We start from the raw sequence: 72,089 nt of genomic DNA on the forward strand, positions 1-72,089 counted from the left end.
GATTTATTATTAAATATATAATATATTAAAACACAGTAGTAGAAATGTATTAAAAATTGAAATATGAGGATATTATAGTAGAAATATAATAAAAAGTATAAGGGTTATAAAACTAGGTATTTTTGTTTCAATGCTTTTCATTACATACTAATATAATTTTGGATAGTTTATTTAATTTCCTTGGATCATTTTGATAGTAATAGCATGCATCCTACAGGAGCTTGGTGTATCAGACAGAGAAATGCTATACAAAATTCAACATACAAAGAGATAATCATTATATCATATTTATTGTCTGTTTCTTTTAATTTTGTTATAGTTGATGATTCAATTTGAAGAAGACCCTGAGATATATGCCGGAGTTAAAACATTTGTCTTGCATGTGGCTGATGCACAGAATTAGGAGTATTCCCTGAACAATGCTACCACACTCTACCTCTTTTTAAAAAATGGTACTAAAAGAAACATGATTTAGTTCATGTCCACATATTTACCTATAAAATATGAATTGTATAAAAGGTATTTAATATTGGCATTAACCAAGCACCTGGAAGAGAACAAGGCAGAGTCTCCTGCCCTTGCACCTGACTGTCCTCATTGGGGCCCCTTGGAGGAAGGTGGATTGAGTTTCCCTCTCTGCCCTGAGCAGAGCTCCGACAGCTGAAGACCTCTGGGACCCAGCCAAAGCCATGCTGAGACCACTCTCCACATGCTTGGACGAGAAACTGGCAGAGAAACCCAGGTATGCAGGACCCAGGGCTGAGATCTTCAAGCCTGCTCTGTTTGGGACCGGGCCTCCTCCATCCAGCTCCCCCATCTTCCAGTAGCTAGACAGTTACACCCACCAACTGCCGTGTAACCCCATCAATGGTCAGGTTCCAGAGACTCTAAAACCAAGGTCCCGAAATTTGTGGCTGTGCAACCTCTTATTCTCTAGTTCTCACTTTCAGAGAACCCAGTAGGCTACTGAGAGTATCACGGTCATGGTCCTCCTATTGTTCATCGATTTGCTCAAGTGGGCCCAGTAACATTGTGAGACTTGTTACTGTGTTCATACTGAATACGTCACTGGTAGCTTGCCAGGTTTTGCTGTACGGGTGAGATACTCTCGGTAGCTTGCTAGAATCTCCGAGAGGGGTGGAAGAATCAAACTCGGGTCGGCCATGTTGGCTGCGTGTAAGGCAAACACCCTACCCGCTGTGCTATCGCTCCAGCCCCCACTGAGAGTATCACACCCGCCTATATGCCTGACTGGGAACACCTGTAGAGGTGATTAGAGGCTGCCCCAAAAGCTTTAATCCCTCTTGGAGAGCCTGGCAAGCTACTGAGAGTACCCCGCCTGCACGGCAGAGCCTGACAAGCTACCTGTGGCATATTCGGTATGTCAAAAACAGTAACAATGAATGGTCCTCATTCCTCTGACCCTGAAGGAACCCCCAATATGTCATCAGGCTACACTAGCACGTGACAGGGACAAATGGAGATGTTACTGGGTCCGCTTAAGCGAATTGATGAACAACGGGGTGATAGTGATAGTGATAGTGATAATGATATTACTTGTTATTTATTGCTACATAACATAAGTAAACACAAATGAAAACTAATAAATCCTAAAATTAGCAACTTAAAGCAACAGCACCAATAAAAACAGTTCTCAATTCATGTTTTGTTTCTACATATTATGAACGCATCATGCATCTGGGTACAGTTTTGCTTGGAACCTCGGATGCAAACTACCTTATAAAAACTGTAAATCAAGTTGTGGACCATGGCTGGCAGTCATTCCAATGCTCAAATTGGGTAATACCAGCTTTTAAGTTAGTTCACAGGACTTTTGAAGACCTTTGGTTCTCCTGGAGATTAGCTGGAGGTAGGAATTTATCATCATGTGGGACTTTTCCTAAAATAACTTCAAGTTTTGCATTCAGACTCTTACTTAGATACTGGTTCAATCCTGAGCACTACACATAGACCCCTGAATGCCACCAGAAGTCACTCCTCAGCAGAGAGCCAGAAATCAAGTTGGAACATTGTGATGAGTGCCCCTCCCCAAAGAAAATACAAATCAAATAAACATAAAAATAAAGCAAAAGATGGTGCCTGACTTTTCTCAGAGAGGAAATCAGAAATTATCCTTTTGTAAGCTACTCACAGAATGGCATTCCATCATTTTAAAAACGATTTGTTAACAACAAAATTACTACGTACAGCTCATTCTTAAGGATTAGAGATTACACAGGTGTCTGGGAAAAAAATGAAAGTGGGATTTTCAGGTTTCAGTTAGAAACTGCTTTCAGTTTAATTTATGGCTCATATTACAAGATATGGGATACTCAACCTTGTCATGCCATTAAAATGATATTTGAATCACACCATCAGCCCAAAGTTTAGAATATTGCTATCTAAATAAAGTTCAGTTATGTAAATTTAATCCTAATAAAAATGTAGATTCCCAATGATAGCTCTTCAAGGAAAAATTGCTCTTATATGAGAGCAGACTTTTATTTGTAGTGATACCTACTATTTTGCATAGAAGAAATATTCATTTAAAGGTTCCAAGGTATATTTTCTGTAAATGTTCTATTTATTGTCGTATAAATAGATGTCTGAAGCATTGATTCCTCTTGAATCACTGTCTTGTGCAACTGAATTTTTAGTTAAACTTTCAGAAGCATATAAGACCTGACAAAAGCTGTGTGAGTTCAATTATAAGAGAATCCTAATCCACTTAAGTATTGAAACAACATGTCTGATCTGTTACATATACAGTATAAAAATCCTGTATAGACATTGCACAAATGCTATACACATTTCTGCTGAATAATGCAGCATGAATGATGCATAGAGAAGTCCGTGGTCTATAGCAATTCTGAAATCCATTCAGGAAAATGCTGAAACTTTCTTGACTAAGTCTGAAACAAGGAATAAATAAATCTTCCTTCTGAGTTCTGGTTCTGTTCCTTTGATTTTCATGAAAGATTACATACACTTCCTGCTGAATAGTTTTTCAACACTTACTTTGTGTCCGAAGAAATTTTTAGATCCAACAGCTGTTTTCATTTTGTACAGTTTCCTTTAGTTCAAGTCCACCGTGACTCAACTTGTTAGAAAAGTTTTAAAAACCTGATTTTCTAGTGCATCTCATTCAATTAAAATCTTTGACATCAAGCTGTATCCCCAAACAGTTTTGAAATAATAACTATATATCACGAGCTGCTGTTAGAGGAGTGAAGGATGAACACTGAGTTTCATAGATCCCTAGGAGTGGATTGAGAGGACGCTCGAGAAACTTCCTACACAGTTGAAGGGGGCTTTTCAGGAGTGACCTGTCCCTGATCCCTTGAAGCCTAGAACGGCTGCTTTTACAGCCATGCGACATCGCATGTTATTCACAACAAGCAATACAAAATAAATTATCTAGCATCTGCTGGTGGGACAGACTTAAGTGGTGGTGCAAACAGTTCAAATAATGGCTGTGGGAAGGTGTAATAGTGGTGGGATTGGTGTTGAAATCGTGAACGCAATCAATTACTATGAAAAACTTTATGAAAAATAATTAAAAAAACATTTCCACAAAAAAATAAAGGGGGCTTTTCTTTATCTTTTTGATTTATGTTAGAAATTCCTTGAATTTCTAAGGGTACATATATATACACATATATATGTATGTATATATACATATATGAATATAAATATTACTTTCTTTAAACAATGTGATTTATAAAATCTTTCATAATACAGTTGTGACAGACTCTTTTATTTTTGCTTTTTTGTGTCACACCCAGTGATGAACAGGGTTTACTCCTGGCTCTGTGCTCAGGAATTACTCCTGGCGGTGCTCAGGGAACATATGGGATGCTGAGAATCGACCCCGGGTCTGCCACATGCAAGGCAAACACCCTATCCATGGTGCTATATCGTTCCAGCCCCTGTGGAAGACTTTTGATGTTCCTACCATGTATCCTCCCACCTAAGAGTCTCTCCATCTACGATTGTCCTCATTTTCCCACCAACTCTCAAGTATATCCGCATTTAGCTGGAACACAATAATCTGTTTTAAATTGCTTGTTAAAGCCAAATGACTAAAGAAATTATTAAAAAAAAGATACTCCAGTAAAAGAAAATTTGCAAAAATTGTTATATCTCACCATGGGGTTGTTCATTCTTTGCATATTCACTAAATTGTTCTTCGTTAGTTGCGCTTTCTGTGTTATTGTTTTTGTTTGTTGAGGTTAGTTTGCTTCTATGTTACTTTCTTGTTTAATTTTGTGTGTTCCTACTGGAATTTCTGTACTGTGGAATTTAGAGGTGTCACACGGTTCAGAAATTTCAGAAACTGTAAAACTGCAATGAGTCTGGAGATACTCGAAGCTTAAGCGAAGCTTAGTTAGGCCACTGGCCTTGGTGGCAGCAGTGGAATGTGCATGCAGGTGTCGCGCTTCCATGGGATGGAGACTCAGCCAATCCTCACCCCAAGGGCACCCCAGAACTTTCAGCCAGAGAAGAAGTGTGTCCACAAATTTCAGCTTCTTGGCTTGCATTTACTTGGGAATTTATGTTGTGAATCTGAAGATCAGAACTGTGGGTGAGTGGATGTGGTGGCAGCTATGGAAGTTAGACATGGCTCAGAACTTATAATTTTAAAATAATCTATTAGAGAACCATAATTTACAAAGGTATTGATCATTTAAGGCAGAGCCTGGCAAGCTCCCGGTGGCATATTCGATATGCCAAAAACAGGAACAACAAGTCTCACAATGGAGACGTTACTGGTGCCCACTCAAGCAAATTGATGAGCAACGGGAAGACAGTGCTACAGTGCTATGGTCCAGCACCAGTCTACTACCAGTGTCGAATTAAGAACTTTGCTTTTCCCAGAATCACCCATAACTTTATCTCCAGACCATATGTATATTTTTTATCAGTAGGCTGGATTTCAACATTGTTTCAATAATATTTTCCTAGCATCTTTTGCTTGCAAAACGGAAATTTCTTTTTTTAAGGTCATTGATCTATTATTTTAGTTAAGCTTATTTACCATCATTTTATCTCTCCTTTCACATTTACTGTTAGCATTAAGAAAAATAAATGGAGCAAACTCAGCACTTTGCTTAGAACTCTGCTTAGAAGGATCATAACTTTAGTTTATTAGCACATCTTCTCCTATGCATGCAATGAGATGGCAATCAATGCTGCTAAGCTTTTCAAAAGTGTTTTTTTTTCTTTTTTCTTTTTCCACTACACAATAGTTGTTCTCTTTGCCCCAGATTTTCAACGCTATTTTATTCACTTCCCTTTGAGCCCTTATTAGTAGTTTCCTCAAAGTCCAAATTCTATTAATGACTGTGCCTCATCAAAATAATTTAGGCTTTCATTAACAATTCTCAAATTTAGCTCTCCCAAAAGAATGTCCAACATTTCTCAATATTTATTATAAAAACACCACACTTTCAAGCACCTACAGCTGTATTTGTTGTATTTATTATCTATTATAAAATACCGTACAAATAGTTCTAAACTGTATCAGCTTCAAACAGTAGATACTTATGACATAAAGAGATCTAATATGGTAGGAGTGATATTACAGAGGTAAGATGCTTGTCTTGCGGGTGGCCATGCCAGGATCATTCCTGGAGCCCCATATGATACCCTGAGCCTGCTAGCAGTGATTCTTGAGTGCAGAGTCAGGTGTAACTCCTGAGAACCTCCAGGTGTGACCCCCAAATAAAAAAATATAGTAGCAATAAAAATATGTCTAATGATTTAGTCACCGTAGAGGCATTCTACCACACTTGTAATTCACACACACACACACACACACACACACACACACACACACACACCATATAGTACTGTACTAGCATTATTCTGAAAGTTAGCTGGCATGATTTCTCAATATTTGTCAATTCTATATTTCTGTATTTTCATAGTAACAGAATGATTGTAGAAAGTTGTTTAAATACTTTTAAAAACTAATGGATTCCCGCCCGTTCCTCTCTGGAAAGAAAGATGGCGGCCGCACGGGAGCCTTGTGGAAAGCGGGTTTGAGCCGGGCTCGGGGGGGGGGAGCAGCGGGGACCTCATGGGAAGGGGGGCTTTGTGGGCCGTCCCCCACGCCCCACCGGGGTCGCCAGCTGCCCCCCACGAGCGGCTCTCCGGCACGGCCACAGCCCCGGAGGCACAAGGACTTAGCACAGAGAACCAGCTGCTTGGAGCAGAAAAGCAAATGGACTTGTGTTGATCCGCGCCACCAAGCCTGCCCGGAGGGGGAAGGGCGTTGACCAGCCCGCCCGTTCCTCTCTGGAAAGAAAGATGGCGGCCGCACGGGAGCCTTGTGGAAAGCGGGTTTGAGCCGGGCTCGGGGGGGGGAGCAGCGGGGACCTCATGGGAAGGGGGGCTTTGTGGGCCGTCCCCCACGCCCCACCGGGGTCGCCAGCTGCCCCCCACGAGCGGCTCTCCGGCACGGCCACGGCCCCGGAGGCACAAGGACTTAGCACAGAGAACCAGCCGCTTGGAGCAGAAAAGCAAATGGACTTGTGTTGATCCGCGCCACCAAGCCTGCCCGGAGGGGGAAGGGCGTTGACCAGCCCGCCCGTTCCTCTCTGGAAAGAAAGATGGCGGCCGCACGGGAGCCTTGTGGAAAGCGGGTTTGAGCCGGGCTCGGGGGGGGGGAGCAGCGGGGACCTCATGGGAAGGGGGGCTTTGTGGGCCGTCCCCCACGCCCCACCGGGGTCGCCAGCTGCCCCCCACGAGCGGCTCTCCGGCACGGCCACGACTCCAGGACACAGAAACCAATCTCTTTTTTTTTTTTTTTTTTTTTTTTCCCCTTTATTTTATTTTATTTTTTTTAAAGTTGTAGATTTACAATTTTTTGTGCTTTGGTTTCAATTATACAATGATCAGATACCCATCCCTCCACCAGTGCCCATTTTCCACCACCATGGATAATATCCCTCCCACCCCCATCCCCCCATCCCCCCGTCTCTGTGGCAGGGCAATCCCCTGTGTTCTCTCTCTCCTTTTGGGTGTTGTGGTCTGCAAAAGAGGCATTGAGTGGCAAACATGTTCAGTCCATAGTCTACTTTCGACATGCATCTCCCCTCCTGGGAGGATCCTCCAAACATCCTTTATTTGGTGCTCCCTTCTCTATCTGAATAGCCCTTTCCTCTAGGATACCCGGCTGGCCTCTAAGTTATGGAGTAATCCTCCTGGTGCTGATCTCAGCTATTCTTGGGTATTAATCTCATACTTTGTTACTTTATATCCCCCAGATGAATGCAATCTTTCTATGTCTATCCCTCTCTTTCTGACTCATTTCGCTTAGCATGATACTTTCCATATTGTACCACTTGTATGTAAATTTCATGACTTCATCTTTTCTAAGAGCTACATAGTACTCCATTGTGTAGATGTACCAAAGTTTCTTTAACCAGTCATCTGTTCTTGGGCATTCAGGTTTCTTCCAGTTTCTGGCTATTGTAAAGAGGGCTGCAATGAACAAACAAGTGCAGATGTCACTTCGACTATACATTTTTGCCTCTCTGGGATATATTCCCAGGAGTGGTATTGCTGGGTCAAATGGGAGCTCAATTTCTAATTTTTTGAGAATCGTCCATACTGTTTTCCAGAAGGGCTGAACCAGTGGACATTCCCACCAACAGTGAAGGAGTGTCCCTTTCTCGCCACATCCACGCCAGCATCGGTTGCTTTTGTTCTTTTGAATGTGGGCCAGTCTCTGAGGTGTGAGATGGTATCTCATTGTGGTTTTGATCTGCATCTCCCTGATGATTAATGATGTAGAGCATTTTCTCATGTGCTTTTTTGCCATTCGGATTTCTTCTTTGAGAAAGTTTCTGTTCATTTCATTGCCCCATTTTTGGATGGGGTTGGATGTTTTCTTCTTGTGGAGTTTAACCAGTATTTTGTATATCCTGGATATCAACCCCTTGTCAGATGTGTATTCGGTGAATATCCTTTCCCATTCTGTAGACTGTCTTTGTATTTTGGTCACTGTTTCTTTGGAGGTGCAGAAGCTTCTTAGTTTAAGATAGTCCCATTTATCTATCTCTGTTTTCACTTGCTCGGCCAGTGGCGTGGCATCTTTGAAGATACCATTAGCTTCAATGTCATGGAGGGTTTTGCCAACTTTATCTTCAATGTACCTTATGGTTTCTGGTCTGATGTTGAGGTCTTTAATCCATTTTGATCTTACTTTTGTACATGGTGTTAGGCAGAGGTCTGAGCCTATTTTTTTGCATGTAGCCGTCCAGTGATGCCAACACAATTTATTAAAGAGGCTTTCCTTACTCCACTTTACATTACTTGCACCTTTATCAAAGATTAGATGAGCATATGATTGAGGAGAGATGTCAGTGTATTCAACCCTGTTCCATTGGTCTGCAGTTCTGCCTTTGTTCCAGTACCATGCTGTTTTAATTATTACTGCTTTGTAGTACAGTTTGAAGTTCGGGAGGTTGATTCCTCCCATTTTCTTTTTCCCAAGAATTGCTTTAGCTATTCGTGGGGGCTTATTGTTCCATATAAATTTCAAGAGTGTTTGCTCCATTTCTTTGAAGAATGTCATGGGTATCCTTATAGGGATTGCATTGAATTTATACAATGCTTTCGGTAGTATTGCCATTTTGACAATGTTAAGTCTCCCGATCCATGAGCAGGGGATATCTTTCCATTTCCTCATGTCCTCTTTTATTTCCTGAAGTAGCGTTTTGTAGTTTTCTTTGTACAGGTCCTTTACTTCCTTAGTTAAGCTGATTCCTAGGTACTTGATTTTCTGGGGCACAATTGTGAATGGGATTGTTTTTTTCATGTTGCTTTCTTCTCTCTCACTGTTTGCGTATAGGAAAGCCATGGACTTTTGGGTATTGATTTTATAACCTGCAACTTTACTATACGAGTCTATTGTTTCTAAGAGTTTTTTGGTGGAAGTTATTGGGTTCTCTAAGTAGAGTATCATATCATCTGCGAATAGTGAGAGCTTGATTTCTTCCTTTCCTACCTGAATGCCCTTAATATCTTTTTCCTGCCTAATCGCTATTGCAAGTACTTCCAGTACTATATTGAACAGCAGTGGAGAGAGTGGGCATCCCTGTCTCGTCCCTGATCTTAGAGGGAAGGCTCTCAGTTTTTCCCCATTGAGGATGATGCTTGCTGTAGGCTTGTGGTAGATGGCTTTAATTATGTTGAGGAAGGTCCCCTCTATACCCATTTTGGCTAGGGTTTTCATCATAAAGGGGTGCTGGATCTTATCAAATGCTTTCTCTGCATCTATTGATATGATCATATGCTTTTTATCTTTTCTTTTGTTGATATGGTGGATTATGTTGATTGATTTCCGAATGTTGAACCATCCTTGCATCCCTGGGATGAATCCTACTTGGTCATGGTGTATGATCTTTTTGATGAGTAGTTGGATTCTATTTGCTAGTAGTTTGTTGAGGATCTTTGCATCTGTGTTCATCAGGGATATCGGCCTGTAATTCTCTTTCTTTGTGGTATCTCTGTCTGCTTTTGGTATCAGTGTGATATTTGCTTCGTAGAAACTGTTTGGAAGTGTTTTTGATATTTCAATTTCGTGGAAAAGCTTAAAGAGCATTGGGAGTAAGTCCTCTTTAAAGATTTGGAAGAATTCACTAGTGAATCCATCCGGGCCAGGACTTTTGTGCTTGGGGAGACTTTTTATTACCATTTCAATTTCCTTGATGGTGATAGGTCTGTTCAGGTATTCCAGGTCTTCTTGGTTCAGCCTTGGGAGTCTGTAGGAGTCTAAGAATTTATCCATTTCCTCGAGGTTTTGATGTTCCGTGGCATAAAGCTTCTCAAAGTACTCCCTGAGGATCCTCTGAATTTCTGTGGTTTCTGTTGTAATGACCCCCTTTTCATTTCTGATTCGGTTTATTAGGGTTTTCTCTCTCCCTTTCTTTGTGAGTTTTGCTAGAGGCTTATCGATCTTGTTAATTTTCTCAAAGAACCAGCTCTTGGTTTCATTGATCTTTCGGATTGTTTTTTGGGTTTCCATCTCGTTAATCTCTGCTCTGAGTTTTATTATTTCCTTTCTCCTGTTCGGGTTGTGCTCCTTTTTTTGGTCCTTCTCCAAGCTCTTAAGCTGTGAGGTTAGGTTACTTATGTGTGCTCGCTCCTCCTTCCTGAGGAATGCTTGTAGAGCTATAAACTTTCCTCTTAACACAGCCTTTGCTGTGTCCCATAAGTTTTGGTAACTCGTGTTCTCATTTTCATTCGTTTCTAGGAATCTTTTGATTTCCTCTTTGATTTCCTGTCTAATCCACTCGTTGTTCAATAGTGCACTGTTTAATTTCCAGGTGTTTGATTTAGTTTTCTGTTTTTGTGTGTGATTTACTTCTAATTTCAGCGCATTATGGTCTGAGAAGATTGTTGATACAATCTCTACCTTCTTAATTTTATGGAGGCATGTTTTGTGGCTCAACATGTGGTCTATCTTGGAGAATGTTCCATGTACGCTTGAGAAGAATGTGTATTCAGCTTTTTGTGGATGAAGTGTCCTGTATATATCTACTAAGTCCCTTTCTTCCATTGTTTCCCTCAAATGAAGTATGTCCTTGCTAAGCTTGAGTCTGGTTGATCTATCAAGACGTGACAGAGCAGTGTTGAAGTCTCCCACTAGTATTGTGTTGCTATTGATGTCTTTTTCCAAGTCTATGAGTAGTTGTTTTAAGTACTTTGCTGGTCTCTCATTAGGTGCATATACATTTATTATTGTAAGTTCTTCCTGTTGTACAGATCCTCTGATCAATAAGTAATGGCCTTCACTGTCTCTTATGACCTTCCTCACTCTGAAATCAATGTGGTCTGATATAAGGATGGCTACCCCAGCTTTTTTATGGGAGCTGTTTGCCTGTAGGATTGTTTTCCAGCCTTTGACCCTGAGTCTGTGTTTGCTTTGACTATTGAGATGCGTTTCTTGCAGGCAGCAGAATGTTGGGTTCAATTTTCTAATCCATCCTGCCACTCTATGTCTTTTAATTGGTGCGTTTAGCCCATTGACATTGAGAGAGATTATTGTTATGGGATTTTGTCCCATTGTTATGTTAAAATTGGGTGTATTTGAGGGGCCTTTCTTGCCTTAAAGTAGCCCATTTAGTTGTTCTTGTAACCATGGTTTTGAGTCTATGAAGTTCCTGAGCTGTTGTTTGTCTGTGAAACTGTGTGTTGTTCCTTCTATTATGAATGAGAGTCTTGCTGGGAAAAGTATTTTTGGGGAGGCATTTATTTCATTGAGTTTTTTTTACTATGTCCCACCACTGTTTTCGGGCCATGAGGGTTTCATCAGAAAAATCAGCTGTGAATTTTAAGGATGCTCCTTTGTAAGAGATTTCTTTCTTCGATCTTGCTGCTTTCAGAATTTTGTCTCTGTCTAAGGTTTTGGTCATTTTGATCAGAATGTGTCTTGGGGTATTTTTATTCGGATTTCTTCTAGCTGGTACCCTTCGGGCCTCCTGAATGTGGTCACAAGTTTTCTTCAGCTCTGGAAATGTTGTAGCAATGATGTCTTTGACAGTTTCTTCTTCATCGAGGTTTTCTTCCTGTCCCTCTGGGACTCCAATAATTCTTATGTTACCCCTCTTGGCTTCATCACGATCTTCTCTTGCCATCTGTTCCCGAATTGTGAGTCTCTTTTCCATTTTCTGCTCTTTTCAGGAGAGTCTCTGAACTTCATCTTCGAGCTCACTGATTCTGTTCTCAGCCGCTGTTACTCTGCTGCTGAGGCCTTCCACTGAGCTTTTCAATTCGCCTACGAGATTTTTCAGGTCTGACATTTCTGATTGCATTTTCCTCATTTCTGCCTTCAGATCCTCTTGTCTTCTATTGGCATTGCTTTCCATTGTTTCTTTTAATTCCCTAAGCATCCTAAGTAGCTCCCTTCTGAAGTCCTTGTCAGAGAGGTTGTCTAATACTACAGTACTGTTGGTGTCATCTGGGCTAGACTCTTCAATATGAAAGTTTGGTGGGCTTTTGCGTTGCTTTACCATTGTGAGAGGTGTGGTTTAGTCCTTCACGTTCAGTGTTACTATTCTGCTTGATATGCAGTGTGAGTTAAGATAGGCTTATGAGTTATTGGCAACTGTATTTCTAGTGGCTGAGCTAAAATAGAGAAGTTTCCATCTAAGAAGTTAGCTTATGGTTCCTATGGCATATGTAGTGGGAAAATATTTCGCGGCTGCATTAGCGGCAGCGGCTCCGGAAAGAGTCCCTGGCACTGGGCGAGGAGTTGGGAATGTCTCCTGTTTGGAATTGGAGCCGTTCAGCTTTGTTGCCCAGAGCTGGGCCTCTGTGCCCGTCCCACACGGATCAGGGGTTGAAAACCGGCTGTCTCGGGGCTGTTTCTAGCTGCGCGTGCCCAGAGAGGAACCCAGGCCCTTGGGGGTGGGCTGTACCTGTTGGAATTGGAGCCCTTCAGCTTTGTTGCCCAGAGCTGGGCCTCTGTGCCTGTCCCACGCGGATCAGGGGTTGAAAACCGGCTGTCTCGGGGCTGTTTCTAGCTGCGCGTGCCCAGAGAGGAACCCAGGCCCTTGGGGGTGGGCTGTACCTGTTGGAATTGGAGCCATTCAGCTTTGTTGCCCAGAGCTGGGCCTCTGTGCCCATCCCACGCGGATCAGGGGTTGAAAACCGGCTGTCTCGGGGCTGTTTCTAGCTGCGCGTGCCCAGAGAGGAACCCAGGCCCTTGGGGGTGGGCTGTACCTGTTGGAATTGGAGCCCTTCAGCTTTGTTGCCCAGAGCTGGGCCTCTGTGCCCGTCCCGAGAAACCAATCTCTTAACTAGCTAACTTTTAATAGAAATTCTTCCAGGGTCAATAAGTAAAATAGCAGAAATTCAAAACCGCGCGGCCGCTATCGCGGCCGCGCGACATCATTTTATTCTTAAACCAAGTTGTAGAAAGCAAATCATTTCACAACGCTGTTTCAGCATGTCTGATTGGGGGGGGGGGGGTGGGTCGTAAACTCTTAACAATAATTGTGCATCTTTTATCGAAATAATCTATCTAGTCAAAGTAGATAGAGTATTAACTAGAACTCATCTACCTCACAAGAATTGGGAGGGGTGGGAGGTGGGGGTCTATTGGGGTTCGGGGTTAAAAATGAGTATCGGTAAAGGGAAATGTGTTCGGTATCTACATGACTGAGACCTAAACCCGAAAGCTCTGTAACTTTTCCCACAGTGATTCAATAAATAAATAAATTATAAAAAAAAAAAAAAAAAAAAAAAAAACTAATGGATTATTTTTCAGTTTATTTTCCTTAATCGGACTGTAGATAATTCAAATTACTTTGTCAAAATTATTTCTTCCCTGTAATTTAAAGTACTTAAAGATACTACAACTACTAGACAATTATTTTGAATGTCTGAGAGTATAAAAAATGTTTAAATATGATTTGACAATTTTTTACTAATATACCTTAACAGACTTCTCTTTCAATGTTTCTAGAAGCATAGCAAGTGTATTTTCTGTAATACTTCATAATGGTATACTTAAGATCATTTAATAATTGCAAAATATTTTGCATTTTTAGTCTTAAAAAATAATGTGTTGTTGCAGATTACAAAATTTGAGTAAAATTCATTTATTTGCAGTTATATCTTAAATGGATATCACATGAATACATGCATTCTCAAAAGAAGCAATTTTTTAATAATAACTGTCATTTCTGTATAGACTGTAATATTCTAATTGCTAAACTTGAGATTGTTTTTAAAGAAATGAAAAAAGCATTTCTCAACTTCAAATGCCTGACTTACTCATTTATAAATAACAAAATAATCAAAATTAAGTTTATGAGCACTAATGTAAATACATAAAGACTTTTTTCTTATGAGATATTTAAGTTCCTTTATTTTGCAATTCTATGGAAACATTCAAAAATATCTTTCTGAACTCTAAATTGACTTCACAAAAAATCTATCAAGACTCTAGCAAAGTTACATATATTCAGTTACTGGCTCATGTTAAAAATAAATGGCTTTATAGTCAGAAGTTAAATTATATACTTTATATAACCTCTATTTCTATGATCATCATGTAAGCAAGTAGAAATCAATTGAATGCTGTTCATATACTACTACTTTCTCTATATTAATATATCCCAAGCTTTAAAAATTATTCTACTTTTTATATGCCTTTTCAATACAAAGTATGCATCTGTGTGATTGGTTGCTAGGTTAAGAGGTTGCATAGATGACTAGATCAAACTACATTTTACATCCGAATTAATGTCACATCTGTAACAAATTGGGATGCTCAGCTATTGTCAAACAATGTAGGGCCAAGGTTGGCAAATTAGTTAGTATTAGCATATAGACCTTTTGGCAGGAAAGGAAAGCTTTTTACTTGGAGCTGGGCATTCTGCAGGATTTGTCAACTCAAATCTGCCACTGGTCTCATTATCTCATTTGTCTTATTTAAGCTAAATTGGCAGTTATGTCTTCATGGCAAATGTTTGTTTTTACAAATGAGCAATGAAGCAGAATCTGGGAAAACAGCACTAAAGCAGCTTCACTGCAAGTTTTTTACATGTTTCTAAAGCTGAATTGTTGATCTATAGCAGCCATGGAAAATAGCACACACCCCTTGACTTTGCTTTATTTTAAAAATCAAAACACTATAAATTTGTGCATTTAGGGTATCCTGTGGTTCTAAGGATTCTTGAAAGAGAAACTTGAATTTCTCAATAACTTTTTAAAAGCTAAAATTCCTTTATATTGGGAGGCAGAGAGATAGCTCAAAGGTCTGGAGTACATGCTTTACACCTATGAGGCCCAGGTTCAAATCCCAACAGTGTTTTGTCCCCTGAACACTTTCGGGAATGACCCAAACATTGAGCTGTAAGTAGTCTTCAAACAAAAATAGATATGGCACCAAAAATATTTTCCTTATGTGATTTTAAATTCGACTGGAACAATAGTACAGCAGGTAGGGTGTTTGCCTCGCAAGCGGCCAACGTGGCTGACCTGAGTTTGATTCTTCCACCCCTCTCATAGAACCGGGCAAGCTACCGAGAGTATCTAGCCCACAGGGCAAAGTCTGGCAAGCTACCCATGATGTATTCCACATGCCAAACACAGTAACAATTGTCAGAATGTAGACATTACTGGGCCTGCTTGAGCAAATCAATGAACAAGGAGGACAGGTAGAGTGACAGTGATTTTAAATTGAATACCATATACTCTATGCCTGCATCTGTAGACATTATTGGGCCTGCTTGAGCAAATCAATGAACAAGGAGGACAGGTAGAGTGACAGTGATTTTAAATTAAATACCATATACTCTATGCCTGCATCTATGTATCTATATGTAGACACAAATCTAGCACACAAGCTTTTCTATCTACATACCTATATATACACTGTAGCACTGTAGCACTGTCCTACAATTGTTCATCATAATACCTAATTTTAATATTATTTATTCTGATAAAAATAGACAAGATTTTGGTATTGAATTTGTGAATAGGATGTTAAAAAAATTAAATAGGACCAAAAAGATAGTACAATAGGCCAAGAAATTACCTTATACATTGCCAACTCAGGTTTGATTCCTGGCACCACACATTTTCTTATTAGACTTGTCAGGATTGATCCTTGAACACAGAAACAGAGATAAATCCTGAGCACTGTTGTATATGTCCTCTTAACTCAAAAGAGAATAATAACACTCATTTCATTCCACGGGGAAGTGACAACTGTAAACATACATTTGCCAACACAGAGATGGCTTCAGAATCATATGGTAAGCGTTAATTTATCAAAACAATTTATCACCAGTAATAAATAGGAGGGCTGGAGCGATAGCATAGTGGATTGCAAGCGGCCAACATGACTGATCCGAGATCGATTCCTCCAACCCTCTTGGAGAACTGGGCAAGCTACTGAGAGTATCTCACCACACGGCAAAGCCTGGTGAGCTGCCTGTGACGTATTCGTTCTGCCAAACACAGTAACAATTGTCACAGTGGAGACGTTACTGGGCCCACGTGAGCAAATCCATGAACAACGGAAGTGACAGTGAATAAACAGGAAAACTATTTTATTAAGACACAGACAGGTAGGTTAGAATACTTGTTCAAAAATAATTTCATCTTAAATTTTTAGCAAAAATATATATGTACTAGGGGGCTGGAGTGATAGCACAGTGGGTAGGGCATTTGCCTTGCACGCGACCGACCCAGGTTCGATTCTTAGCATCCCATAAAGTCCCCTGAGCACCTCCAGGAGTAATTCCTGAGTGCAGAGCCAGGAGAAACCCCTGAGCATTGCCGGGTGTGACCCAATAAAGCATATATATATTTATATATATATATATATAAATATATATATATATATTAGAAGTAATATATGGACTGGGGTGATAGTACTGAGGTGAAATGTATAGACCCTAATTGATCCCCTTGCATAACAAAACACTACTCCAACCAAATTGTTTCCAGAAATAACTCTAGAGACCTTCAAGCACCAATGACTATGGCCCTGTCCTGGAGGTTCCAACATCAGAGGGCATGAACAGTACTGTATTCTCTGTCACTGTCCCTGAGACTCCGACCCGCTTAGTTTAGAATCACTGGAAGTGAATTGCAAACTTCCATAGCACAGTTTTGCATGTATCTCCAGAAATATTATTTGAAATGCAGGAAGAAGGAAGAAAGAAAAGATAAATCTAGGAAAATAAGAAGCTGTCAAGTGGTACATATTTAGGATGTAAATTGAGAATATACAAACTTTAGTAAGGGTACAAAGGGGATAGAGGAAAAGAGGGGGCAAACAGAGGAGAACGAAAGGGAGGGGAAAATAAAGGAAAAAATCTGGCAATGAAAGTAGAACATCATTTGTTGAAAAGGACAACAAATCCTGTATCATATGCACTTTATTAGAGTATCAAGCTCTGTCATCTTACTTAGTCACATTTTTGAAATAGCAATTTAAAAGCTACAAGGCAAGTGCTACTATTCTCTTAGCACCAAATCTTTACCGACTTCTTCGATTATGGATTTTTAAAAAATGCTTATGAACAAATAATTCCTTGCAAAAATGAAATAAGTGGATTAATTTTAGTAAATGGCAATGAAGAAGAGTATATTTCACTTAAAGGAAACAAAATGGTCACTGTTTTATCCTATGATAAGTGAAGTGAGGTTTGCAGGGCTCATTATTGACTCTGTGCTCAGGGATCACTTCTTTACCATCTCTGTTTGTTATATTTATTAAACCCACATAGCCAAGAGGAAAGGCAAGTGTCTTACCCATTGTACTATTTCTTTGGCCCTCTCTTGTTTTTTGTTTGTTTGTTTTTTTTACTGAAAGTGTGACTGTTTTGATACATGGGGACTCACAGTGTAGTAAAAATCCTTTTTTACAAATATTAATTCATATTTATTCAAACTGGCAGGCTACCAAATGTAACATGCCCACACGGCAGAGTCTGGCAAACTCCCCGTGGTATACCCAATATGCCAAATACCAGTAACAATGATGGGTCTCATTCTCCTAACCCTGAAAAAGCCTTGAATATGGCACTTTAAAAAAAAAAATCTCAGGGCTAGGACGAAGAAGACGTTACTGGCACCTGCTCGAGGCAATCGACGAACAACAGGGTGGTCGTGATCGTGATTTATTCTTAAATTTTGTTTGTTCCAATGTCAAAGATTAGAATAGAACTCCACCTAGTTCAATAAAGACTCCATGTTGGTAATGCTAGTAAAATAAATATTGCCACAAATTGGCATTAGTGAAAATATTTTGTCTATTTTTTAATTCCAAGAGAATTTTTATAAATAAACAGGGATGGAATATTGATGGCTATTGATAAATTACATTTTATGTACATTTTACTAGTAATATTGATATATTTCTTATTTTAAAATAATTTTATCATTTATCTGAGACAGAAAGGGTTTTTATTTATTTTTCTCTATAAATGTTGATTCTAGTGAGGTCTAACCATAACATTAGTATAAATATGGGTTATTATAGGGACTCTACTCTATAGAATCTATGACAGATTAGCGTTTAGGTTTGAAAAAGTAATATAACGTTTTCTTTTTCTTTATTAATAAGGGCTGGAGCGATAGCACAGCAGTAGGGAATTTGCCTTGCACGCAGCCAACATGGCTGACCCGAGTTCAATTCCTCCGCCCCTCTCGGAGAGCCCGGCAAGCTACCGAGAGTATTCGATATGCCAAACACAGTAACAACCAAGTCCCCAATGGAGACGTTACTGGGCCCGCTCGAGCAAATCGATGAACAATGGGAGGACAGTGACAGTGATGTTGTTGAACATTATTTTGAAGAATATTCCCATTTGAAATGTATAAACTAAAAGCCAGGATGAACTGTCTTTAGCCTCAAAGAAAGATACCTCAAAAGGATAATTTATTATCAAAAATTACTGAATACATGTTGATAAACTCTCGACAAGTATTAATTATTGCAACAATATTGGGACATAAACACATGTTTCAAATATCTATTTTGTAAAGTATGCTCTTTCCTTGAACACACTGAAGTAGATTATATTACCAGTTTCATAATAAAAGTAATTTTAAAATATTGACATATTGATTTATAATATTGATATAAGCTTTATAATATTGAACATTATACAAGGTCACTTTTTAATAAATGAAATAAAACAATATTTATGAAAGCTATAGGTTTACTTAAATATGAACTAAAGATATATGTATGATGTAGAAATGGAATCATTCAGAATTTAGGGTAAATTAGGAAGATAAATCTAGGAAAATAAGAAATTGTCAAAATCACTATAAATGTTATACTTGTATATTAATGAGGGTATATGTTGGAAATGTACAAACTTAAAACTGTACAATGTGGGAAACTATATAGAAATTCATCATGCATTGTTAGGAATAGAGAAAAACATGCCATAGAAAAATAATCAACTAGAATATAATTTTGAAAGCAGTCAGAGAGTAGAATTTTCCATCTCATTTTCCTGTCTCTAGGTGAAGTAAAATAGAAATTGCTTCCCATGAGATTGCTTGACAAATTACTTGGTATGAATTTGAATTTATACTATGTTACAGGTTCAAAAATTTTAAATAGAATAGATTTTTATTTCCTTCAGAAAATCTTTTTAACGATTTGACCCTAAAAATGACAAAAAATTTAAAATATCACTGAATGAAAATAATAAAAGATCACAAGAAACAAGATTAGATGAGTGTTATTCATCAGAAAAATAACTTTATATGCTATACATATGCACATTTATAGAGAAAAATAAATAACACATTTATAGAGAAAAATAAATAAAAACACTTTCTGTCTTAGATAAATGATAAAATTATTTTAAAATAAGAATTTAATTCTTATTTTAAAATAAGAATTTAATAATTTTAATTTTAATTCTTTTTTAATAATTTTATATTATTTTTAAATAATATATTTTATATTATTTAAAATAATTTTATATAATTTTATTTTTAATTTTAATTTTATTTTAAAACACATATAGTATATATAGAATTATAAAATATTACAGTAAACTGCCACAGCAAAGCCTGGCAAGCTACCCATGAAGTATTCGATATGCCAGTAACAAATAACAAGTAACAAGTCTTATAATGGAGACTGGAGACAGTAACAAGTCTTATAATGGAGAACTTACTGGTGCCTACTAAAGAAAATCCATGAACAAAGGGAGGAGAGTGTTACAGTGTTACAGTAAACTGAAAAACAGCACCCACATATGTTTACCAGTTGAATTCCTGGGCATAGTGAATGTTCTCAAATCTGGCTCTACGTTCCAGGACCACTCTTCAACTTGGGAGAATGATGTAGTACCAAGAACAGAACCCAGTTTGGCCAAGTGCAAAGCAATTGCTCTACTCAATATGCTATTAATTGACCCAAGAAACAAGTTTTCTTTCTTTGTTTATTTTTTGGTAGCTATTTTTTTTATATTCATTTATTTTTTTTATTAGTGAAACACCACGAGGTATAGTTATAGACTTACAAATTTTTGTGCTTGGGTTTCAGTTATACAATGATCAAGTACTCATCCCTCTACCAGCGCCCATCCTCCACCACAGGTCCCAGCATCCCTCCCACCCCCCATCCCCCCATCCCACCCTACCTCTGTGGCAGGGCATTCCCTTTTGTTCTCTCTCTCTCCTTTTGGGTTCTATTTTTTGCAAGAGAGCATTAAGTGGCAATCATGTTTGGTCTATAGTCTACTTTCAGCATGCTTCTCACATCTTGGAGGATCCTCCCAACACCCTTTATCTGGTGCTCCCTTCTCTATCTGAGTTTCTTTTTCCCCTAGCATGTGTGGCTGGCCTCCAAGTCATGAAGTAAAATTCCTGGTACTAGTCTCGGCCACTCCTGGGTGTTAGTCTCCCATTATGTTACTTTATGTTCCCCAGATGAATGCAATCTTTCTGTGTCTATCCCGCTCTTTCTGACTCATTTCACTTAACATGATAGTTTCCTTGTAGTACCACTTGTATGTAAATTTCTTGACTTCATCTTTTCTAACTGCTACATAGTACTCCATTGTATAAATGTACCAAAGTTTCTTTAACCAGTCATCTGTTCTTGGGCAAAAAGTTTTATTTTTTTCCAGATTCTGGCTATTGTAAAGAGTGCTGCAATGAACAAACAAGTGCAGATGTCACTTCGACTATACTTTTTTGCCTCTCTGGGATATATTCCCAGGAGTGGTATTGCTGGATCAAATGGGAGCTCAAATTCTAATTTTTTGAGAATCATCCATACTGTTTTCCAAAAGGATTGGTTGCTTTGAAACAAGTTTTCTTTTTTCCTTTTTTTTTTTTTTTGCTTTTTTGGGTCACACCTGGCAATGCACAGGGATTACTCCTGGCTCTGCACTCAGGAGTTACTTCTGGCGGTGCTCAGGGGACCATATGGGATGCTTGGAATCGAACCTGGGTCGGTCGCGTGCAAGGCAAACACCCTGTGTTATCTCTCCAGCCCCTGAAACAAGTTTTCTTAAGAAAAAATAAATGAATGCTGGCATCTTCCAAACATTGTGGATTAGTCTTTTATGCAATGTTTTTTTAAAGAACATTTGCATAGTAAAAATATAAATTCATCAAATAAGAAGATAACTTACTGAATGAAATAGAATTTTTGAAAATTATTTCTGACATGAGATTAACATATATATATATATATAATGTAATAAATTTGAGCATTTATAACTGGGATCTCAGTTCTGGTCCATTGGTCTGCCAACTTATCTTTACCTCAGTGCAATGTTGTTTGGTTGCTGTAGCTCTATAGTATAGTTTAAAATCTTCATCCTATTATTCCTCCCTCTAGTGTATGTTAGTTGGTTTTGTAATCAAAGACCTTTGTATTGTCTTCTTGATTATTATCCAATTAGTTTCAATAATTTCTATTACTTTCTGGTTTAATCCTTGTACTGTGGGAATTTATTTATTATTTTTTCCTGGCTTATCAAGGTGTAAATTTGATGATTGATTTGACCTTATTTTTCTTTCATGGTGTAACCTTATATTACTCTGAACTTTCCTTTAGTATTATTTTTGCATGTTGTTATTTTTTATTAATGTTCTCTTTTGTTCTTTTATTTCTTCTTTGAATTAATCCATGATTCAATTGTCATTTAACAATATGTTGTTCAGTTTCCAAATTTTGGAACTTTTCCATCTTTCTTTTTATTATTAGTTTCAACCTTCATGGAATTATGATCTGAAAAGATAGTCTAAAACAATTCTATTTTTATGATTTCATATACTTTCAAATTGTATTTCAGCATGAGAATATCTTGGAGAATACTCAATATGCACTGGAGACAAAAAAATTAATTTGTTTTTGAGCAATGGATGGTTCTGTATATATCTATAAATTCTAGCTATAATTTTCTATTTCAAGTTATTTTTATTGGTGTTCTGCTTGATTGATCTAATAAGAAAAATAATGACTTATAGTCATCCATTACTATTTTATTGCCATAAATGTATCTCCACTGATCTATTAGCAATTAGTTCATAACCTTTGCTGTTCACTCATTTTTTTGCATATATTTTGCTAAGAGTTAATTCCTCTTTTTCTTTTGATCTGTTAACTAGGGTGTAATGTCTATTTCTACTATTTACTTTAACCTGGATGAGATCTGGTCTGATATAAATATGGCTATCACTGCTTTTTCTTTTGTTTTATTTGTTTTTTACTGTATCACTGTCATTCTGTTGTTTGTCAATTTATTTGAGCAGGTGCCAATATTGTCTCTATTTCTTCTGCCCTGAGATTTTAACAGCCTCTCCATACTTGCCTTTCCCAATGGTTGGAGGCTCTTTCAGGGTCAGGGGGATAAAACCTATCATTACTGTTTTTGGCACATTGAATACACTAAGGGTATCTTGCCAGGCTCTGCCCATGCGCTGGGATACTCTCAGTAGCTTGCTGGGCTCTCGGATATATATATATATATATATATATATATATATATATATATATATATCGCTCGCATGGCAAAGCCTGGCAAGACACCTGTAGCATATTCGATATATTCAATATGCCAAACACAGTAACAAGTCTCACAATGATACTGGACCCACTCGAGCAAATTGATGAACAACGGGAGAACAGTGACAGTGACAGTATGTTTTCAATTCTGTCTATGACCCAGAATGCTGTCCATCGTACCATTCTTTGGAAGGAGAGTGTTAAACCAGCTAATATAGGTGTCACTAGCCTAAAATACCAAGCCTCACCAATTCTTTTGCTTGTTGTTGTTAAGTATTTTTCCCTCCTCTACAAAGTTACTGATTTAGAGTATTAGTTTCCTCCCCCAGCAGAATTCATATTATTGCAATGCAGTTGAATATCTTCCCTAACTGATGACCCCTTCCAGTCCCACATTATTGCCATTTATCTTCAGACAAGCAAATGTCACGGTCACAATCCTCCCATTATTCATTGATTTGCTTGAGCGGGTCCAGTAACGTCTCCATCGTGAGACTTATTGTTACTGTGTTTGGCATATCGAATACGTCACGGGGAGCTTGCCAGGCTCTGCCATGCGGGTGAGATACTCTCTGTAGCTTGCCGTGCTCTCCGAGAGGGGTGGAGGAATCGAACTCGGGTCGGCCATGTTGGCTGCTTGTAAGGCAAATGCCCTACCGCTGTGCTATCGCTCCAGCCCACAAGCAAATGTACATCTCACATTATGATATGATGTGATTATGGTGTGAGCCGGTGAAGCTTTGTCTCCCAACTTTCACTGATTCCTAGTTGCAGAGTTGTACAAATCTTTGCTTGCCAGTATCTTTTGCCACTTATGGAAGTCTCTCCGGTGATCTTATGTACAGTCGTGACACCTTCACTGGTGTTTCTGCTATTGTTGATCATTTCCGTATGCAGTGAAGAGGTGTGTCTGTGCTCTGCATTTGTTTTCCCACTCATACCCTGTTTAATGCTTCATAAAGTTCTTGTGAGTGATATGTTCCTGTACTAAAATTTATTGATAATTTGCTAAGAAAAATAACAATTTACTAAGATAATAATTAGTTGCACTGTTGTGAAATATAATGGATTGAAAGTAACAGACAGAGGAGTCAACAGTCTTGGGTACTTCCATGCTGTAGACAAGTGGTACAGTTATTTACACAATGCAAATTGTCAATACCACTGAAAGCATGAAATCAAAACTACAACAAACAAACTTAAAAATATGACTCAAGGAGGCAAACTCTAGGCTGCAGAGGTGGAAAGAAATCTACGCATATTGGTGGAGGAAAGATGACACTGGAGGTTGGACTGGTGCTGAAACATGGAATGCCTAAAACTCAACTATGAAAACCTTTACAATCATGGTATCTTCATAAAAAATGGAAAATAAAAGCAAAAAGGAAACGGGGGAAGGCAGACCGAGTGTGTAAGTACTTGTGTGCAAATAAAAGGTGCAAATATAAATCTCCTTTCATAAAAGAATGGAATATAACTCAAAAAGAGTCTCCTGAAGTGCTCAAAATTTGATGAGAAAACCACAATTTAGAAGGAAGCTTCAAATTCCTAGTTTCTGATATTTTTTAACTTCTATTTTTAAAGTTCTTCAAGTGAATTCTCTTTGAATAACATGGAAAAAAATGTTTTCCCACCGCATAACAGGTTTTTAAATTTTCCTTTAATGTGAGTCTAAAGCTAAAGACAAGAATCACTAATTGAACCATGTTTTGTATTTATGTTTCCTCTATGCTTGGAAATTGAACTGAGACTATCAAGTAATTTCACTTAAGCCATTGAAAAATCTATTGGATATTATAATGTTTAGACACTATTGGCTCAGTGTGAATTTAATGCTTCTGTGAACTAGAAGTTAACATCTTTGTATCTTATTACTAGTCTCCTGAGAAATTCAGGCTGATTTTGTTCCAAATTGTAGATTCAAAGGGGCCATTTGTTCCTTACTAAAGACTAACATAGATCCTTGAATTTAAAATAAATAAATAACGTTTCCAAAATCTGGTACTTGGTATTCCAAATGCCACTTTTAAGTGCAAATATAGTTTAACCAAGCAGAAGCCCTCTTTGTGGACCTGAATCTACCCTAAATATAAAATGTGACGTGTTAGTCCTTTTGGAAAAACACTTTCTTTTCAATAACATCCAAATTGTTCTTGGTGTCATAAAGATGCTAAGATTTCCTTCCTTTTATCTTGTAGTCTGTACAAGCTTCAAATGTTGTTCAATTATTTTCCTTCTTTTTCTGCAGATTCAAGACGCCCAATCACTAATCTTATTTCCTTCCTTTTCTGACATAACAATGAATATATTGCTGATGTCTGTAATCACAGTATTTGAAAAGCAGTTGAGAGTAGTGCTGTACCTGGCCTGTCAACAGTCAGTTCTATGAGTAAGCAGCCTCTGAAGATCCCTACATCTCATTAAAGCAAATGTGTAGAAAAGTAGAACTAACACTGCTGAGTAGGCCCCACTCTATTTTATCAGAAGGATTTACATTACTGCAGAGCAAGACAGCAGTTATAAATAAACCAATGGTCTGTGACTCATACTGAAGAAGAATAAAGCTATGTACCAGAAAAACAAACCTTTTTTATTAAGATATTCCAATTTTCAACTCATATTTTCTGATGCTTTTAAATATGATGCCACACTAGCTATAATCTTCCTTTTAACTATATTCTTTTATTAATTTCAAAATGTCTATCAAACTTGTCTAGTTAGGAATGGGTTTATCATACCACATATCAGAGGATCAATTTTTCTCAAGCTTTTCAGCACTATTTTTCATCATTAATTAAAAAAGTCAGCTACCAGTTCAGTCCCCACATAAATTTTGATACCTTGCAATATGCCACATGCTATGGAAGAGAATCAACATACTATTCATTTACATTTTCTGAAAAAATGAAAATCTACATGATCTACTTGTATAAACTGATTGTGCTACTACCCAATGGTTTCAAATATAAAAGCTACATATTTATATTTTAAATGACCATATGACCTATCCATCTTTTGAGACTTGATTGATTCTTCAGCAGGAAGTAGTGAAAAGAAGTAATCTGGAAGCAACATGTAGGCAAGGCTTTAAATTACAGGAATCATTTTGAAAGCACGTAATCTATAACTGCATATGCAGAATTTGCATCTTCTGTGATAGCTCTTCAAGAAAATATGTATTTAACTGTATTTAGGAAATATGTTTATTTATGACTTAACTGTGTTCTTATAATTTATATATTGAAGATATAGTCCAAAGTGGAACTCTTTTATTTTTCAGATAAGGACTTTGAGAAGGAAATAAATAAGGTTTAAAAGTTATAAGGATGAGACAGTAATTCAGTAGAATTGTGTCCATATAAGAAAGGAAGAGACATCATTTGACTTGTATCTGTGAGACCCTTAGTTCAAATTCTAGAAGCACCAAACACACACACACTCACACACAGACACACACACACACATACACACAAATAAAACACATGGACATATATACATATTCAGGTATATGTGTTTAAGAGAAAGAATGAGTATGCATAATATGCCCTGCTAAATGTTTCTATAAGATACTGAAACTTCTACAAAGCAGTGAATTGTATCATATTTCCCCCAGCACATAGTGCAGAAGGTGGAAAGAACACCAAATAATGGAACACTTGAAATTGCTTCCAAACCTAGACCTGCCAAGACCCTACCAAGTTGAATGCCTGAAAAGGTTGTTATACATATCTATTATGTATTCAGTTATGCTTTTTAAAAAAAATGCACAAAAAAGTGTTTTAAAAAAGGGAAAACACACAAAGCATTTAAAAAATATGAAAGGAGGGAGAAATTTTGCTCAAATAAAACCAGGCATTTTCCAAAACATGGATTTTTTTTTCTTTTTTTATTAGTGAAAAACCATGAGATACAGTTATAGGCTTACAAATTTTGTGCTTGCGTTTCAGTTATACAATGATCAAGTGCCCATCCCTCCACCAGTGCCCGTCATCCATCCCCATGGGTCCCAGCATCCCCCCCACCCTCATCCCCCCCCCCCCGTCCCATCCATCTCTGTGGCAGGGTATTCCCCCTTGTTCTCTCTCTCTTCTTTTGGGTACTGTGTTTTGCAAGAGAGGCTTTGAGTGGCAATCATGTTTGGTCTATCGAATACTTTTAGCATGCTTCTCCCACCCTGGGAGGACCCTGACAACACCCTTCGTTTGGTACTCTCTTCTCTATCTGAGCTTCCTTTTCACCTAGAGCCTGTGGCTGGCCTTCCATTCATGGAGCAAAATTCCTGGTACTAATCTCAGCCATTCCTGGGTGTCACTCTCCCTTTTTGTTGCTTTATGTTCCCCAGATGAATGCAATCTTTCTGTGTCTATCCCGCTCTTTCTGACTCATTTCGATTAACATGATACTTTCCATGTAGTACCACTTGTATGTAAATTTCATAACTTCATCTTTTCTAACAGCTACATAGTACTCCATTGTGTAAATGTACCAAAGTTTCTTTAACCAGTCATCTGTTCTTGGGCACTCAGGTTTTTTCCAGATTCTGGCTATTGTAAAGAGTGCTGCAATGAACAAACAATTGCAGATGTCACTTCGACTATACCTTTTTGCCTCTCTGGGATATATTCCCAGGAGTGCTATAGCTGGGTCAAATGGCAGATCAAATTCTAATTTTTTGAGAGTCGTCCATACTGTTTTCCAAAAGGGTTGGACCAGCCGGCATTCCCACCAGCAGTGAAGGAGGGTCCCTTTCTCGCCACATCCGCGCCAGCACTGGTTGCTTTTGTTCTTGTGGATGTGGGCCAGTCTCTGTGGTGTGAAATGATATCTCATTGTGGTTTTGATCTGCATCTCTCTGATGATTAGTGATGTAGAGCATTTTCTCATGTGCCTTTTTGCCATTCGAATTTCTTCTTTGCGAAAGTTTCTGTTCATTTCCTCACCCCATTTTTTGATGGGGTTGGGTGATTTCTTCTTGTGGAGTTTAACCAGTACCTTGTATATCCTTGATATCAACCCCTTGTCGGATGTGTACTTGGTGAATATCCTTTCCCATTCTGTAGGCTGTCTTTGTATTTTGGTCAATATTTCTTTTGATGTGCAGAAGCTTCTTAGTTTATGATAGTCCCATTTGTCTATCTCTGTTTTCACTTGCTCGGCCAGTGGCGTGACATCTTTGAAGATACCATTAGCTTCAATATCATGGAGAGTTTTGCCGACTTTGTCTTCAATAAACATTATGGATTCTGGTCTGATGTTGAGGTCATAAATCCATTTTGATCTTACTTTTGTGCATGGTGTTAGGCAGAGATCTGAGCCCACTTTTTTGCATGTAGCCGTCCAATTTTGCCAGCACAGTTTGTTGAAGAGGCTTTCCCTGCTCCATTTCACTTTTCTTGACCCCTTATCAAAAATTAGATGATTATATGTTTGGGAGGAAATGTCAGTATATTCAACTCTGTTCCATTGGTCTGCAGCTCTGCTTTTGTTCCAGTACCATGCTGTTTTAATTATCACTGCCTTGTAGTAGAGGTTGAAGTTAGGGAGGTTGATTCCTCCCATTTTCTTATTCCCAAGAATTGCTTTAGCTATTCGTGGGGGCTTATTGTATATAAATATAAATTTCAGGAGTGTTTGCTCCATTTCTTTGAAGAATGTCATGGGTATCCTTATAGGGATTGCATTGAATTTGTACAGTGCTTTGGGAAGTATTACCATTTTTATGATGTTGATTCTCCCCATCCATGAACAGGGGATATTTTTCCATTTCCTCATGTCCTCTTTTATTTCCTGAAGTAGCGTTTTGTAGTTTTCTTTGTACAGGTCCTTTACTTCCTTAGTTAAGCTGATTCCTAGATACTTGATTTTCTGGGGCACAGTTGTGAATGGGATTGTTTTCTTGATGTCACTTGCTTCTCTTTCACTATTTGTGTATAGGAATGCCATGGATTTTTGGGTATTGATTTTATAGCCTGCCACTTTACTATACCAAAACATGGATTTTTTTTAACAGAGTAATGAAGTAATTTATTATTAAGTATTAAAATAAAATATGCTAAAGCTATAATAAAGAAGAGATAAGGTTCTTATATAAGAAAGCTTCAGAGTCATGAATATAGTACAGAGGATAAGGTCTTGCATGTGCTAACCTGAGTATGATGCCTGGCAACCTCATACACTCCCCTGAGCCTACCAGGAGCAATTCCTGACAGCAGAGCCAAGTGTAACCCCTGAGCATCAAAGGATGTGACCACAAAACAAAATAAAACATAGAGCTTTCATAATTATGAGTGTTTTTTAGAATATATGTTTCTGCTAATCAATGTTCAAATGGATATTGATGCCATTGACTATTATCCTTATTCTTGTGATCATAACCCAGTTTATGGCTTTGTGGTTGTTAAAAATTGTCTTTGTTGTTTTTTGGTCTGTTTTCTTGTGTTTGATTCAAACCCAGCACACAGACACTTGGCAGAGTTTGGTAACTTGTTTATGCTTAATAAATTCTAGCTTAATTTAGATTGATTTCCCAGTTTTTCAGTGAGTTCCGCTGACTAAATGATATCCACAGAAATTAAAGGATATGCCCTCAAATAAGTTGATTTTGGTCAAGGTGAGACATTGATCTACATTTAGCACATTTTTAAGGTACTGACTTTTTTCCTTTAATCTCTCTGGAAAGTTATCACAATTTAACTTAGGATTTGAGTAGTTTTATAAATATCTTTCAACACATTTCCAACATCTATTCTTTTGGCTTTGTTTCCAGGGAAGTTATTTCAAACAATTAATAATCAACATCCTTGCATAGGATATACTTTTCTCTTGACTTTTTTTTATACCATGTAAAACAAGGTATGAAGTACACGCTGAATGTTAAGGTGTTTTAAAAAAGTAAAGCACTGAATATTGTATCCAACAGAGATATTTGCAAATATGAAGAGGAAATGTTTGTCTTTAGCATTAGATTGATATTTTTGGATTACTGGAGAATATTGAAAAAAGTTCGGGCTGGAGCGATAGCACAGTGGTAGGGCGTTCGCCTTACAAGCGGCCAACATGGCCGACCCGAGTTCGATTCCTCTGCCCCTCTCGGAGAGCCCGGCAAGCTACCGAGAGTATTCGATATGCCAGACAGAGTAACAACAAAGTCTCCAATGGAGACTTTACTGGGTCCGCTCGAGCAAATCGACGATCAACGGGAGGGCCTTTACCTTTACCTTTACCTTATTGAGAAAAGTGATAGCGAGTGTGCAGATTGACTTTGGTTGATGTATTTTCTAAATATCTTTCCCCCTGCTCTTTGGAATACCATATTATAAACCAAATTTGAACTCAGAAGCTTAGGGAATTAATAATTATAAAAATAACCAAAAGAGTTTAGAAAAATATAAAATATGTGTTGTCTATTTTATAATTCAAAATAAGGAGAAAAATAAAATAATTTGATTTTTCATTTCCTTTCATTAACTATAATTTTGGTAAATCTCATTTTATTCATTTTAAAATTTTGGGGGAACATCTTGAGATACTCAGGAATTACTCCTGGCTCTGCACTCAAGGATCAACCCTTGGTGAGCTTTGGAGACCATAGGGGTACTGGTGATTGAATCCAGCTTACTCTAACCCCAAAATCTTGCTTTATGTATCTCTAAGCTCATTGAAACTTGTTCTTAATTGGGTTTACAATTTTTTCTAAATAAAACAATCACATCACATTTTGATAAGGTAAAAATTACATATGACAAATTTTATTATAACCTTCCCAGAAAATTCTGCTTGAAAGACAACAGAACAAATAAAGTTTTTTGTTGTTGTTATTTGTTTTTCTGTTTTTTTTATATCATCAAGCAGACACCTGTGTGAAGTCATAATATATGGTTGAAACTAAAAGCAATATCAAAAAAGTTAATGAATAACTTTACTCTGGGTTTGCATGTTCATTGGTCTATTTCACTTCAAAAATGATCACGGATGTATTTTTATGTGTCCCATGCCTAAGTGCTCATTGGCTATGTAGTGTGTTTGCAATTTTATATTATGATATATAAAACTTTCAAAGTTCTATATCTTCACATTTTGTCAAGAGAAATAATAAGACTCCAATAGGAAGGGTCTGCACTATATAGTTGTCATGGCAAAATAAAGAGAATATTCATTCTTTTTTTTTTTTTGCTTTTTGTGTCACACCTGGCGGTGCACAGGGGTTACTCCTGGCTCTGCACTCAGGAGTTACTCCTGGCAGTGCTCAGGGTACCATATGGGACGCTGGAAATCGAACCCGGGTTGACTGTGTGCTAGGCAAACGCCCTACCTGCTGTGCTATCTCTCCAGTCCAAGGGAATTATTTCAATAAAAGTAAAATTCATAGTCATCAACAGAAAATGTTAAAAATATGAATGAGAACATAAGAATGAATAATCTAAATATGAAATTAAAAATAAATTTGAGTGAATTGCTTTATTTTTCTCAAGTTACTAAGCATCTCTAATTTCTATATTTTTGGCTCTATGTCTCCTATGTATATTTCCCTCCATATTTGCTTAGTCTTCTTCTTCTTCTTCTTCTTTATTTTTTTTGCAGTTTATATTAGTGGCTTTTGAGATGAGTGTGTATTTTTCTTTTCATATTGTGTCTATGTTACTATATATTTAAAGTCCCAATTTAACCACACAATTTCCTACGTTGGAAAGAAAGTGGACCATTTGTTTCTGTCCCTTTTCCTAATTTTCTTCTGTGTTACCAATTTAGAATAATCAGGTATTATGGCAATTTCTTTATTAAGTGGATTTTAGTCTTTCAAAGGTTTTGATGGCACACACCTTGTTCCTTGTGTTCCCTTACATTTATCTCACTTATCTTAGAGGAAGTTAACACCCCTTTAATTTGTGAGTCTCAGTCTTAAATGTTTCAAAAGGCCAGTGTCTAGTCAGGCAAATGCAAACTCATGAAATACAAAGTGTTAAGAAACCTGGTGAATTAGAACTTGATTCCCCTCATAAAATTATTTAAATTCAAATTCCCAGAAAACATTACTCTAGTCAACTCAAACATAAGGAATCATTATCTGTTCTAAAACTTTTGGAATAAAGTAATTTAGAGAGGAACAAAAAACACCTTCACAATTAAAATAGGAGAATTAAATAATACTGCTGTGATCTTTTTTTTTAATGTAACAAAACCTTCAGCTAAAATTATTTTTATATTTCATGGCAAGGGGTTTTATTTTTATCAGTATAAAATTACACGAATTGTCTCATGGTTATATACAGTTCAACTTGACTTTTATTAAGCAAGTTGTCTTATATGGTTATATATATTTCAGGCTGAATAATACTGAAACATAGACAGGATTGGTTTGCATGATAGAATTGGCAACATGATGATCTATTAGGATAGATAACTAAGAACAAATGAAGAGCTGACAAGATAGTACATGGATTAATTAAAGTATTTGCCACACATCAGGTTTGATTCCAGGTGCCGCATATGGTTCTTTAAAGCCCCACTAGGAGTGACATTTGAGCACAGAGTCATGAGTAAGTAAGTGAGGCCCCCAAACTAAAAAATGATAAAAAAACAAAAAAGGTAATTTTTTCAAGTAATAAAATTCTAAAAATTAGCATTAGAAAGTAGTAGTGATGGCAATGAGTAAAAATGCTAAACTAACCTATGAGCTGTTGTTAAAGTTAGAGTGATCTTTTTTTAACCTCCCAGGTAGTGCCCAGAGGGTGGAAACTGAACCTCACCATTTATTGAATATGAGGGCACAAATGCAGTGCTGCTCAGAGACCCTAGTGCCAGGGAACAAATCCAGATGAAAAGCATGCATACACCACAGCCTCTTTGCTATCTCTTTTGCCCCTAACTTTTAGACAAAATTATATGCTACAGCGAAAGTTCAGCCTCTTTCAAATGTATAATGTCGCCAAAATGTGAGTCAGATTTATCTTTTTGGCAACATTTGTAAAACTTAAAAGGAATTTTAAACTCATGAACTTTTGCATTCACACCAATTTTCAATCTTGTATACACTTCAATCTTAGGAGAGTAACATTAATATAAACCCTGTAAAAAACATTTAATTGCTAAAAATTTAACTTCGGTAGAAACAAACAATATTTTAAAATATCAGCAGATGGATTGTAGAGTTAACTACGTTTTGAAAGATTTTTAAGTCACTGTAGTATTTAGTAGTATTTTTAACCTTTACAGAATCTTTCACTTTGATATATATTGAAAATCTTTTTTTAGCAAATTTGTCTGAATTCAACTTATTTTGAAACAAGAATGATTCATCAACTGAGGTTTTTTTGATAAGCATTTTGAGTAGATTTTCTATGACAATATGCATTCATATGTCCTTTTTAATAGCATGTTTTAGATTATCCCAATTTTTTTCTAATATAAAATTCTAAGTATGATCTTTTTTGTGCATATTAAATTATTTTAGACTACACACATAGCATTATTATTAAGCTCTCATTACTCAAAGTTATCTAAAAATGCTAAATATTTTATTGTACTATTATTTATTTCACACATATTAAATTGGTTTATATTTATTTAAAACCCCATAAGACTCAAGAAATTGAAGGAAATGCACTAAGTTTAGAATATCCTGGTAAAGAATATATGGTTTATAGAGTCCAGTGCTCTTTATCCAATCTCTAAACTGATAAATAAAAGGTCACAAATGGAGATAAAAATATGAGTAATATCATGGAGGGTTTTGCCAACTTTATCTTCAATGTACCTTATGGTTTCTGGTCTGATGTTGAGTTCTTTAATCCATTTTGATCTTACTTTTGTACATGGTGTTAGGCAGAGTTCTGAGCCTATTTTTTTGCATGTAGCCGTCCAGTGATGCCAACACAATTTATTAAAGAGGCTTTCCTTACTCCACTTCACATTACTTGCACCTTTATCAAAGATTAGATGAGCATATGATTGAGGAGAGATGTCAGTGTATTCAACCCTGTTCCATTGGTCTGCAGTTCTGCCTTTGTTCCAGTACCATGCTGTTTTAATTATTACTGCTTTGTAGTACAGTTTGAAGTTCGGGAGGTTGATTCCTCCCATTTTCTTTTTCCCAAGAATTGCTTTAGCTATTCGTGGGGGCTTATTGTTCCATATAAATTTCAAGAGTGTTTGCTCCATTTCTTTGAAGAATGTCATGGGTATCCTTATAGGGATTGCATTGAATTTATACAATGCTTTCGGTAGTATTGCCATTTTGACAATGTTAAGTCTCCCGACCCATGAGCAGGGGATATCTTTCCATTTCCTCATGTCCTCTTTTATTTCCTGAAGTAGCATTTTGTAGTTTTCTTTGTACAGGTCCTTTACTTCCTTAGTTAAGCTGATTCCTAGGTACTTGATTTTCTGGGGCACAATTGTGAATGGGATTGTTTTTTTCATGTTGCTTTCTTCTCTCTCACTGTTTGCGTATAGGAAAGCCATGGACTTTTGGGTATTGATTTTATAACCTGCAACTTTACTATACGAGTCTATTGTTTCTAGGAGTTTTTTGGTGGAAGTTATTGGGTTCTCTAAGTAGAGTATCATATCATCTGCGAATAGTGAGAGCTTGATTTCTTCCTTTCCTACCTGAATGCCCTTAATATCTTTTTCCTGCCTAATCGCTATTGCAAGTACTTCCAGTACTATATTGAACAGCAGTGGAGAGAGTGGGCATCCCTGTCTCGTCCCTGATCTTAGAGGGAAGGCTCTCAGTTTTTCCCCATTGAGGATGATGCTTGCTGTAGGCTTGTGGTAGATGGCTTTAATTATGTTGAGGAAGGTCCCCTCTATACCCATTTTGGCTAGGGTTTTCATCATAAAGGGGTGCTGGATCTTATCAAATGCTTTCATGACATTGAAGCTAATGGTATCTTCAAAGATGCCATGCCACTGGCCGAGCAAGTGAAAACAGAGATAGATAAATGGGACTATCTTAAACTAAGAAGCTTCTGCACCTCCAAAGAAACAGTGACCAAAATACAAAGACAGTCTACAGAATGGGAAAGGATATTCACCGAATACACATCTGACAAGGGGTTGATATCCAGGATATACAAAATACTGGTTAAACTCCACAAGAAGAAAACATCCAACCCCATCCAAAAATGGGGCAATGAAATGAACAGAAACTTTCTCAAAGAAGAAATCCGAATGGCAAAAAAGCACATGAGAAAATGCTCTGCATCATTAATCATCAGGGAGATGCAGATCAAAACCACAATGAGATACCATCTCACTCCTCAGAGACTGGCCCACATTCAAAAGAACAAAAGCAACCGATGCTGGCGTGGATGTGGCAAGAAAGGGACACTCCTTCACTGTTGGTGGGAATGTCCACTGGTTCAGCCCTTCTGGAAAACAGTATGGACGATTCTCAAAAAATTAGAAATTGAGCTCCCATTTGACCCAGCAATACCACTCCTGGGAATATATCCCAGAGAGGCAAAAATGTATAGTCGAAGTGACATCTGCACTTGTTTGTTCATTGTAGCACTCTTTACAATAGCCAGAAACTGGAAGAAACCTGAATGCCCAAGAACAGATGACTGGTTAAAGAAACTTTGGTACATCTACACAATGGAGTACTATGTAGCTCTTAGAAAAGATGAAGTCATGAAATTTACATACAAGTGGTACAATATGGAAAGTATCATGCTAAGCGAAATGAGTCAGAAAGAGAGGAATAGACATAGAAAGATTGCATTCATCTGGGGGATATAAAGTAACAAAGTATGAGATTAATACCCAAGAATAGCTGAGATCAGCACCAGGAGGATTACTCCATAACTTAGAGGCCAGCCGGGTATCCTAGAGGAAAGGGCTGTTCAGATAGAGAAGGGAGCACCAAATAAAGGATGTTTGGAGGATCCTCCCAGGAGAGGAGATGCATATCGAAAGTAGACTATGGACTGAACATGTTTGCCACTCAATTCCTCTTTTGCAGACCACAACACCCAAAAGGAGAGAGAGAACACAGGGGATTGCCCTGCCACAGAGACAGGGGGGATGGGGGGATGGGGGTGGGAGGGATATTATCCATGGTGGTGGAAAATGGGCACTGGTGGAGGGATGGGTATCTGATCATTGTATAATTGAAACCAAAGCACAAAAAATTGTAAATCTACAACTTTAAAAAAAATAAAACAAAATAAAAAAAAAGAAAAAAAATATGAGTAATAGTTTTGGTAAAACTGAGCTGGAAAATTTAGAAAGATATCCTTGATAACTACCATCCAGATTTTCCCCACATTTCACTGTTGTTAATTTTATACTTCCCATTATTACAATCCAAGATTCCCATTGTGGAAGGAAGATAACTACTATCCAGAAAAATGATGCTAATCCAAAGAGTGAAAACCCAGGAAACCTAGTTTGTAATCCAAAATTTCTTTTCCAAAATCGGTATGATATATCTCAGAGACTGATGTGATAGTATTGGGAAGTGGAGTCACTGGAAGATGATTAGGTCTTGAGAATATTGTCCCCAACAACGATATTAGTCAATGTCACTGTCTTGTCACTGTCCTCCCGTTGTTCATCAATATTCTCGAGCAGGCCCAGTAACGTCTCCATTGTGAGACTGTGTTTGGCATATCAAATATGTCACATGTAGCTTGCCAGGCTTTGCCATGCGGGCAAGATACTCTTGGTAGCTTGCGGGGCTCTCCGAGAGGGGCGGAGGAGTCAAACTCGGGTTGATCATGTTGGCTGCGTGCAAGGCAAACGCACTACCCACTTCAAAATTTCTTTTTTTCTCTTGATCTTGTATGAAGTGAGCTAAGAGTAAAAAGAAGCTGTTTCTGAACACGGAGTGGAGCTTCTACCACAAATCATATCAGTTAGTGTGCTAATATTGAAATTCCCAGTCTCCAGAACTGTTTTAAATTACTTTATGTTTTTGTAAGCTATAAAGCCTATGAAATTTTATTATAACACCCAAAGGACTTGAAAGAGGAATATAGAAATGTCCTTTCTTCTAGCTAATCAACTAAATTGCCCCTCAAATGGGCAGGTACATGAGAGTATATAGAAGAGTAAACTGCAGTGTTTTCTAATGTTTTTCTTATAATGGAGCATTACCCTGTGAAGGGACATGACACTATTCACTAACTAAAGGCAGTTTCAATGATACTATAAAAGAAATAAGATATTTCTTCTGCTTAAAGACTAAATATTTTAATATGATATTGTAATAATTAAAGCGGTTTTATATCAAACAGTTAGTAGACAAGATGTTGTCTAAGAAATAATAATCACTATTAAACAGGCAGTATAATTTTGAGGAGGAAACATTCTTTGAAAAGAAGTAGATTTTTAATTGTGGATATTCTCATTACCAGGCAAAAATTATGAGCAAAGTGTAAACTATTTCATTTATAAATCTTGGAAATTATCTGCAGAATATGAATATTATAACATACAAAATATGTAGCTTTGGGAAGCTGAAATGTAAATATAAACTAAGTTAATAGTTGTAATTATTTTCCATGGGCATATTCAAATTTGGGAGTTTGCTTCTGCTGTTATCTTATCTATCGTTTAATTCAGTATAATGCCCATGAATGAATTCCTAGGTCAACTAATATTCGAAACTAGGCACTGTTTTAAGTATATGAACTATAATAAGGGGATATAAATGAGAGGAACTCAGTTATGGAAGAATTCAGATGATAGCAAGGCAAATTATATTGTTAGATATCACTAATAAAAATGAAACAAATAAACTAATAAAAATGAAACAAATAAACATAAATAATCAAGCTAATTTTCTGATAATTTTATATAACTCGTTGACTATGATTCCCTCATGGTGTGTGTGCGTGCATGTGTGTGTGTGTGTGTGTGTGTGTGTGAAAGCTGTAGAGTACACACACAGACCAGTTGCTTATACACTCACACATATATGCAAATATATTTAAAGAATAAAGACAAAACATTAATATTAGACCTTGCTTAATTTCTTTTGGAAAATTGGTGATTGATTCTTAAAAAATTAGATTTCTATGATTCTAAGACTAGAGTTAAGATATATGTGGTATAGTCAGATTCTATGCAAGAGCTATGGTGAAAGATGTCCCTTGCTTAGGAAAATAAAATTGAGACCAAGTTAGATTAAATATTCTGCAACTATACATTATGGAAATGCTTAGATGCAGAAGATTTCTAAAGAAGTTTTTAAATATGGGTAGAACAATGGAAGAGTGTTAATGGAGAGAATCTAACATTTTAGCAAAATATGTATGAGACTACAGAAAAAACAAAAATAACTCTAAGATAGCAGCAATATAGCATCACTTTAATTTATATTCTGATTATATCCCATATCTTCTATTTTTTCTAATTTACAAAACTTATAGTAATAAGGACAATATCTTTAAATAGTAGTATGGTAAAATTTGACATTTTGCCTTTAGAAAATGGTTTAAATTACATATACTTCTCTTTACCAAGATTTTGTATTTTTCCTGGTAATTTTACACCTAAAGCTGTATGAATTTGATCTTAGCTAGTTTTTATCATTTTATCTCTTATCATCCCTAAAGTGGGTTATTACAAGTGTAGTGGCTAAGAACATTCAAAAAATTTTTAAACTGCATTTTCTTTCCTATTTATTTTTAGAAGACAAAATTGCATTTTCTCAGTACTACTTAGTACTGCATCTTTATGTCCTAAAGTAAAGAGGGTATATTTTAGCTCATTTATCATTTAAGAAATTAACTTTAATAAGTCATTAAAGGCTCTCAAAACCAAAGAAAATAATCCAGAGAAAAATAGAGAATAGGTACGTAGTGAGTGAAGCAGCAAATATGAGAGGATATATTATCACTGACTAAAAAACTAAAAATGATATAATATAAACATTAATAGCAATTTCCCACTGGAAAAGTTAGGTGTGAATACATAAATTGTGCAAGAAAGAAGAGGATCACTGCCCATTGGGAAATTTCAGGACTGTCTGGGAAAATGATCTCTCAGTCATAGGAGCTGATAGACAATGCATTGGTGCAAAAGTCCTCATCACTTGAGTAACATTTCCTACTACTTCCACTTGGACATCTTCCAGGTTACTGCTCATCAGTATTCCATCAAACTCCATCCATTAACAAGCTCAGTTCTATTAATAAAAAATGAAATTCATCTACATCATACATTTGATTCTACCAAACACACACACACACACACACACACACACACACACACACACACACACACACACACACGCGTCTTGAATTCTCTCCTAAAAATGCCCAGAACAATCAAAATATTTAGGAATACTTAAAACGTCATGTGTTTTTCCAAGTTGTTAACCATTTGGAAAAATAATACCAGCACATTCAATTATCTTTCTAATCCACTGGTCATAGCTTTTTTTAGTTTAATTTATTGATTTTTAAATTTGACTTTAAAATTGCATTCCATATGACACCAGAAAAAACATGAACCCTGAACCTGTACATCCTCATTCAGTAGTCTATAATATATTGAGCTGGAAAAATGTTTTGCATTTTTTCTCTGCTAGTTTCTTTTTTTTTTTTTTTTAAGCACACTTACCCATGAGTTTCTTATCCCCAAAGTATTTTGGTTTTGGCCTTTGCTCTAACAAAACAGCTGTTGAACTATAATGCTCTTGGCTCTGAGTCAATACCTAAGATTACATCTGCATCTCTAATTCTATGTTACTTTTGTTTATTTATATCTTTTTCTTAAGCAGACATTGACTTTTTCAAAGAACACCAATGTTTTGATGACACAAACATTGGAGGAAAAAGATGAGATATGTTAAATAATTGTATTTTATCATACAACGTGATGCTTACTAAGTACATAAACTTGAAATGTATTAAACAAATATTATTAGTGGAGGGAAAATCAGAATTTTGATTAATGTGAGTATATAATTAAGGATCAAAATAGGGTGAATAAATTAGAATCAAAATAAAATTAAGGAAAACATCCAGGAACAAAGTGAAAGGACCAAGAACTGTTTGTTGTTACATATATTACATTGTTTAGTTCCATCCATCTGACTATGTCTCTACTGCTTCTCAAACAGATTTTGAATGGAAACTGGTAGTGTTAAGATCAACCTGAGAACATTCCTGAAAGAAAGTCAATCATGGTGATGGGATTGGTTTTAGAACATTGTACACCTGAAACAGATAGGAATAACTATGAAATTAACAGTGTACTAATATCTAATTTGAAAATTAATGGAAATATAATTAAAAATGTTATGACAAAAAATTGCAGAGTCGGTATTGATACTGAAAGAAACATAAATACTGTTCATGGCTCTAGTCTTCTATATTTGCAATCAGCTAAAACAATACTTCATTTATTTTCTTTTTATTGTAACGTTGTGATATAATAACTGTTAAAATGATATACAGTTAAAAAGCTGTTCATGATCAGGTCTCAGTGGTACAGTGTTCCAACATCCATCCCTGAACCAGTGTACATTTCCCACCACTGATGTCCCCAGTTTTCCTATTTCCACCCCCTGCCCTCAGTCTATCTCTCTGGTAGGCACTTTCTTTCTTTAGCTCTCTTTCTCTTCTGGGTATTATTGTTTGCAATACAGATACCAACAGATTATCATGTTTGTTCTTTTACTTCTTTCAGCACGCAGTTCTTATTCAGTGTGATAATTTCCAGCCATCTTTATCATAGTGTTCCCTTTTCTATCCCAACTGCCTTCACCCCCAGCACTTGAAGCAGTTTTTCAACTGTAGACCAATCCTCCTGACTCTTTTTTTTTCTTTTTTCTTTTTATTAGTGAAACACCATGAGGTACAGTTGTAGACTTAGAAATTTTTGTTCTTGGATTTCAATTATACAATGATAAAATACCCATCCCTCCACCAGTGCCCATTTTCCACTACCATGGATCCCAGTATCCCTCCCCACCAACACTCCCCTTATTCCACCCTGTCTCTGTGACAGGGCATTCCCTTTTGTTCTCTCTCTCTTTTTGGGTATTGTGGTTTGCAAAAGAGGCATTGAGTGGCAATCATGTTTGGTCTATAGTCTACTTTCCGCATGCTTCTCCCATCCTGGGAGGATCCTCCCAACACCCTTTATTTGGTGCTCCCTTCTCTATCTGAGCTCCCTTTTCCCCTAGCATGTGTGGCTGGCCTGACCCTTTTTCTACTGTTCTTGGGCATTAATCTCATTTAACACATTTTTATATATCCCACATGTGAGTGCAATTCTTCTGTCAGTTCTGTAAGTCATTTCACTTAGCAGGATATTTTCATTTATATCCCTCCATTTATAAGAAAATTCCATTAAATCCCTCCATTTATAAGCAAATTCCATAGCTTCATTTTTGCTAACAGCTGAATAGTATTTCATCACACCATTGTACATTGGTACTATGTACCATGTACAATTGTACCATATACCATTGTTTCTTTAACCCATTCTCTGTTCTCAGGCACTTGGGTTGTTTCCAGATTCTGGCTATTTTGAATATCGCTGTAGTAAACATAGAAGTTCAGATGGCGTTTCTGCTGTGTGTTTTTCGATCCCCAGGATATATTCACATAAGTGCTGTTGCTGTGTCATATGGAAGCTCATATCCTAGCTTTTTTGAGGAATGCCCATATTGTTTTCCAAAACGGAAATGTACCTGTCAGTATTTCCATCAACAATGAACCAGAGTCCCTTTTTCCCTGCATCCACACCGGCACTCTTGCTCTTGATTTTTTAGATGTGTGCCAGTCTCTGCTGTTTAAGATGATATCTCATGATTGTTCCCATTTGCATCTTTCTGATGATTAGCGATATAGAGCTTTTTTTTTTTTTTTTTTTTTTTTTTTTTGCTTTTTGGGCCACACTCAGCAATGCTTAGGGGTTATTCTTGGCTATGCACTCAGGAGTTACTCCTAGTGTTGCTTGGGGGACCATATGGGATCCTGGGGATCAAACCGTGTGCAAGGCAAATGCCCTCCCCACTGTACTATCATTCCTGCCCCATATTTTTATGGGGTCTTTTAGACATTTGTATTCCTTTTTAAGGAAGTTTCCAAGTGTTTTCTGACATACAGGATAACTGAAAAATTAAGTAGTAAACACAATTAACTGTATAACTAACATTATACCTTAAAAGTCTACAATTTAATATAAATTATATAGTGTTTTAATTTTTTTTAAATTATAGAGATATTTGGGTGGTGGTGGTAAGGGATTCCCCAAACCTTTAAAGAGTATTTTTGTTAGGATTGGTTTTTTTTTAAAGTTTTACTTTGAAATCCTAAATGTTGTATTTGCAGACAACAGGCATGGCAGGCAATTAGCATGTAAAAACCAGAGGGAAAGTGTTAAAAACAAACAGACACACAGACAGACAAACTGCTGTGTGAATAAATAGGGTTCTGAGTGTATTGCTGAGGTTCCTGTAGAAGACTAAGAAAGGTAACAAAGACATGCTGTTTTGCACATTTCAGCTTAAAGCAAATGTGCCCTCTATGGAATTCAAAACTGTTCCAGTACAGTTACCTTTTGTTTACTCAAATAAACAGGAAGGTTTTTTCCTATGAAAAAATCAGATATTTCAAACACTAAAGGCTAAAAAATATTTGATGTGAAATGCTGAAAAATCATGTTTCAGAATACATAGTTACTGGCATTTATTGGCAGGTTACATAACGGGAGGAAGCATTAACTTCAATTGTTAATAGCTTTAATAGATTTCCATGAAATCATTAAATGAAGACACAAGTTGTACAAGCTAGGAAGTCATAGACACAAAGTAAAGTCGAGAAATCTACTTAGTATGCTAATTTAGTTTCCTATAGTTTGGGATAGTTGGAGATACTTTCCATTAATTGAGAACCCTTTCCTCCCTACAGACACAGCATACATTTCCATATGCCTTAGTATTTTATAGGAATTTCTTAATCATTAGTTATCTGACTGACAAGTAAAAAAAAAAAACAGGATCTCATGCATGCCAGACATGTGTTCCACACTGTGTCATACTGGTTTCTTACTCTTATTTTTCAAAGAATTGCATGCATGTCTAGTATATTTTATTTTATTTTATTTTATTTTAATTATCTCTTCAGTATTGTGCATCTTATTTAAATATTTAAGTTGCAATATTTAATGGCTTACCAATGGCAATAAGTACTTATCGCATTTTCTGTAATACTAGTCAAAGGGCTAATATTCAAGATATATAAAGCTCACAAAGCTTAAAAAGATAATCAATAATGCCTTCAAAATAGGAAAGAAGAGATGAACAGAAACTTTCTTAACAATACCTAAGGATGGCAAGCAGTCATATGAAAAGTTTTCTTTGTCACTTAATATAACTAAAATTCAGATCAAATTAATAATCTTATTTGAATATCAATAAATTATTAATAATTCATTAAGAGATCACCAATGTTTTATTGACGATTAATATAATAATTCATGTTAATTATTAATTGATTTATTTATTTTCATATAAAATTAATAATTCTATTTGAATGTCATATTAATAAGAGAACACTTATTTTTTGCTTTTTTGGGGGTCACACCCAGCAATGTTGAGGGGTTACTTCTGGCTCTGCACTCAGGAATTACTCCTGGCAGTGCTTGGGGGACCATATGGGATGCTGGGAATCAAACCTGGATATGCCACGTGCAAAGCAAACGCCCAACCCACTGTACTATTGCTCCAGCCCCCAAGAGTACACTTTCTATGAAAAAGACTGGAAAAAACTGTATCAGTGGGGATATAATATTAAAGAAATGTTCATTCTCTATTAAAGAAAATCTTCTCCTGGACAGTTTTATAGAAAACAGCAAGGAAAATCCTATAGAAAATGTTACAACAAGACTTCCATTGATTCCTTTTCTGTATATTTACCATCACCACCACCACCACCATCGCCAGCACAAAAAAATGAATTGAAGAATATAATTCTTCTATATATTCATGGAAAGAATACAATAGCCAAAATATAGGAATAACAAAAACACATAAATATAACCAATGGACAAAGAGTGATAACATATGAACTCTATGGAATACTATGCAGCTATATAAATGGCATTATGCAATTTACCATTATATAGATAGAAATGGAAGACTAAGTGAAATAAGTCATAGGGACTGAGAGAAATAGAAGATCTCACTCATCTGTGGAAGGCAGAAAAACAAAATAAAGAAATGGGCAGCACCAAGCATGACAATCCCTTGACTTTGAATTACAAAACTGATTGATAAAGCAGTGGAGGGAAATTAACATCAGGCAAGGTGTGACATAGAGACAGTGGTTGTGAGTCATGGGCATTTTGTGGGATTTGGTACAGTAAATTCAAATATCAATACCACAAACCTTAATACTTTGGTAATAGTTTTACATAAACTATAAATATAAAATTATTGTGACAGTCATTATTTTATTCTAGTTATTAAATCAACATTGATATAATTGCTATGTTTGGGAAAAATTAATTTAAAATGCTGTCATCACTAAAATCTAAGGATTCTTTATATAAATATATGTTTATGTAGCAACTCTAGGTCTTTTTTTTGGAAAATATATAACAGTGTAGTATCTAAATTTTATTTTCTCAGTATGTTATATTCTTTGTTTATCATTAAATTAGGTATTTTGTGTATTATAGTCTGTAGTAGGAATGGAATCTTTTCATTATCTAATACTATTGTTTTTTTGACAAATTAATATCTTAAGGAGGTGAATTTATAGAGAAACTTTCAAATGTCCATTTTTAAATTTTCATGTATATATCTTTAGTATTTGACACAGAATCAATGAAATATTATTTGGAGACATTTCTTTTCACTAACAGCTTATCTTTCCCCTTTTGGTTGCCATGGTTTTATAAAATGTGAAAGGTTACTTTGAATGGAATACTTATGCAATGCTTCAGAACTATTTACATTTGTGTAACTTGAAATTTCACTTTCTAAATTAAATTCTAAGATCTTTAATTTTAACACCAACTCTATTACTTGCAGTTTTCTCATTATTCAAGATAAACAACAGCAGTAAAGGAGGAATTTAGTTGCCTTTAGTTTGCAACATGTTTCAGATAAAGTTGAGTACCAGGAATTTTACTCCATGACTTGGAGGCCAACCACACATACTAGGGGAAAAGGGAGCTCAGATAGAGAAGGGAACACCAAATAAAGGTGTTGGGAGGATCCTCCCAGGATGCGAGAAGCATGCGGAAAGTAGACGAAAGTAGACTACAGACTAAACAGGATTGTCACCCATTGCCTCTTTTGCAAACCACAACACCCAACAAAAGAGAGAGAACAAAAGGGAATGCCCTGCCACAGAGGCAGGGTGGAATGGGGGGGTGGGGGGTGGGAGGGATACTGGGATCTGCGGTGGTGGGAAATGGGCATTGGTGGAGAAATGGATATTTGATCATTGTATAATTGAAACCCAAGCACAAAAAAGTGAGATATTAAAAAAAAAGATTACTTATATTTGAAAAAAAAAGTTGAGTGTTTGGCTGCAGAGGGATAACCTCCAAAGTCCCTTGTAAAACATATAGTGTTTTGTACAATTTGTAAAAAGATGAACACTTAATTGTTCAAGGGTTTTTACTCTGCTAGGGTAGGGTTCTTGTCTTGCATGCGGCCAACCTGGCCGATCAAGGTTTGATTCCCCTGCCCCTCTCGGAAAGCCTAGCTAGCTACCAAGAGTATCTCGCTGCACGGCAAAGCCTGGCAAGCTACTTGTGAGGTATTCGATATGCCAAACACAGTAACAACAAAGTCTCACAATGGAGACGTTACTGGACCCGCTCGAGCAAATTGATGAACAGGAGGACAGTGACAGTGATAGTGAAGCATGTGCTTTATGCTAAATTGCTAGTATTTCAATTCAATATTTTAAAAGTTTGCTTTTGGCAAACTTGTTTGTGCTATAACAATTCTAATTTCTTAAGCTTGACATTATTTTGTTTTATATTCCTATTTAGGTTTGACATTATTTTGAATAATTTATGTTGCTATTATCAAAATTATTGTACTACCTAGTTCTTATCAGTATGAACATGTGGAAAAGTGACTGTGACATAAGGGGCATTTGCATTTTAAATAGCAAAAGTTTTTAAGGACAATTGAGAGTGTTTGGTCTGGCAGAATACTGTGTGTTTAAAAGGTAAGGTAAAGGCCCTCCCGTTGTTCATCGATTTGCTTGAGCAGGCTCAGTAACGTCTCCATTGGAGACTTTGTTGTTACTGTGTCTGGCATATCGAATACGTCATGGGGAGCTTGCCAGGCTCTGCTGTGCAGGCGAGATACTCTCAGTAGCTTGTCGGGCTCTCCAAGAGGGGAGGAGGAATCGAACTCGGGTTGGCCATGCTGGCTGCGTGCAAGGCAAACGCCCTACCGCTGTGCTATCGCTACTGTGTGTTTATCTAAACAAATTTATGAAAACTTTGGGTCACTTTATTCTTCTGAGTTAAAGTTATTTTTTGTAGCATGTACTGTAAAACCATGTAGTCATCAAGAAGAATATTATCTTATCTGCAAGCTTTCGTTCTGCTATCACACTGCTCTAGCAAGCAACAAGAGAATTTGATGTTTTGTTAGCATCTTTTTTTGACTGAACCAGTGATTCTGATAAATCACTTGGTGAAAAGAAACACGTTAGGGCAATAAAGATAGTATGGGGAAGTAAGACACTTAGGCTATGGTGGCTACTCCCTCCTTCCAATTCTGAGCACTCTAACAGGTCCCTGGAGTAACTCCAAGGATCTTTCCGAGTACAAAGCCGGAAATATCCTCAGATCACTGGATGGTGTTGTCCAAACCCCAACCCAAAGAAGCACTTTAAGTAAATATTTAATGTTATCCTTTGATCTATTGACCTGAAATCAATCTCTAATTGATTTGAAATTTTATTTTGTGTTAACCATGCTGAATTATTGCAGATGTCATTATGCTTGTTCTTAGCTTGTGAAATGTCATTTTTATTGTTCTAGATCATCATTCTCACAGTGTTAAGAAAACAATTGGCAAAATTTCACTCTTGTAATATTATTTGACAAGTTGTCAAGAGACTACTTTCATAGAATTATTTTTAAGGACAAGTATAACCTTTATTAGTAAAACATAATAACTTTATGAGTTATTTAGAATACAATATGAAAAATTTTAGATGACTCTTTAAGTCAAACGCCTTTGATTTTGATCTGTAACATTCAAACATATGTTAATATTAAGCACTTTGATATTTGCATGAGTAGATTTTTGTCACAGTTAGTCATGTTTAAATTAGCTAAAAAAAGAAAGAAATTAAATTTTGAATATTTAAACTTTACAAGTAGATTTCCACAAAAATCTGCTACTAAAGAATAAACAACGCATTAAAGTGAAAATGTATTTGCCATTCCTTTTTACAAGTGTAAAAACTTGAATAAAAAATGCATATATATATTTGTATTTCTATAATTATCTGACCTAATAAAAAGTTATTTGGCAGTTTTTAAGGGAATTTTATAAGTTGGAAGTCTGCCTCATGTGCTGAGGGAGAAGGCAATTGAGATGGAGAAGGGACCACTAAGTCACTGATGGCTGAAGGGATCACTCAACGATAGCAGATGTGTGCTGATGGTAGACTAAAGACCAAACATGATGGCCTCTCAGTATCTCAGTATCTGTGTTGCAAGCGATAATAACCAGAGAGAGAGAGAGAGAGAGAGAGAGAGAGAGAGAGAGAGAGAACAAAAGGGAATGCCCTGCCACAGAGGCATAGACATAGAAAGATTGCATTCAACTGGGGAACCTAAAGTAACAAAATAGGAGACTAATATCCAAGAATGGCCGAGATTAGTACCAAGAATTTTACTCCATGGCTTGGAGGCCAACCGCACATGCTAGGAGGAAAGGGAGCTCAGATAGAGAAGGGAGCACCAAATAAAGGGTGTTTGGAGGATCCTCCCAGGAGGGGAGGGAGATGCATATTGAAAGTAGACTATGGACTGAACATGTTTCCCACTAAATGCCTCTTTTGCAGACCACAACACCCAAAAGGAGAGAGAGAACAAAAGGGAATGCCCTGCCACAGAGGCGGGGTGGGAGGGGGGTGGGGGGTGATATTATCCATGGTGGTGGAAAATGGGCACTGGTGGAGGGATGGGTATTTGATCATTGTATATTTGAAATCCAAGCACAAAAATTTGTAAGTCTACAACTGTACCTCATGATGTCTCATTAATAAAAAAAATTAAAAAATAATAAAATAAATTAATTAATTTTAAAAAAAGTAGAGAGAGAGTAAGATGGAAGGTGCCTGCCACATAGGCAAGGCTTGGGATGAGGTAGGGGTGACAAGAGGATTACTGGGAACATTGGTGGTGAAAAATGTGCACTGATGAATGGATGGATATCCTATCACTGTACGATTGAAAGCTTTGTAATTATATCTCATGGTGATTCAATAAAACAGTTTTTAAAGAAAAAATAAAATTAAATAAAGTTTTTTATCCTTAAAAAAGATTTACATGTCTTAAATATGTATAAACATTGTTAAGATTTTTTTTCGAAGTTCTATCACTATCACTATCACTCCGTTGTTCATCCATTTGCTCGAGCAGGCTCCAATAGCATCTCCATTTGTCCCTGTCATTTGCTAATGTAAAGTTAAACCTATAAGTATTTATCTATTACATAGTCTGACAAGTTACTGCACTAGAAAAATATAGAAAATAAATATAATTTAAGGTTTTTTAGTATATCTTTTTTCTATAAGAGAAAATTGGCTTTTACATTAAATCTATTTTCAGTATTTTAAGAAATGTCCAAAGATTTTCTTAGTGGTTGGATCAATTTACATTTTCACAAACATTGTATAAAAGTTCCTTTTACTGCTCAACCCAACCAACACTCATTTATTATAATTTTATGTAGATTATTTCCACTAGTAGAAGATGAGATTGCACTGTGGTTTTGATTCACATTTGTCAGATGAGCAGTGATAATAAGATTAATCCATGTGCCTATAGGCTATTTATATGTCCCCCTTGTTGAAATTTTTACTTAGTCTTTGTCATATTTTGTGTTATTTTTTTATGGAGCAAGATATTTTATTGATGAAATTGCACTGCACTGTAGCACTGTCCTGTTCATAGATTTGCTCGAGCAGGCACAAGTAACGTCTCCACTGTGAGACTTGTTATCGTTTTGGTATATTGAATACACCATGGGGAGCTTGCCAGGCTCTGTTATGCAGGTAGGATACTCTCTCTAGCTTGCCGGGCTACCAAAAGGGGCGGAGGAATTGATGTAATTAGGTTTACAAATTACTTTTAAAACATGCTAACATAAAATATTAAACTGACTTTTCCATAGAGGAGTTTTTCTATATTGGAAAGAAGAGAACGTATATGTCCACTTTCTTAAGACCTTCATCATTGCCTGTTCTGAAGTAGATCTAGTTCTGTAGGAGGGTTGAGAGAATTATATCTCTATATTTTACTTGTTATCTTCTCATTTTAACACTGGCTATCTATTATTATCAGGTCAAATAATTCACAGTGGCATCGATATTTATGTTTAGTCATACAATATCATTGCAAAATTCTCATACTTAAAGACCCAGTCCATATCCATTATTTTCTCTATGGCCCTACTTGTCTTCTCCCCGCCCCAGCATTTGTTACCTTAGTTTTGTTATCAAAGTCAATGGTTTTGTTTTTAACCTGTAAATGTGTTGTTAACTTTATAGGGCATTTGCCTTACAAGCAACCAACATGGCTGACCCAAGTTCGATTTCTCTGCCCCTCTTGGAAAGCCTGGAAAGCTAACGAGAGTATCTCGCCCGCAGGACAGAGCCTGGCAAGCTACCCGTGAGGCTTTTGATATGCCAAACACAGTAACAAGAAGTCTCATAATGGAGACATTACTGGGCCCAATCGAGCAAATTGATGAACAACGGAAGGACTGTGACCGTGATCAATTTCTTTACATTATTATGTATGAATGAGATCATTCAGTCTTTGTCTTTCTTTTTCTGACTTATTTTACTTAGCATGATAAGTCTAGTTCTTATCTAGTTCTTATTTTTGTCTATTTTTTAGGTTTCACGACTTCCTGGTATATATTGAGGTTTAGTTCTTGTTCAGTATAAGGTTCTTTTCTTCCATTTAATGGATATACATATTGTCATTCAAATTTTCCTTTGAACTAGTTACTGCGTAGTAACTAGTTCAAAGGAGTCTCATTTGTTTATTTTTTTCTATTTTTTTCCCCCTTGTTGTGGTCAAACTTCCAAATATATCATACAAACAAAGACCATATAACATTTAATGATTACATTTTATAAGATATTTTCAAGAATATAATAAAAAGTTTAATTTACCTTTTTATAGCTATGTGATATTGAGTTAAGGTTATGCATTTTAATGTCAAAGTTGAAAGATTTGCACTTTCTTTTTGTACTTTGTGTTCTTTGTCTCTATCAAAAACTATAGTAAAGTGTTTCATAGATAAGAAACAAAGGTCTCTGAAGGCTGAGATATTTTCCTAAGTGACACAGTGATATCTGCTAGAATGCAAGTTTTCTAAGGCAGATTTCAGCATATACACATACATACATACATACATATAATCTCTATATACATATAATTACTATACATTTCTGAGACAAAAAGTGAATAATAATTGCATTTTATAAATTTTCTACTTTAGTAGATTTTTGGGATGGAGCAATAGCACAGAGGATAGGGCATTTGCCTTGCATGCAGCCGATCTGAGTTCAATTCCTCCACCCCTCTCAGAGAGCCCAGCAAGCTACCAAGAGTATCTCGCCAGCACGGCAAACCCAGGCAAGCTACCTGTAATGTATTCAATATGCCAATAACAGTAACAACAAGTCTTACAATTGTTTGTGAGATGTTACTGATGCCTGCTCAAGCAAATCAATTAACAAGAGAGGACAGTGGACAGTGGAATAGATTTTTATTATGTAATAAAATTTTCCATGTCTGTCTTTTTAAACTATGATGAATTTGCTCACAACTTTTTCGTGCACAAGATGCAACTATTAGTGCTATTTAATTATAATGAGCCTGTTATACTGTGTATTAATCAACTAAAACATGTGTATTCTAAGTATGCACTTAAGAGTCTGGAGATGAAGTCAACTACTTTCTTAAAATTCTGACTATTGCAATTGGAGTGGTAATATTTTTCACTCTTTGCTTGACAAATAAATATCTAACAAACAAGCTATTTTGTCCTCAGTTGTTCTTTCTCTAATGAGGTCAGTATCACATTGAAAATTTATGCAGACAACTAATTTATGTTTCTTGTGTAGCATAGTCTTATAATTTTTTAAGCATTATGGTTTACAAAACTGTTAACTGTTATGGATTACAAATATGGTTTCCAGCACCACACTCTCCTCCACCAGAACATCTACTTCCCTGTACCATTGTCCCAGTGTCCCCTCACACTCTCCACTGTGGTGTTCAATAGATGACTCAGGCCATTTGCTATATCCTGCTGTATTTATCTATGCCCCACATACGAGAGAGATCATTCAGTGTTTGTTCATCTCCTTCAAATTTTATTTGACATGATACTCTCTTATAAATCCACATAGTCTCAAATTGCATGTTTTTGTCTTTTCTTATACCGGAATAGTATATCATTATATATATGTACCATAGCTTCTTTATCTAGTCATATTTTCTTGGACATTTTGGTTATTATCAGATTTCGACTATTGTGAGTAGTGCTGCAATGAGCAAAGAAAAAATTCACACTTTCTGAATAAAGTATCTGGGTCCTTAGGTAGATGCCAAGAGATAAAATCGCTGGGTCATATGGAAGCTCATTTCTAGTTTTTTGAGGTGTCCATATTATTTTCTAAAATGGTTGGACCATTCAACATCCCCACCAATAGTGAATGAGAATATTTAACCCACATCCATACAAACACTTATTGGCTGTTTTTTTTTATGTGATATGTGCCAGTCGCAATGATATCTGTGAGATGATTCCTGATCATTTTGTCTCTCATTTACTTTATGGTAAGTGATGAAGAAAATTGATTTTATTTACAGTTTGGCTGCCTGTATGTCTTCATTAAAGAAATTTCTATCAATTCATCTCTCCCAATATATTTTCATGCTTTTTTTTTCTTGTAACATTCTACTAGTGACCTTTATATCTTGGATATTAACCCTTTATCAGGTGAGAGGTAGGAAAATAGTTTCTCCCAGATTTTGAAGGGTCACTTTATTTAGTTCACTGTTTTTTTCTGTAGTTTCTTAGTCTGATGTAGACCAGTTGTTTGTCTTTGCTTTCATTTGCTTGGTCAATGGCATAGAACCATGGAAGGTACCTCTGGACTCAGTGTCATTTAGTACTCTATGTTTTTATCGATAGAATTTTTGGATTCAGGTCTAATATAGAGGTATTTAAACCGTTTCTATTTGAATTTTGGGATAGCATTAGGATTGGTACGAAGCCCTTGGGTGTGAGTGTGTTTGAGGGGTGGAGGCTGGGTTGTAGTATTTCAACATTTTATTTGTTTAAGAGACTCTCCTGATCCGCTTCGTATTTTGTTCTCCATTGTCAATGACTGTTTATATACCCACTTATCTGTCTCCTGACACTCTATTCTATTGCATTTGTTTGAAATTATGATCTTACTCTAGTACCACACCCTTTAAATTACTACACTTTATAAACAGTTTAAAATTGTGGAAAAAGGAGTTTCCCATTTTCTTTTATGCTAGAACTACTTTGGCTATTGGTGGTGGTGGGGGGAGGGGTAGGTGCTACTACTCCATAGAAATTTCAAAAGCATTTGATCTATGTTTTTTAAGCAAAGGAGGGTAAAAAGATTTCTAGGGAGAATAGTTAGTTAATATTGATGTTTTGTGTAAGCGTTAAAAAATAAATTCCTACAGAGCCTGAGTATAGCTCAGTGGTACAGGTCTTCCATATAGGCCTCAGTCCTCAACTACGAAATTATCAATGCTCCATTAATATCCCTGCTATTCCAACAAACTATGCATCTGGCATATTGCCACTCTGTGACCCTGGGGAGCACAGCAATTAAGAGTGTGCATGCAATAGCAATTGGTCTATACAGCGCCAAGTTGTACACAAACCCAGGGGGTCATTGCAGTAGTAGAAGCACAGCAACAGTGAAGAGAAGGAAACGTGGAATTAAAAAAAAATGAGCATACACTTTAGGACTTTGAAGTATAGAGAAAAACAATGACATTTTAGTAGAATTCCTTTTATTGATGATGATATTTAGGGAATTAACTCCTTATTTTGTTTTTGGTTTTGCATTGTTTAAAGGTTGGAATTCCACGGTAGTCCTACCATAAAAAATAAATAAAAATTAAAACTTGCTTTTACAAAAAATACGTTAAATAATACTTGAAATGTATTAAATACTTGTTTACCCTCGATACTATAAGAAAATACACATTAATCTATGCTCTTTGTTTATTTCATCACTGCTGAAAACATATATCAAAAAGTTAAAGTTTTATTTTATTACAAAGTAAAACTTATTCAAGTTTTTGCTTCCTCTAAGAAAACCATGGGCTGGAGCTATAGCACAACGGTGGGGCGTTTGTCTTGCATGCAGCCAACATGGCCGACCCGAGTTCGATTCCTCCGTCCCTCTCATAGAGCCCGGCAAGCTACCGAGAGTATCTCGCCCGCACGGCAGAGCCTGGCAAGCTCCCCGTGACGTATTTGATATGCCAAACACAGTAACAAGAAGTCTCACGATGGAGACATTACTGGGCCCACTCGAGCAAATCGATGAACAATGGGAGGACTGTGGACCATGGAATAAAACCATTATTAGACATTTATTTAAAAAATTTTAATTAAATCATCATGAAATACACATTTACAAAGCTGGTCATGATTGGATTTTAGTCATACAATGTTCCTTAACCTCTGTATATTTCTCACCACATCACCGTCCCTAGTTTCACTCCTGCCCCCCCACCTCCAGCTTGCATCTATAGAAGGCAATTTCTCTCTCTGTCTACATCCCTCTACCTTTTAGGACTATGGCTTGCAATACTGTTACTGAAAGGGTATCATTACTGAAATAGTATCATGTATATCATTTTACCTCCTTTTAGCACTCAGTTCTTGTCCAGAGTGATCATTTCAAACTATCAGTGCCATAAGGGGTCCCTTTACCTTCCTTTCTGCATTACTCCTATCACTCTCAGCATGCTTCCTACCATAGAACAATACTCCAGCCCTCATTTATACTATTTTTGGATATTATTCTAATGGTGTTTTTATTTGCTTTGATAAGTTTAAAGATTTTTCTTATTTAAAGTTTAGATTTTATTTTCCAATTTTTCTTATTAATTAGAAACAAGTTTTTCAGATGCTTTGCTTTTATCTTAGTATTGTTAAAAATAAGTTTTTATCTTTTTTTTTTGAATTTGGTTTTCGACCACACCTGTCAGTGCTCAGGGCTTACTACTGGCTCTGCACTCAGGTACTCTTGGTGGTACTCAGAGGACCATATATAAGGTAAAATCAAATTGCATTGGCTATAGGAAAAGCAAGCACCCTGCTCACTATATTATCTCTCCAGTCCAAGTTTTAATATTTGAAATAAGATTATAGTTAAACAAGGATATGTGCTTTTGTAAAATTAAAAAAAATTCAAGTTCTTCAATTTCTATTTTCACAAACTTGCCATTATAGCCTTTAGTGAACCTACACTCTAGAAAATATAGCATATACTTATATAATAAAAAGGCCCTCCTGTTGATCTTCGATTTGCTCGAGCGGGCCCAGTAACGTCTCCATTGGAGACTTTGTTGTTACTGTGTCTGGCATATCGAATACTCTCGGTAGCTTGCCGGGCTCTCCGAGAGGGACGGGGCAATCGAACTCGGGTCGGCCATGTTGGCCACGTGTAAGGAGAACGCCCTACCCGCTGTGCTTATAAAAAGTATAGTTTTGCTTAGTATTAGAAAATATGTAGTATTTCATTAATTATATGAATTTTCATTATTTTTTATATTTCCTAAATTATTCCAATAATGTTTTTCTATCTTAATAATATTTAAGTTAATAAAAGTAATGTTAGAATATAGCCATAATTTAGTTTTATGGAGTAGATATTTTTTCATTACTTTATATTTATACATATTTTAGTGTATTCTAAAAGATATTTTTGAATATCTGGGTCCTAAAACATGAGCTCTAGCAGTTTCAAACATCTTAAACCAGGTTAATCATTCTGGAAATGGTTCTGTGTAAAAAATAATCAGACTAAAGTGACTCAGAATTGCTCGTTCAACATAAAAATACTGCCTCTTGAGTATTTTGTTTTGTTTTGTTTTGGAATTTTTCTCCCCTGTCTCCTAAATGCTTTATTTGAGCCAAGATCTGAGGAAAATACGCAATTGAATTTTAATGGGCTGGGAAAATATCACATCTAACACTATCTTTCAACATAATGACAACAAAACCCAGTGAGTATTGCTTATAGTCAGAAATCCCAGACACAGATAGTAAAGATTAATGTAATAGCAATTATTGCCTGAAGTTACTCCCACATGTCTGAGGAGTCTTTACCGTTTTCTTTTTTTCCCTATTTTCTCCCATTTTATTTAAAGACCATAGTTTACAAAGTTGTTGATGATGCATTTCTTAGGGACATCCAGTAATCCAACACCAATGCCACTACCACCGTGACCTTCCCTCCACCATTGTCTCCATTTTTCCAATCACCCCTCCAGTATTGCCCACAGAGCAGGTCTAAATTATTTATTTTGTATTGTTCTTTACCACTAAATTGCTAATTGAATGATAAAAATACCTGGGGGGAGGGAAACGTGAAAATTGTTGTATCTCACCATTGGGGACAGTAAGTTATTATCTGAGGATTTACTGAGCCAATGTTGTTAGCTTAGCCTGTTTTCTTTACTTGAGCTTAGGACGCTTCAACATTATATTCCCATCCAATCTGATGTGCTCCTACTGGAATATTAATATTGTAGAATTTGAAGATGTGACTCCTGACAATCCAGAATATCTAACTGGACAGTGTGCTTACATGACAGTAATGGTGGAATGTGGGTGTGGATAGAGTTTCAGTAAAAAAAAATAAATAAATTAAACTAAAAAAAATTATATATATATATATATATATATATATATATATCCCTGTAGTACCTGAAATTTTCAGCAGTTTGCATCTCTGTGGAGTTCAGATCTAAAGCAGTGAATTCTGTTTGTAGCTGTTGGAGTGTAGGTACAGCTACCTGGGTGTTGCCAGGGCAGAAATTTGGCCTGCCCTCTCCCAATATCGCCCTGAACTTCTCAGCAAAGGAATTTTTGTGGCTAGTTCATCTCTTAGAAAATTTAACTATGAGTCTTTGGAGCAGGGCCAGCTGAGGTTATATATTGGCATCAATGGACCATGGGTAACTTTGTTATTTTTCTACCTTCAAATTATATCTCTAAAAACTACATAAAACAATCTACCATTATAATTCTAAATTAAAAAATGCATTTGAGGTCATGGGAGAGAAAAATTAGGAACACATGTATTGCTTATGTAAGTTCCCCAAATTTATATTCAGTATCCTTTACCTCCCCAGCAGCATAACGTGTGTCCATGTAACTTGAAGAGCAGTTGAGTCTGAGAACCGTTCTATCTTCAGGCCTTAGACTGAATCATCTGATCTAACTGTCACTAGGAGTGTCCCTAGATTTGCTCAGTGCTGTTTGGGAGGTAGACAGTCTCTCAAAACAAAGCTTTTATGTTAATTAAATTTGTCTTGATACCTCTCAACAATTTATATAAGTATTACAGAGGTTTCTACTCATGTATAAAAGAGTTTACAATCAGGGAAACTGGCCATGATAAACTATAAAATTTTAAGTAATGTAGAATTTTAAGATTAAGCTATTCTGGTGTGAGATGGTATCTTATTATTATTTTTAATTCTCTCATAATAAGTGAAAACTAGATATTTTTTCCATATACCTATAGGCTATCTTAACATCATTTGGAACAGTGTTCATCTTCTCAATCTCAGTTTTTGATGGATTTATTGCTTTAGTTGTTCAATTTTGTAAGTGGTTTTTATATCTTGAACATTAGCCATTTATCTCATTAATTTTGTGCTAATATGTTCTTCTGTTCAATAGGGTGGTCTTTTTATAGTAGCTGGGATTAATTTTGACATGTAAAAACTCTTCAGTTCGATATGATACTATTTTTTTTATTTTTGTGTTTTATCTTTGTCAATGGAATAACTCATTAACAACTCCTCTGAGATTCACATCCAGGATATTTTTTCCTATGTATCCCTCAATGTATTTTATTGATTTTCATCAAATATTGAAGTCCTTAACCCACTTTGAATTAACTTCAGTGAATGGTGTGTGAAATTGTTTCAGCTGTTGTTTTTCATTTGGCTGGGTTTTGGGGCTGTGGACATCCAGATTTCATCCCTACCTGCATACACATAGCAAAAGGACTGAAGAAAAACAAACAGCATTGATGGTGGTGTAGTGTGAAAGGAATTCTCATTTACTGTTGGTTATCCTCTGGTTCAGCTTCTATGGGAAACAATATGGAAATGAATACCAGTCCCCTAACAACCCAGTGATTTTTTTATTTGTCATCTGCTCCAAAACAAACAAAAGAAATCCCCCCAATGATTTGAAAAGGTATGTGCATACCCATGTTCATTGTAGTACTTAGTACAAAAGTCAGGATATGAAAACAACCCAAATGTCTCACTGCGGATAAACTGACAAAAGAAGTTGTGATATACATGCATAATTGGATATTAAGGGTTAAAATGAAAGATGAAATCATGAAGGTGTTGCAATGTGGATGGAATTGGAGGATATCACATAAAGTGAAAAGGTGCCAGAGGGAGGAAAATATCAGATGATCTCATTCATCTGTAGAAAACAGAGATATAACGAGGGAATAGATAGTATTAGACAATGCTAAACCTTTGTCCTTGGGTTACAAAACCAATTAGCAAGTAGTAATGGAAGTGGAGGAAATAAAGATGGGACCAGTAATCACCTAAGGACAGTGATGGGGAGAAGCGGGGAGTCATGGACACTTCAGTGGAGGAGGCATGCAGTAAGCTTAATTCAACATCTAAATTGAATTATATATCAATACAATATGCTTACTATATAATTGATATACATATCAGTTGCATATTAGTACTATATTAGATATCAATGTATACCAATACTACAAACCTTATTGCTACCATGGCCATATTATCAACCTCTCGTAAAAATATTTAAAGACTTTTAAACTTTTAAACTATATAGGCCAGAAATACTAGTTTCTCAGAATGTTTATTTTATTTTTTGTAAAGGTAAAAAAGCTTGTAGTGATTTATTTCCAGACAATTTGGGTAGGGGAGGAAGGGATTCTGACACACAATATAGTACTTAGGACTTACTCCTAGATGTATGCTTAGAAGTCACACCTCATGGTACTCAGGAGACACATGCAGCATCAGAAAGTGAATCAGTGTCATCTGCAACATGCAGGGCAGACATTTTACTTCCTGTATTGCCATATAACTTTATGAATGAAGCAAAGATTCATCATAAAGTCTGGAAACTGGGAAAAAAGCAACTAATTGAGTTATGGTTTCCAATATTTAGTTTGTATGATGTCATTCACTAGTCTGCATGCTCAGGGGATTGAGGAGCACTTTGAAAATAATAACCTTACCTGACTTTATTGACTAGAGAATGATATTTGTGGGTTTTTAGAAGTGAATGGAGAATGCAATAAAAAGTCCAGTAGAGTTATTGAGGATGAAGTATTCAATTTACATACAAATATCCCTTATGCTCTTGAGCAAGCCCTATATACGATTTGAGAAAGCTCCAGTGTACTCAGAAGAAAGTTTTTATTGGAAAGACTGAAATAATGGAACTAAAAAACACAGGAGAGACAGTTTAGAGATCAGTCATATCATTTGTATATCATTTTTCAGAAGAAGACAACAGAAACAGATCCCTAGAAAACAATTCACAAGGTCTTTGGCCAGAGCAATGCTACAGGGGCCTGGGCTCTTGCCTAGCAGGTGACTTACAATAGGTTCAATACCCCCATGATCCTAATGGTTCTTGGAACCCCACTAGGAGTGTATCCTGAGCATAGAGCCAGGATTAAGCACTAACCACCACCAGGTGTGGCAGAAAGCAAAATTAAAAGCAAAGTCAAAATTATTCATAAGGTCCACATAGAGTCAATTACCTTATGAGGAATTGTCTTCTAGGTTTACTGATGATGAAGCTAATAATTCTATTTGATTATATTTGTTGGCAAATATTACAGTAATGATTCACTGTATCACCGTCCTCCCATTGTTCATTGATTTGCTCAAGCAGGCCCAGTAACATTGTGAGACTTGTTACTGTGTTTGGCATATCAAATACATCACGGGGAGCTTGCCAGGCTCTGTCGTGCGGGCAAGATACTCTCCATAGCTGGCCGGGCTTTTCGAGAGGGGCAGAGGAATTGAACTTGGGTCGGCCATGTTGGCTGTGTGCAAGACAAACGCCCTACCACTGTGCTATCACTCCAGCCCTCAGTAATGACTATTATTGGCAATTCTATTTAAAACTCTACTAAAATCAACTTAAACCCAAAGTATTTAAGCATAGCAACAAAAGAGATAGTGCAGGGGGCAAGATGCTTGTTTTGCACACAGCCAACTCAGAGTTGAGGCCCAGCACTGTTTATGGTCCCCTTATTTCTTACTGCCAGGAATGATCTCTGAGCTCAGAGCCCGAAATAATCTCTGTGTGCCAAAGTGTGTGCCCCACCTAGAAAACAAACAAATGTTTATTTTCAACAAAAATTCACTAAAAATATTAGACTAAACTAATTCATAACTTCTTTCCAAGACCAATCACAAAATCACAAATCACAAATCATTCTGTTAATCGTCGATTGCCTCGAGCAGGCCCCATTAACGTCTCCTTCATTCTAGCCCTGAGATTATATTCAAGGCTCTTTAGGAGAATGAGACCCATCATTGTTACTGGTATTTGGCATATTGGGTACGCCCCGGGGAGTTTGCCAGACTCTGCCGTGTGGGCAGGTTATATTCGGTAGCCTGCCAGTTTGTCCAAAGTAGGAATGAGATAATGAGATGTCATAATAAGATATCGTATGGCCGCGAATATGGCCGCACGGTTCCAGGAGCTGGTTTTTATAGTCTCTGAGTCTTGGCCGTTGAGTTGATGGGATTACACCGCGCCAGGGGGCCAGTTGGTAGGTATGACCCCTGCCTACTGGAATTTGGAGGATCTGGGTGGAGGATGCTCGGCCCCAATCCGAGTAGGCTTATATATCCAAGACCAATATAACGAAGAAATAAAGACAAGGCAAAACAAAAATACATTATTCACATTGTTAAACTGTATGATAATATTAATGATGTTTTCATTAGAAGATAGTGGGGAAGATCAGTAGACCTAGTATTCTTTTTTCCTAAACATGCTAATAGACCTATTATTGATAGCAGTATACAGAATAGTTGCATGTTCATTTTTCAATTAGGTTTACAGAAATTTCTAAAAGAAAATATATAATTTTATTCCAGGATGCTTTTTATTATCCAAGCTTAAAACTTACTATGTTCTTAGATTAATCATACAATTTTTATAAATTTATGCAGAAGAGCAGAAATGCCATTACTTCTAGTGAGTACAGAGATAAACCAGCAATTGAAAATAATTATTTATATTAAAATTTTGCCTTATACCATCTGATAATACAACTCAATACTATTAGCAAAACACCCTTCATAGATGAGAAATTTCTTTCTCCTGAGCTAATACTATTTAGTAAGGCTTTTGCCACTTACAATGAACACATAAAATACCTAATATTTTTACTGTTTCACAATGGGTAACAATTGGGTTGGAGCAATAGCACAGCAGGTACGGCATTTGCCTTGCACGAGGCCAATGTGGCCAACCGGAGTTCGATTTCTCTGCCCTTCTCGGAGAGACCGGCAAGCTACCAAGAGTATCTTGCCAACATGACAAAGCCTGGCAAGCTCCCCGTGACATATTCAATATGCCTAAAACAGTAACAACAAGTCTCACAATTTGTTGTGAGACGTTACTGGTGCCTACTTGAGCAAATCGATGAACAACGAGAGGACAGTGCTACAGTGCTACACAATGGGAAAAGTATTCCTAATAGCATAACACAATTTTATGAGATATGAATTAAAGTTATCTTCAAATTATTCAATGTTCTGCTAATTAAGCTGTAGTACACCTACAATTTTGCTCTGTAATTTTATGAACGATTAATATATATTTTTTAAATTATTTTTATTTTAAAATGTATTTTACTTAAATTAAATCACAACTCCATGGATCATCATCATAGTAAAGTTAATACTTTTTAACATAACTTATCTCTCTGTCATTATCATAGAAGTTGACATAAATCTCATTTTAATTAATCTTCAAACTACATCAAAGCTACCTTTCTCTTCTCTTAGCAGGCAGAAATTTACTTCTACCTGCTGAGAGATCTAAAGAATTTACTTCGTTGGGTCAATAAATAAAGTCACTTATTTTGAAAAAAATCACATCAACTTATATGAAATAAGTATGTTATTGATATATTAAGTAATAAATTAATATTTTATCTTAGAGAAAATAACAAAGATTTTCAAACAATTCTGTTTTATGATAGACTGAATTTCTTTGAATTACATATTTGTAACACTTTTACCTATTTTGCATAATGATGTCATTTCTTTTTATTGAAGTGTCACATTCCACTCAATGATAGTATAAGCAAAGTCAGATCATTTTAGAGCTCATTGTGATCAGTAGCAATAACTGCCCTGGAGAACTTAATTCCACAATACATTTGCCTCTTTATGTTTATATGAAAATAGAAAAAAGGGCAGAATTATTGGTGTGACTAAAGAAGTGTCAGAATAACTCAAAAGTTCCTTGGAGAAAATTCCAGGTAGAAATATAGCACAACGGGTATGGTGTTCGCCTTACAAGCGGCCAACATGGCCGACCCGAGTTCGATTCCTCCGCCCCTCTCGGTGAGCCCGGCAAGCTACCGAGAGTATTCGATATGCCAGACACAGTAACATTGAATATACATTTATATATATACAACATATTTTTCCATGTGACTGACCCCTATGTATTTAAACATATATATATCATATACATATTCATGCATATATATACATATACATATATACACACATATATACATATTTAGAGAAATAATCCCCACAGTACCAAATTTTGACTGTTTGAACAGAAATGAAATAGAAATATCCAATAGAATTGGAGAGATAGAACCATAGGTAAGGGACTTTCCATATGAGCATCTAAACCAGGTTTTGATACTTGGGACCCCATATTGTTCCCTGAGCTTCTAAGGAGTGTTCCCTGAGTACAGAGGCAAAAGTAAGCCATAAACGTTGTTAAGTGTGGTTCACCCGAAAAATAGTCAGACTGGGTAGATAATGTTCACATTTTGCTCTCATGAATAGAGAGATAATGAGGACTGATGAATGTAGTTAGATGCCTTCTTATTTCAAAATGAATAATAAGTTTAAATTTGGATGGATCAGTTTACATGGAGAAACAAATTGCACACACACACACACACACACACACACACACACACACACACCAGCTATATAATACCTGAAGCCAAAGACAAAACTCCTAAAAAGCCTTAAGATTGGTCTTGAGCTATGGATTTTAGAGCTGATCTGACACTTGGCAAATTAGTTCTTGGATCTTTCTACAATTAAACTATAATTTTAACTCATTTCTCTCTCCATTTTTCAAACACTGGGTTTGGGATATCATCAAGAAAAGGTTAGGGGAGAGATAGAAAGACTTTCCTTTCCTTTCCTTTCCTTTCCTTTCCTTTCCTTTCCTTTCCTTTCCTTTCCTTTCCTTTCCTTTCCTTTCCTTTCCTTTCCTTTCCTTTCCTTTCCTTCCCTTCCCTTCCCTTCCCTTCCCTTCCCTTCCCTTCCCTTTTCCTTTCTTTTCTTTCCTTAATTTTTTTTATTGAATCACAGTGAGGTACAGAGTTACAAAGTTGTTCATGATTGAGTTTCAGTCATAAATTGTTTCAAAACCTGTCCCTACACCAGTGTACTTTGCTCTGGGGGGGGGGGAGGGGGGGAGTGGGGTAACACCTGACGATGCTCAGCTGTTACTCCTGGCTCTGCACTCAGAAATTGCTCCTGATGGTGCTCGGGGGACCATATGGGATGCTGGGAATTGAGCCCGGGTTGCCCATGTGGAAGGCAAATGCCCTACCCAATGTACTATTGATCCAGCCACGGAAAGACTATCTTTTCATGTTAACTTTTAGTCACAATAATTTGTTGTGAGGGAAAGTAGTTTAATGTAATTTGTGTTAATGAAAGTCACTTAATAATTTTTGACTTAGTAAATAGAAAAAATATATATTTCTAGAAGGATTCAGAAAGAAAATTCATTTTTGCTGAAAATTTTTGTCATCATTATTTTTTATAATGCCTTCCTTCTCTTTGTTTTTGCTGTCTTGATGACTGTAGATGATATAGTTGGTTATGGTGCTTCAGTAATTGTATACTGGTATGTCACCAGGAATTTTGAATGGTCCAGTGGCTGGGTTCACATTCAGCATGTGGGGCTGCTTGGGGATCTCTACCACTGAATTATCTGTATACCCTTTTGCTTTCCTTTTTTTTTTTTTAACAATTGTAAGGGCATGCACAGTACTCTGATGGAGGACAGGAGGAAGTATCAGTGATAAAACTCAAACAAGCAAGACACGTTATCCATTACTTGAAGGATGTACACAACCAATATTTTTTTCTGTGTTTTAAATGTGTATGTGTATTTGCATGTATTATCTAACACAATGATTTGTCAATTTCAAAATGCATATTTGAATGATTATAAAATTGTTTCTTTGATTTAAAGGTTTAATTGGCAGAAATTTTATAATATTATTAGCATTAAGCTCACTTTAGCAACAAAGTACAAATTTTAATTCACTGTTCCTTTTATACAAAGTTGGAATTATAAAGTGGTAATATAGATTTCATAAAGTGATCATTTAGTCAATTTTAAAAGGCTGTCGGTTGACATGTTTGTTTTTTGAAAAATTCAAATCTTCCATATGTATGCTAATATTTTAATGTCTTATTTATTTGGTGATGTAGAGTGATTTAAAAGGAATTCTTAAGTATTCTTTGATGAACATGTATTTATTTTTCTTTTATTTTAACTCTGCCTTCTATATTTTGATATTATGCTTCCAGTAATCAAATTGGTTCTCTCTTTATCTATCTATCTATCTATCTATCTATCTATTTATCTATCTATCTATCTGCCTATCGATCTCTTATCTACCAATATTTCTATCCCTTTGTTTGTGATTAAACCAGTGGTATTTAGGGTTTACTTCTAACTTTGCTTGGGGGTCACTCTTGTGGATTCCAGGGGCACCTCATGTAGTTCTTGGGGACTATGTATGACTATGGGGCACTATATGTGGTGCTGAGGGTTGAATTGGAAACATGCAAGGCTAGCCCTTAGCCCCTGTGCTGATATATATATCATTAGGAGGACACTGCCACTGTCCTCCCATTGTTCATTGATTTGCTTGAGCGGGCCCAGTAACATTGTGAGACTTGTTACTGTATTTGGCATATCGAGTACGTCACAGGTAGCTTGCCAAGCTTTGCTGTGCAGGCGAGATACTCTCAGTAGCTTCCCAGGCTCTCTGAGAGGGGCAGAGGAATCGAACTCGGGTTGGCCATGTTGGCTACGTGAAAGGCAAACTCCCTACCCACTATGCTATCGCTCCAAGCCCCTACAATAGCATTTATGTAATGCATTTATTTTATTATATTTTAAATCAACCTATACGTAACACTACTATTTAAAATATAAAAAATAATTAAAGTACTTTAATTTACCTTTTATTCATACTTAGATGCTAATATCACCAATGTCTTATATGTACTTGATATTTTCAAGATATCTCAATTTTGATGAGCCATAATTTGGAATTATTTATATTCTCACTTCACTAGGTTGCTTACAACTCCCCATTTTTACAATATGGTGGTAGTAGTCATATTATAATTAATAAAAGAGTTAAAATTATCTTCTGTTACAAAACTCCAAGGAAGTGCCAAAATGAATGAAAAACAAAATCACTTTTGTTTAAACCCTGGCACTGCACATGTTCTCAGAGTGATCCCTGAGCATAGACACAAGTAAATCCTGGACACCTTTGGGTGTGGCAAAAGAAAGAAAGGCAGATAGAGAGAATGAAAGAAAGAAGGAAGGAAAAAAGGTAGGGAGGAATAGAGGAAGGAAGGGAAGAAAGGAGAAAGGAAGGAGGAAAGGAAGGAAGGAAGGAAGGAAGGAAGGAAGGAAGGAAGGAAGGAAGGAGGGAGGGAGGGAGGGAGGGAGGGAGGGAGGGAAGGAGGGAGGGAAGGAAGGGAGAAAGAGAGGAAGGGAGGGCTGGAGGGAGGGAGGGAGGGAGAAAGAAAGTGAGGCAGGAAGGGTTAAAAAAGGTTTTTATAGGGTATAGTGCAACACAGAGGGAATAAGAAATAAACTTATTGCATTTGATATTCGATATAACAAAAACAGTAATAATAACGGGTCTCATTCCCCTGACTCTGAAAGAGCCTCCAATACGTTGAGGTAGACGAGTAAGGAGAGGCCGCTAAAATCTCAAGGCTGGGACGAGTGGAGACATTACTGGTGCCCGCTCAAGTAAATTGAAGAACAAGGGGATGACAGTGATACAGTGATTTGATATAACATGTGTGAGTTTCGTTTTTGTATTGAAATCACTCAAACTAAAAGTTTGTCCTACTCTTGGGACTCTCAATGGTAAACTACAGGATCTTCACTTTTCTTCTGGTTTTAGGTGATGGACAGAGAATAAAATTCCAATATAAGCAACCAGTTTTCTTTCCCTGTCAAAATTGATTTTTAAGCTGATAGATACGAAGGAGACGTTTAATAGTGAGGTGCTTTAAGAGAGGCTTTACAGAAAATCTCTAGGAACTCCTGTGGCTAAGGACTTGGGGTTCTTTCTAAAGTGTGTTTGTTCAGTTCTTTCAAATTTTCAGTCACTGCAATAACATTCTAATATATATATATATATATATATATATATATATATATATATATATATTCCTTTTTCACTCAAGCGAGCCCAGTAAGTTGTTACTGGTTAACAAAAGAACCTGCTGCCACGAATCTGTGTGAGAAAAAAAAAATCTCAGGTTTCAGGGTCAGATTGCTGCTTCTGATATTTCTAAACAACTCGAAGTAATGCATTGACCATTTCAGTTCTCACAAGTTTATTTCAAGTAAAAAAACAGGAAAAAAGACAGGGGCTTTTATGTGTTCCTCCCAAAGGATTTACTTCTTGCTTAGATTAATGGACCTCATAGTGCCAAAGAACACTTTAGAAAACAAACTTCAATAAAATACACCCTCAAAAAAAACTCACAAATGTCTTACTTCTCTCTCATGAATGTCAGAATATTATGCTGAAACCCCTGTAAAACGGAATAGTAGTATTTTAGAGAGTGTGTAGGATCAGAAACTTCCACTGATGCATTCCTTTTGTATTTTAACTTATTCTAAAATGGTAACTAGACTCCTCACCTATTAGAAACCACAATTCACTGAACTTTAATCAGAATTATAATCAAGATGGCATTCAGGATTAGGTGGGAACATCTTTAAAAAAGAAGAAAAGATTGACTTCAAATATTCATATGACTTTTTTAAATACACATTCTAAACATATAGGACATTTTGAAGGCATAATTTTGAAGATTCTTATTAAAAAGCAGTGCTTTTATGTTTCATTGCTATAGATATGAATGACTATACATGAATGTGTTTTAATGCACCATCCCAACAAGTATGCTCATTCATCTACTCAGAAAGACTGCACTTAATAAGACAGTTTGTAAAGCAGTTATTTCAGGTAGACAAGTCAAATAATATCTCATCCGAAGTCTAACTCAGTTTATTGAAAGATTATAGATTATATGATTTAAAAGAATATGACCAGCAAGAGTGAAGATACAGGAAGAGTTGACTTCTCCTTTCACATGTGCCCTTCCATCCTGCCTGACCTGTGTTATTTTATAGGCTCATAAAGTCAATAGATGGGTAAGTAGGTGAGTAGATAAATAAGTAGATTGAAAGATGAATCTAGATATGCCACTTGCATCCTTTAATTCTCTCCTTACTTAAGAAAGATCAGTGTTATATGTTTCATTATTGGATATGTGCTATGAACAGTTCCTTATAGTAAACACTTTCTTATTTTTTTGTTTTTTAATGATCTGAACACTTTATTATTTTACCTTTTTTCCCCTTAAATTTTTATTAGTGAAAGACCATGAGGTACAGATGTAGACTTACAAATTTTTGTGCTTGGGTTTCAGTTATACAATGATCGAATACCTGTCCCTCCACCAGTGCCCCTTCTCCACCACCAGCAGTCCCAGTTTCCCTCCCATCTCCCTTCCCCCCATCCCACCCTACCTCTGTGGCAGGGCATTCTCTTTTGTTATCTCTCTCCTTTTGAATGCTGTGGTTTGCAAAAGAGACATTGAGTGGCAAGCTTGTTCGGACTATAGTCTACTCTCATCACGCATTTCCCACCCTGAGAGGAACCTCCCAACACACTTTATTTGGTGCTCCCTTCTCTATCTGAGCTGCCTTTTCCCCTAGAGTGTGCGGCTGTCCTCAAAGCCATGGATAATCCTCCTCGTACTTACCTTGGCTATTCTTGGGTGTTAGTCTCCTATATTGTTACTTTATGTTCCCCAGATGAATGCAATCTTTCTTTGTCTATCCCTCTCTTTCTGACTCATTTTGCTTAGCATGATACTTTCCATGTAGTACCACTTGTATGTAAATTTCATGACTTCATTCTTTCTGACAGCTACATAGTAGTCCACTGTGAAGATGTACCAAAGCTTCTTTAACCAGTCATCTGTTCTCGGGCACTCAGGTTTTTTCCAGATTCCAGCTATTGTAAACAGTGCTGCAATGAACAGACAGCTGCAGATGTCGCTTTGACTATAATTTTTTGCCTCTCCGGGGTATATTCCCAGGAGTGGAATTGCTGGGTCAAATGGGAGCTCAATTTCTAGCTTTTTGAGACTCGTCCATACTGAGAAAACACTTTCTTAATAACTCAAATATTTCTCCTTTAAATGTAATATAATATTAAAAATGCCATATGCTATTCCAAGCTTCTGAAAAAGTTTTCTTTTTACATTTTGGTTTGATGATCTGATAAATGTAGATATAAAATACAATGTGTAGAATTTTTCACTTAAAAAGTCTCAAAAATATCTTCTAAAATCTCATATTCAACTAGAATCTCTTCTTTTACTGAGTATATCTTTGAGTTTCTTTGAGATTTAATAGAAACAAAATATCTAACTATTTAGAAATCATTTGACCATTTTAACCAAGATTTTTATCAAAAATTAATGATTATCTAGTCAACACAGTAAGGAAAAAAAGGTAAGCCCTTTGATATAGATAATTGGATCAAAAATTATAAAAATGAAATATCAGATGAGTTTAAAGGTACTGATAAGTTTTACGTTTTAAGATTAGTAACAATATAGTGATTTGTGCAAAAAGTTTTTGTGTGAATCACTTCTACACAGTGAATCTTTCATGACATTCTTTTTTTTTTTTTATAATTTATTTATTTATTGAATCACTGTGGGAAAAGTTACAGAGCTTTCGGGTTTAGGTCTCAGTCATGTAGATACCGAACACATTTCCCTTTGCCAATACTCATTTTTAACCCCGAACCCCAATAGACCCCTACCTCCCACCCCTCCCAATTCTTGTGAGGCAGATGAGTTCTAGTTAATACTCTATCTACTTTGACTAGATAGATTATTTCGATAGAAGATGCACAATTATTGTTTAGAGTTTACGACCCACCCCCCCCCAATCAGACATGCTGAAACAGCGTTGTGAAATAATTTGCTTTCTACAACTTGGTTTAAGAATAAAATGATGTCGCGCGGCCGCGATAGCGGCCGCGCGGTTTTAAATTTCTGCTATTTTACTTATTGACCCTGGAAGAATTTCTATTAAAAGTTAGCTAGTTAAGAGATTGGTTTCTGTGCCCTGGAGTCGTGGCCGTGCCGGAGAGCCGCTCGTGGGGGGCAGCTGGCGACCTCGGTGGGGCGTGGGGGACGGCCCACAGAGCCCCCCTTCCCATGAGGTCCCCGCCGCTCCCCCCCCGAGCCCGGCTCAAACCTGCTTTCCACAAGGCTCCCGTGCGGCCGCCATCTTTCTTTCCAGAGAGGAGCGGGCGGGCTGGTCAACGCCCTTCCCCCTCCGGGCAGGCTTGGTGGCGCGGATGAACACAAGTCCATTTGCTTTTCTGCTCCAAGCGGCTGGTTCTCTGTGCTAAGTCCTTGTGCCTCCGGGGCCGTGGCCGTGCCGGAGAGCCGCTCGTGGGGGGCAGCTGGCGACCTCGGTGGGGCGTGGGGGACGGCCCACAGAGCCCCCCTTCCCATGAGGTCCCCGCCGCTCCCCCCCGAGCCCGGCTCAAACCTGCTTTCCACAAGGCTCCCGTGCGGCCGCCATCTTTCTTTCCAGAGGTCATGACATTCTTATATTAATAACTCAAATCTATAATTAATGATATAAAATCAACGTTTTTGAAATGACAACTATGAGAACCCTGGATACTTGGTTAAGATTTGATTTGCTTTTCTTCATAGTTAGTCCTTGCAAATTTATTGAATGCCATTTTAAGATGTAAGATATGTGCAGATTTATTAAGGTATACATGATGATTCTTCCCACATTCTAGATATGGATTACCACTTTTACTTTAAAATGTTTTATCATTGAAGTCATTTAAAATAAGAAGAGATTATTTTGATTAAATAACTGACCATTTACAAAGTTACTTCAAAGCCAGAGAAACCAGATGCTTTCAGGAACATTCCCAGAAATATCTCTATGGTTAATTTGAAAGTAAGACGCTTCCAACGAGCCTACATATTGCTACAATGACCTTCAACAACAAAATGATTTTATGTATTTTGAAAGCTGCTCCTGAAATAAATTGTTATATTAACATTCTAGAGGCAAAGCAAGATTTGGAGTGTATTTATGTTATTATTTTGACTCTGTGTTTTAATAATTCAATACATATTGGAGTGAACTATAAAATTATAAATGCCTCATATGCAGATATTTTTATTTGCTTTTTTGGGGGGGTTCTCACCCAGTGATTCTCAGGGGTTATTCCTGGCTCACACTCCGGAATTACTCCTGATGGTTCTTGGGGGGACCACATGGGATGTTGGGGATCAAACCCGTGTTGACCATGTGCAAGGTAAACACCCTACCCACTGTACTATTGATCCAGCCCCCAAAGGTTTTTTTTTTTGTGTGTGTGTGTGTGGGTGGGTGGGTGAATACCACTTTCAGATAATAGAGATCAGGGAGTACAGAATTTACAGCTGACTTTAGTACCAGTATAGGGGAAATATGTGAGTCTAGACTAAATTGCAGTGCCAGAAAGGAAGGAAATAGAGCAATGTGGAATAGAAAAAATAATAGGAAACAAAGGGATTACTTGACAAAACCTTCAAGTGTCAAAGAATACCTAAATAATTTAAATAAGGTAATCTAATTAAAACTCAGAAAAATAAATATTCATAAATCATAATAACAATGGAAAAATATTTTGTAAAGAAAAATTTCAAATATTTAATAGTTGCATCCCACTTTCCAAGAGGTAGAATTTGAATTCTCTGAGCAGAGCAATAATCTCTGCATAATACTGGAGATAGCCAAGAAACACAAGATAAATTGTTTATAAAAATGTATGAATAATATATCATCTAAGGGGCTTTTATTGTAATTTAAGTTTTCTGTCATTTTCCCGATCTTTTGATGAGTAAAATTTAATGTTTGCTATTGTAAATCCACTAAGTTTTATTTAATACGTTTGTGATTTAAAGTTCAAGGATATGATATTTTACACTTTTCTCGTACAAGTAACACTACTTAATGTTCAACAAATATTAAGTATTTGGTTGTACAATGAGTGATTAAAAATTATCAGTTGGAAAGATATGTGAAGTGTTTTTTGATAAAACATAGGGATTATAAACTAGCAAAAATAAATAAATTCTCTTAATGCTTATTTTATACTTTTCTAAGCAGTTTTGCAATTTTAAAAACAAAGTAAAATTTGAAATTTGGTCCAACTAATTTTTCCCTGAACCAAAAAAAACTAACAAACATAATTAAATCTATAAACCACTACTAGTAATATGAATAAACAAATATAAGAATAATTAGCTCCATTTCCCAAATTTTTGATATATTTTTATAAAAATCTTTAAGAGTAAACTATGTTGCAGCTCATACTTGATAGTCAGGCACTTGTCTTTCCTGTAACAAAACTAAATTAAATTTTAACTGAATTCAATTGCCTGTTATATATATATATATCACTTGATCACTTGACTTCCCGTTAATCATTGATTTGCTCGAGCAGGCACCAGTAAAGTCTCCATTTGTCCCCGTTGCATGCTAGTGTAGCCCAATGGCGTCTGTTCGCTCTGGAAACACGAAGAGCCTCAAACCGATCGTTCATGATCTTGATGAAGAAGTCGAACCATCTGGTAGGTGGGAGGCCACGCGGTCTTTTGACATCCCGTGGAATCCAGTCGGTAACGGCTCTAATCCAACAGTCGTCTTTAAATCTCATTATGTGACCAGACCATCTGATTTTTGACATCTTGGCAAACGAGACAGCATCCCTGATTCTTGATCGTTGACGGAGGTCGGAACTCCGGATTCTTTCCTCTCATTTGAGTGAAATGTGATATTCCAAGCATAGCTCTTTCAATTCCTCTTTGGGAGACCCGAATAGCATTCTCATCCTATTTGCGTAGGGCCCAGGTCTCTGAGGCATATGTTAATGCAGGAAGAACAGTGGAATCAAAGAGATGTGCCGGGAGCCGGAGGTTCTTTGTCCTCTTAGCTATTTCTTCGACTCTCTTGAAGGCGTTCCAAGATGCTCTCTTCCTCCTGCGCAGCTCGGGTGCCAGGTCTTTTGTCATGTTGACTTCTCGACCTAGGTACACATAGCTGTTGCATTCGGAGATAGTCGTTCTGTTGAGAGCAAATGAAGCGTCAGAAAAGAGGCTGTTTCTCATAAACATTGTCTTCATAAGATTCAGCTGTAGTTCAACCTTTCCACACTCACAGTTGAAGTCGGTCAGCATCTGTGCTGCTTGGCTGATGTTTGGTGTTATTAAAACAATGTCATCAGCAAAGCGGAGGTGGTGTAGTTGCCGACCATCTATCTTCACTCCCATGCTTTCCCATTCCAGTCGTCGCTTGACGTTCTTGAGGGTGGCAGTGAAGAGTTTTGGTGAAATGGTATCACCGTGCCGAACTCCTCTCTTGACATCAATGATTATTTCTTTGTAGAAT

The sequence above is a fragment of the Sorex fumeus genome, unplaced genomic scaffold (genome assembly GCF_029834395.1).
Source record: "Sorex fumeus unplaced genomic scaffold, SorFum_2.1 ptg000008l, whole genome shotgun sequence".
Lineage (NCBI taxonomy): Eukaryota > Metazoa > Chordata > Mammalia > Eulipotyphla > Soricidae > Sorex > Sorex fumeus.